Source organism: Lissotriton vulgaris, unplaced genomic scaffold, assembly GCF_964263255.1.
Source record: "Lissotriton vulgaris unplaced genomic scaffold, aLisVul1.2 SCAFFOLD_7507, whole genome shotgun sequence".
In the NCBI taxonomy this organism is placed as follows: domain Eukaryota; kingdom Metazoa; phylum Chordata; class Amphibia; order Caudata; family Salamandridae; genus Lissotriton; species Lissotriton vulgaris.
Genome location: NW_028247823.1, coordinates 604 through 72,215, shown reverse-complemented (window position 1 = coordinate 72,215; position 71,612 = coordinate 604). Strand labels below are relative to the sequence as shown.

The window sequence follows — 71,612 nt, the reverse complement described above, 5'->3', positions numbered from 1 at the left end:
ATGGTGGCTCCCCTAACTGATCTTCTACAGAAGAACTGTAAAACGGAACAGATATTACAATCCCCTTCTAGTGAAGTACGACGTTCCTTTGAGACCCTAAAAAAGTCTCTAACATCGGAAACTGTCCTAATTAGTCCAGATTATTCTCGTCCCTTTGTCCTGCAAACAGACGCCTCTGACCAGGGGTTAGGTGCAGTCCTTTCACAAGAGATACCTCAGGGAGAGAAACCAATTCTGTACATTAGCCGTAAACTCTTCCCTCAAGAGAAAAATTATGCAACAATCGAGAAAGAGGCCCTCGCCATCAAATGGGCAATAGAAACCTTGCGTTATTATCTGGAGGGAAGAGAATTTACTCTGTTCACAGACCATGCACCATTAGAATGGTTAGCTAGGAACAAAGGCCACAACGAGAGAGTTTTGAGATGGTTTCTATCCTTACAACTGTATAGATTCCACACTCGACATAGAAAAGGGCGAGGTCAAGGGAATGCTGACTATCTGTCGAGATATCCACAGGAGTCACAACCCCCTAGAAGAAAGACAGCAAGGGAAAGGGGGATGTGAGAAAGATGCCCTGCAGAGTGAGACCCTTACCAAATGGGCGATGGTTCCGTATCGATCCACAACAAAACCACGAGATCCAGACACCTCTGATCTGTTTCCACAGGGACGCGGTCAGAGCTATAACCCGGAAGTCTCGCCTTCACATACCGGAAGAAGAAGCTCGGGCCAATAATAAGGGAGGAGAATCAGTGTGACGAGAGAGAGGAAGAACGCTGGGAAGAGACCATCGAGAAAGAAGACGTGGGACCCGACCAATGGAAAGAAAACGCGGGACCCGACCAACGGAAAGAAGACGCGGGACCCGGTTTGAGGAGAGAAGACGCGGGACCCGACACGGAGAAGACCTGGATGCCAGAAAACCCCGAGGACGGTGAAGAGAGTTGGTCCGAGGACTGGTGGTGTCCAGAGGTGGCTGGGGAGCGGCCGTGACTCAGGAGAGTTACGGCGGAGCCAGGTGAGTGCTTGTGGCTCCGGGGTAACGGGGAGAGGGGCGGGAGAAGAAGTGGGTGGGAAATATCGGGGAAGAAGCGTATAACAGAAGGGTAGTAAAAGTGATGATTCCCTTGTGTGACTAAATACGCCTGTAAACGAAGAGACCTTTATTGTAAGACGCATGAGTGTGCACCATTCCTCTTTCCGTCCTAGGCACTTAATATTAAACTCCTACCACAGAGATTTACAGTTTTTCTTGTCCCCAATTTCGTTTTCTTATCTCCTTTGTTTACGCTTGGCTGTTGGAACTCTCGAGGCACATTAGGAATCTAGTACACCAAGGTGTGGTGATGAGAGTATACCCCTAAATAGTGCCATACAACATTCTGACAGCTCCTTTTCCTCTCTTTATTCTCCTATGAGCGCCTCCGGGGTTACCACCACGGTCAAGGACAACCAGAAAGCAGGACAACACCTTTATCCTCACCAGACCCATCCAGCTCACGGGAATCATCGGATGAAGAGGAGGACCGTCCAGGAACCCTATCTCAACAGTCTACATCTACCACTTTTGTTAATAAATCATCTTTTAAACCTTTACTTAAGCCTCCACGCCTGTTTATCAAGCCTGCCCTCCCACACTAACCCATTTCTGAATGGGAGGGTGTAGGGAAGTGAGATATTCCTCCAAATAAACGTTCTCCATTATCTCTTCTTTGGTTGCCGTAACTGGGTGTAGCCACCGGTCTGCCATGTCTCTTACTATGCAGTAGAGGGCCCTTGGGGTTTCTTGTGAACCCTCTTTGATTTGTCGGAACCTGATACTGTAGATTTCTGTGTCGGTCCCCATACGTTCCAATATACTCCGTTTGACATCCTCATAAGGAGTGAGGCCTACGGGTTTAGCTGCTTGATAAGCTGACTGCAGGTCCCCTGAAAGTAAAGGCCCTAAGTATTGTCCCCACTTATCTTGAGGCCAAGCGGCCGCTCTGGCCATTCTTTCGAAGTTTGCGAAGTAAAAAGTCTGGGTCCTCCCCTGCAACATACTTCTGCATTACAACTGATGGAAGACTGGTATGAGGTCGTGGTTGGCCTAGCGTTTCTGCCAATTTGCCTGTTACGCTCTCCTGTGCTGTGCTTTGTTCCGTCAGAGTTCGGTGCAACTTCTTGCGGTCTTCCTCTGCTACGGCTAGGAATTTCTCCATTATCTTTCCCAGCTGTTCCTGGTTTTCCGCCATCTTCTTCATGACAACCTCCATTTCCTCCGATCCCACTTCTGACACCACCTGTGGGAGGGACGAGCGGAAATAGAAGCTAGGAGACTTTAGTGTTCTATCAATTGTGGTGCTTATTTAAAGTATTAGGATGCTTCAAGTGTCTTCTTGGTCTTTAGAGTCCTTATGTTGGTACAATTGGATCTTGACTGGTATGTTCAGGGTCCTCTTCTTCCTTTCACGGTTCTTTTGATGTCTGCCGACCCCCAGGATGCTCAAAAGAAAAGGCAAGGACGGTCAGTAGTCCGCTCTCAGGACTCTAAAGAAGAGGCTAACCTTCACCTCACCCAGTGACGTTTTCCTGTGCCTTTTATACTGCTGGAGGCTTTTCTTAGTTTTGGGGAAGTGCTGAGATCAAGCAAAGGTGGAGTGCCGGAAGGTAGTGCTCAGGGAGGTGTGAGGGCAATAGGGTATTTAAGGATGAAGTAGCCTGGTGTGATCTATGTACAGTGCCCTTTCCACCCTCCTCCCTACACGTTCCCTCCCGCTTCCCGTTTAAGCTCCAACTAAGCCCAATGTCCCCAGTCACTCACCGTCTGGGCCGTAACTCTCCTGAGTTACGGCGGTGGTTGCGCCCTCCTGGGGGTGAGAAGGGATCCACCACTCCTCGGACCACTCCTCCAGGTCACCGGTGTCTTCAGTGGGCTCCTCCGTTGCCGCGTTTCTTCTCTCTCGTTCTCCGGTTCTTCCGACTTCTCGGCGTCTTCTCCGTGTCCTCTCTCGGCTCCCATGACATCACTGTGTTGTCCATCCAGCCCGGTCTTTTCCTCTTGAATCCTCCAACCGGATTGGTGGTTTTGGTCTTCCTCCCGTAGCGTCGTCTCTGATTGGTTGTTGGGATCTCCTTCCTGTAACGCTGCGTCTGATTGGTGGTGGTTGTCTTCCTGCAACAAAGACGCGGACCAAGAGTTACCTGTGTTTTTGGTTGCCGAACCTCTGTCCCAGGTGAGTCCCTCTATGCTTGCGGGGAGCTGTTCACTGTTGACAGGATTCCCACCCGGTCCCTTCCAACAGACAGCCTTTTGAAGTGGAGTATTCATTGGATCATAAAAGCCTGCTTGTGGAACAGTCTGTTGCGGACCATCTTTGATGTTTCTCTTGTATTCCTCATGGTTGGAGGTTCTTTTGTCCAGTTTCTCTGACCTTGTATTCTTGATCTCACAAGCTATCCCACACATCCTCTGGCCACTGAAAATGCTATGTTTTCCCCTTACCGATGACTATGAACATGAATAGGAAAAATCATACATTTTAAAGCAAGCTCTCAAAATCTGTTCACTTGTGTAAAACCAAAAAAGGTCAGGACTGCCAAGTTATTGTAGGCAGCATGACCTGTTCTCTGGTTGTAGGATAGCATCTCCGTAGTTTATGAATCTTCAAATACCCCTTGATGTGCATCAGGGGAAAGCTGTGGTACCAGGGCTTTGCATGACCTGTTAATTGAGAAGATAGCAGAGTCCATTTGGCTCAAGGACAACTTTATCCAGTGTTTAAGAAAAGTTCTATTCTGGATTGCAGTGCCCTCTCAGGGATTCCTATGAAGCAGATATCATTTCAAGCAACCTTCACCTCTCTGTTGTAGCAATAGTGCATCGATCACTGGCTTTTTGACAACATCTTCTAGCTTTTTGACATGGACTATGGCTATAGACCTGGTTTTATCACTTCAACCTTCTCACAATAGTAGTCTAGAAGTCTGGTAGCACAAGTTGTTTTTTGTTGTTGTAGGACCGCTGTGGAGTTAGTTACTACTGACAGAATGTCTTTCAGAGAAGGCTGAGAGTCAGCTGTCAATGTTGTCGGAGTCAGTGCCTCATTTGGTGTCCTCCCTTCCTCTCCCCTCTATCCTGTGGCTCTTTTAAAAAAAAAGCATACTAGGCCTTTAGATTAGGTTATGTTGGCGTAGCCCCCATCTGTGCACATTTTTGGGACCCTGTGTTGTCACAGGTGTTGTGCTAAACCCTACTACTTTAGGAGTGTTGCCAAAGGACAATCTATCTAGAATGTAAAACTGAATAAAGTTACAGGTTTGCTAAGTTCTTCTGGAAGACTATTAGGGATCATAAATGATGCAACAGTCGCCAGTAGGTATTTATAGTTAGGACCTAGTTTCTAGGCCTGGGCGTAGTTCGCAGAGTTTTGCCACGTGCAACTCCGCGAAGTTACAAATTTCCGCAAACTTCTGCGAGTGGCGTAGTGCAGTGCGAACTGCAGTTTGTGATGGTTTTTATGCTGCTCGGGTAGAAATTCTACCTGAGTGGCAGTTCGCGAACTTACTGTTCGCGAGCAGGGAAAAAACTCTGCTGCACATCCCGAAGCGGAGTTTTCTGCACTCTGCGAGCTCCGCGGAGTGCAGAAAACTCTACGAACGCCGCGAACGGATCGAGGTTCACTGCCCAGGCCTACTGGTTTCCATAGGAAAAACTTTTTTTCTTTTGCCAATATATTTGGTGCCGTTTGATAAATCTTCGCGAAATTTTCAAAACTAATGGTCTACTCAGATTAGCTCCTGTCTTGATAGTTTCGGGGTGATTCGTCGAGCGGGGGCCGAAAAAAAGGGGGGTCCTAAAACACGCTTTCTTCATGTTAATTTCCATAGGAAATTTTAGACAAAGCTACAGCCTGAACTGCTGAACGGAATTACCCCAAATTTGGCAAAAAGGGTAGCTCTTGGTTCAGAAAGCGTTCTGTTTGTTAAATGGTGTAAATCCGTTCAGTAGTTCCTGAGAACTTAAAAAAATTAAAAATATTGATACCTGGTGGCCATGGTGCATCTGCGAACCCTCCCGATCACGAGCTTGTCTCTGGCAGCCATCTTGTGACACGGTACTGAGTCACAAGAAAAAGGGAAGAAAGGGATTAAAAAAAAGAAAAGGGGGCAGGCTAGAAACACCCTGCCCCCCTAGGCCTGGTCAGGGGGTCCCTGTGACCCTTAGTGCCAAAAAAGCTTTTTTTTCAAATATTTTCGGCAGGATTTGTGAATACCGCAGAAAATGTTTTACAAAATGAAGAGCGGTCTTCCACGCTATGTTGTTTTTAAGCCCCCGGGTGGGCCACATCCCGGGGAAATGTATGATTGTGATACTGGATGGCCGTAGGAGGATCTCTTGGCCAATGAGTAGGAAATGATCTGGTTGTTCCCCCACTTGCTTTCCTCCCCCTAGAGCTGTGTGATTCAGCCTCCATCCCCTCCCCAACTCGCAGGCAGAGAGCCGTTCAAGCGGTGCCTACTTTGAAGTGGCTCTGGAGCGCTGCTGCTGATACCCCGGTGGGTACGGTGGTGGGGGTCTTCTGGGTGAGGGACCGGGATTCTGGACAGAAGGGACAGGTGCGTCTAGAAATCTTCTTTGGGTGAAGTCTTTGGGCAATCACTACTCGCTGGTCACAGGGGAGGCTTTGGACATGGAGAGTGTGCCACAGTAAACCCTAGAACTGGTGTTTACAGATCTGGGGACCTGTAAAGTGCAAGTAAGTGTATTTATTTAAATAAGTTACATGACACGCTGCGGCGCGCTCATGTATTCTCTTGTGTTTATATTACATCATCTGACTTGTATTCCAACATGCTGCACGCACTTCTGAAGAGAATGTTTTTCTTCAAAAGTGCGTCCCTCGTGTCATGCTGGACACAGTTGAGTATTAACTGTACCTGAGTCAGTTTCTCCACGGACCTGTTCCTGGCAAGCTGCGCTCCTGTGATCTGCTGTTCTTTTTACAAATAAACTATTATTCAATAGTTTCAACTGCTTCATCTTCATTGCCACCATACTTTACATATTGGCGACAAGGACTACGGCGATCCCAGCAATTTCGACAGCATTTCACCATTTTTGCGCATTCTTCTGAAAAATACCTACATTTATATATGCGCTTCGCTTCAAAACCTTCACTCTCCTTCTCTGAGACCGGAAACCTCGTCATCGCACTACGCTGCAGTGAGTTTCTGGAAATGTAATCATTTTTTTTCACTCCTGACAGCCTACTGGTTGATTCCTCGAGCGCTTTCTAACGCGCATGACGTCATTTGCCTATGTCATCACGCTCACGCTCTGGGGGCCATTTTGTTTCACTTGTTTCCATGACAACATTCACCGAGTGATTTTCGAGTCTGGTTTCTTCAGTTTTCAACAGCGAGCGCACCGAATTAAAAAGGTATTTATTTGAAAGAGACTTAAGAATTTCATACAGTTACTTCATTCACTTTATATACTGTACTAAGAATTTTTAAAATACTTTTACAAAGCTTCCTATTTACATTATGGCCACTAATCAACAAATTGTGTACTTGAATCATTTTTTACCTAATCCTGGTAAGCCCAAAGAGTCATGGAAGTTGTGGTTCATTAGTTTTGAAAATTACCTAGTGGCAATTGGTGCAGATGAATACTCTGCAAAAAGGAAGCTGGCTATTTTATATAGCCATTTAGGAACTGCTGGAAAGGAAATTTTCAACAATCTTCCATTGTCTGTACCTCCATCAGGAGATGGAGAAGGATGGAATGTTTTCACAGATGCAGTCTTAAGATTGAATAAGACATTTATTGATCAGCCCAGTGTTATGATGGAACGTTTCAACTTCATGAAAAGGAAACAACATCAAGATGAGTCTGTAGAGGACTTCATCTCTGTTTTGAGAAATTTTGCTGCGGAATGCAATTTCGGAGCATATCTAGACACTGTTTTAAGAGACCAGTTTGTCTACAACTGCTATCACAAAAAGATTCAGGAGAGGATTTTGAGTTGTCGTGACCCCACATTAAATGAAGTGTTAGACATGGCCAAAAGCGTAGAAAGGTCGATTGTCTCTTCGAAATGCATCACAGATGGAAATCTTCTTCAACATGAAAAGGATGTACAAATTAATGCTGTTCTTCAAAAAAACTCATCATTTAAACCTTTTCAAAAGAAATGTAATTCTTATTGCTTTAGATGTGGATCAAAAAGTCACCTTAGTAACAGCCCCACATGTCCTGCGTTGGGTAAAAAGTGTACTTTTTGTAGCAAAATTGGCCACTTTAATATTGTTTGCAGAAACAGGAAAGCAGTTAGAATCAATAACCTTTCTTCTCTTGAAGATCCTCATGTAAATGTTTCTAACGTTGACATGTCTTTCTTGCAATCTCCATTTGATGATCTTCACATTAACTCAATTCAAAATGTTGATTCTAACCTGTCTATCCCTGAAAGGAAAATTCTCTCCATTGATTTAGTTGAGCTTGATCACCACACTACACGTGTCAAAGACCCCACTTGCTGTGTAATTGTTGATGATGTAAAATTGGATATGATGGCAGATTCGGGGGCACCCGTTACCATCATCTCTAATACTTTATTTGATGAAATCTGGAGTAAGAGTGTAACTTTATCTCCTCTTGACATCATTCCCAAAGCCTATAATAGAAAAAGTATTGATATGTTAGGATATTTTATTACAAGAATTGAATGTGTGGGTAGGTTTACTACAACGAAAGTCTATATTGCTATTGATGGAAAACTTATTGTTGGATGGCAAGATTTGGCTAGAATGGGTTTGAAATTGGTTCCTGGTTCTGATTCACCAGTTCAAATCAATGAGACCTCAATTTTTAATGTAGTTCATGAGGAAGACTTGGAGATTCAGAACTTAATATCTGAATTTCCGGAGGATTTCAAAGATTCTGTGGGCTACATCAAAGATTTTGAGCATCTGATCAGATTGAAACCCAATGCCATTCCTGTCTGCCATAAACTGAGGAATGTTCCTTTGAATGTAAGAGATGAGCTTAAAAAAGTCCTAGACAACTTAGTTTCAGAAGGTATTATTGTCCCTACCAATTCTTCTTTATGGGTTAGTCCCATAGTTGTCGTTAAGAAAAAGGATTCCTCGATTCGTTTGTGTGCAGATTTGCGCTCCCTTAATCAAAACATTATTGTGGATTGCCATCCCTTACCGAAAATTCAAGAATTGTTGACAGGCATTTCGGAATCCAAAATGTTCTCACTTTTGGACCTCAAGAGTGCGTACCATCAGATTCCTCTCTCGAGGTCCTCCTCTGAGTTAACAACTTTCATAACTCCTTTCGGGGCATTCAAATATCTCAGACTCCCTTTTGGCTTGGCTTCTGCCGCCAGTGTCTTCCAAAAATTCATGGACACAATTTTGCATGACATCCCAAATGTACAAGCCTATCAGGATGATGTTCTGATTCATTCGAAAAATAGATCAGAGCATTTTAAAGTGTTAAGGAAAGTTTTGTCTCGCTTTCAAGAAGTTGGCATAACTCTGGGTGTTAAGAAATGTATATTTATGGTAAAAGAACTGGACTATCTGGGTCATAGTATTTCTGCACATGGTATTAAACCAAAGATTTGTTTAACCAAAGCTATTTCCAATGTTGCTGTCCCTAAAGATAAGGATGCCTTAAGGTCATTTCTTGGGCTTGCTGAGTACTATTCACGCTTTATCCAAAATTATTCTCAGTTTGTCCAACCTCTCCGCACCTTACTCAAGAAAGATATTAAGTTCATTTGGTCCGAAGAAGCTAACAAGGCTTTTGACACTGTAAAAAAGGTTATTGTAGAAGCACCTGCCCTATCATCATTCAATCCAAGTTTAGAATGTACCATTGCTGTTGACGCTAGTCAAAGGGGTTTAGGTGCAGTGTTAACTCAAAGAGACTCTTGTAGGGAGAATACTATAGGTTTTGCGTCAAGAGCCTTAAATGTAGCTGAGTCTCATTATAGCACTATTGAAAGAGAAGCCCTTGCCTGTTCCTGGGCAATTGAGAAATTTAAAACATTTATCTGGGGATCACACTTCATTCTCCTCAGTGATCACAAGCCCTTACTTCATCTTCTCAATGGTAATGGAACAGGCAAGGTTTCTTCTAGATTAGTTCGCATTTTGTCTAAACTACATGAGTACAATTTTACCATTAGACACATTTCAGGTGGCAATAATTTGCGAGCTGATGCTCTTTCAAGACTGACTTTACTTGAAAATGATGTTGAGGATGATTCCGTTGATGACGTTGAGTGTGTGGTAGCATCCATAGAAGAGTTGGTCCTTTCACCTTTTTGTATATCAGAGACTGAATGGAAGCATAGTTGCTCTGAAGATTCAGTTCTTCTCAATGTTAAAAATCTAATTGTTTCTGGTTGGCCAAGAATTCGCTCTCTTCCTGCGCCCTTGAAAGTCTTTGCTCAAGTGTCTGGTGAACTTTCCATTGCTAATGATGTCATTTTTAGGGGTGATTTATGTGTCCCACCTTTAGGTATTAGGAAAAAACTTTTTGACTTTGCTCATCAGGAACACCTTGGCGTTGGCAGCACCTCAAGGAAATTGAAGGAACACTTTTGGTGGCCTGGTTTAGATGGGGATGTTTCTAACTGGATTGAGTCTTGTTCTACTTGTCTGGTTTCGGATAAGCACTGGAAGACACCCCTTTTACCTTTGCATACAGTTCCTTTTCCTGCTGAAGCTTGGCAAAAGCTGGCTATTGATGTCTCTGGTCCTTGGGCGGTGTTACCTAGTAATAAACGTTTTATTGTTTCACTGGTTGACTATCATTCTAAGTGGTGTGCTTTTGAGTTCTCAGATTCTCCCACTTCTGTTGCTGCCATTGATTTCCTCAGTAAAACTTTTCTCTCTGAGGGTCCCCCTAGGGAATTGGTCAGTGACAATGGCTCTCATTTTTGTTCATCCTCTTTTGAGTCATTTCTTAAGTCATATGATATCAAACATCTTAAAGTGGCACTGTACTCTCCTTCATCCAATGGACTAATTGAGAGGATGAATAGGTTTTTCAAGGAGGGAATACAGACCGCTGTGTCTTCTAGTTTGGATGTAGAAAAATTCCTTAGGGGCAAATTATGGTCTTATTTAGTTACCCCTCATAGTACAACTGGTGTTTCCCCTTTCAGACTTCTAAGAAAAAGAAATCCAAATGGGAATATTTGCCCATCTTGGATAAAAGACTTGAAAGTTAAGGACAACGTTTGCTTAGCTTGCAACGACAAGGAGATTGTCAAAGTAAATGTTGCTTCTAAACAATTGGTCCAACAGAAAAACTTTAATTCAAAATTCCTTTCTTCTATTCAACCTTTCAATGTAGGAGACTGGGTCATGGTTAAATTTAATAGTAAGGTTAAAAAAGGTCTATCTACCTTTTCTTTACCTACCCAGGTCCTCAAAGTTTCCAAAGGTTCTCTCTTCCTTGATGGAAGGGGGTGGTGGAGTAAGCGTGTCATTGTCAGACTTACTCCCGAACAGGCAAGGAAAATCTCCTCAAGTAAATATGTAAATGAATCTTCCTCATCTTCTTTTTTCCGTTTAGGTACCACTTCTGATGAACATAATGAACATTCACCTGACACTTCTCCTTGTTCTCGAATTTCAACACCTAACTCAAATTTTGTTGAAAATTCTAATGTCAATGAACCAATGTGTAATGATACTGTTAACTCTCATGTTATTGCAACCCCTTCTCATGTTTCCACTGACAGGTCTCACAGGAATTGTTCTCTTCCTTCTCGTTTTAAGGATTATTTTCTTTCTTAAGTTTTCACTTTTCTTTTATCTTTTATTTATGTAAATAGGGAGAAGATGTAAAGTGCATGTAAGTGTATTTATTTAAATAAGTTACATGGCACGCTGCGGTGCGCTCACGTATTCTCTTGTGTTTATATTACATCATCTGACTTGTATTCCAACATGCTGCACGCACTTCTGCAGAGAATGTTTCTCTGCAGAAGTGCGTCCCTCGTGTCATGCTGGACACAGTTGAGTATTAACTGTACCGGAGTCAGTTTCTCCACGGACCTGTTCCTGGCAAGCTGCGCTCCTGTGATCTGCTGTTCTTTTTACAAATAAACTATTATTCAATAGTTTCAACTGCTTCATCTTCATTGCCACCATACTTTACAGGACCCCCGTGTGCACACAGAAGAAAGTGGTTGTGAACATTTCTGACATCACTGACAACCCTCTGCGGTTCCCGCACCCCTCCTTAAGTGCCCAAATCAAGGAGAATAACAAGCCTGGCGCTCTGCTATGCACTGTGTTCGCCTCGGACCAGGACGACAAAGTTTGCATCACACTGGGAGGGTTTGAGGTATTCCAGACTAGGACAGGCGCACTCCCTAGTGGCCGCACGGTATCGTGTCACTGAGTGTCAGACTCCAGGCAAAAGGGCGGGCGGTAATCCCTCGTAACCGCTCAATGGTGGATCAAAAATCCACACTAATTTGTACACAAACACAACAATTGCCCCTGCTCTAGGAAAATATCACAATGCTTGGTGAGTCCTGGTTATGGTTTAGTAGTGAGTTACGCACATCAATAATGTTTCAGAATCAACAGAAAGAAAGTTCAATGAGATAGAATCCTTGTTATAGAAAACAGATTTATTGTTCCTCTTGTTCTGGCCAACACGTGTTTCATCGCAGGGAAACAGACTGCGAATCTTCAGGGCTGGGTATAGATACAAAAGTTACATTTGTATGATTGAATTTACATGAGTGAAATAGTGATGGGTGACCCTTGGTGACATAGGGCGGGCATGCTAATGGGTGACATTCTGGCATAAAAGTGTGACTTGATATCAATGTTGTTCGTGACTGTGGATGGTGGTAAACTTTTATCGTGGCTATACAGATTGTGTGGATGTGATTTAGGGATCTAAAGTTTATTTATATTTTTAAAAGCAAACACATTAACTAGTATGCGTAGATGATGTATTCAAACAGCATGAAAAGAAGACACGGGAAGACATATAACAAGTTGGTGAAGAACGAGTGAGAAGGTGTCCGTGCTTGTGGGCAGTTACATGCTTCATTGTGACTTGTAGTGACTTTTTAGTTTCTTTAATTCGGTCAAATTCATGAAGGAAGGTTTTATAGTTAAATATATTGACAATTACATAGAATATACTTGGCAGGAGCGAATCATGTTGTCATATGTACAAAAGGAAATTATTAAGACTGTTTGAATCTTAGATAGTGAGTTTTAAGGATACGCATGGTAAAGACAACAAATGGTGAAAATTTACTGTTCTTTCCCATGTAATTGATATACTGCGTGTTTGTTACGATGATATTCTGGGACTCAAATGTAAAAAATGTAAAAAACGCCACTGGTTAATGTGAACGCCAGACACGGAGAAAGGAGGTATCAATTTGGGAGAGTATGCTTGGAAATGCACTTGTATATTTTACCTCAGAACGCCGGATATAACATTAACTAGGTGTTTGAATAGTACACGCATTTTTGTGGTTATAGAAGTTGAAAAGTGGGATATATTGATTGTCAGGTTAACTGTAATTATGTTCCCATAAGGGGATCTAAGCATTAGAACGTGACTCACCCTTTAGGAAAGAAAGCCGGAAGTAGCGATATGGCCACAAGTAATATTGTTGCGCTAGAAAGCGTAGTCGGGTAAAACCTACAGGTAAAAATAGTATACTTCAGAAACGTTGAGAGACGAGATGTTGATATGCATCAGGTCCCGTAAAGTCATTATGGGAGTAGGTGCTACATATAAACAAACCATAAATGAAAATTTAAAATTCATACCTTGAAAGGTTCATGGGAAAACATCCCCGGGAGGAGAAAAGATTAAAGCTGTAGCGCTAGAAATCCGGTATTTAGGCAGGTGCACCTATAAGGTAAGTAATGGAAACACACGATGGTGTAATCTTTTCTCAATATAAGGCGGCTTGTTTAAGAGAGGGGAAAGGTAAGTATGCGAAGCGAGGTATTTTACCTGAAAATATTCAATCTCCCTCCTGTAGTTCCCGGTGCCGTTGTCCGAAAGCGGTCACCTGACAGGAAGTCGGGGTCCCTATTTAAGCCTACTTCCGGTGTTCGCCCTGTCATTTTTACAAAACACTAGAGCGGTAACGTTTCGTTTAGTTGGATGAAACGTCGGACCAAATTAGAAAAAATACTACTATAATCTAGTCGGGTTGGCTGAGTCAATCGGAAAAGGTGGTTTAAGATTTAAATCTAAAATTTGGCGTTCTGATACACGGAGTCAAAATTATAAAACCCAAAATTCAGTTGGTGTTTAGTTTAGGCGAAATTAAATCACCAAAAGAGCCAAAAATAACGGCGTATTCATTTAGTTGTGAAAGAACCCGGTAGATGTCCGGTTAAATGAGAGTGTTGAAACGAAAATTGCCTTGGTTCTACTGATTCTCGGTTTAGTTTGATGTTATTCGATGTGACGTTGAGCAGACGAATCAACAATAGAGTACATATTTACAGATATAAGACGAGGGAATCCAGTGAGTATGTACAGTTACATGATTTTTGACAGACAACAAAAAAGAAAAAAGAAGGAAGAAAGGCATGTTAGACCACATATTAGGCACATATATTGTTGTGTAAATATAAATATAAACATAAATATAAACATAAGTCTTGTTGAGTAAGATAATATAGGTTTAGTTTGAGACAATTAGTATCCCTCTGGTAATGTGGTTTTGGGTGTAGGGAGATGTTCTGGTTCTTTGTGGAGTCTGTTTCGGTTTAATTTAATTTAATTTAGTTCCCTAGAAAATATTGCATCTCAGGGTCGTAGTTCAGGCCCAGTTCAATACTATGGAGACGCATAATCCAGGTCGCTTCTTTTCTTCTCAAAGTTAGCTCTCGGTTACCACCCCTAATGTGAGTGGGTACTGTTTCAATGCCATAGAAGCTGTCAGGTGACCGCTTTCGGACAACGGCACCGGGAACTACAGGAGGGAGATTGAATATTTTCAGGTAAAATACCTCGCTTCGCATACTTACCTTTCCCCTCTCTTAAACAAGCCGCCTTATATTGAGAAAAGATTACACCATCGTGTGTTTCCATTACTTACCTTATAGGTGCACCCGCCTAAATACCGGATTTCTAGCGCTACAGCTTTAATCTTTTCTCCTCCCGGGGATGTTTTCCCATGAACCTTTCAAGGTATGAATTTTCAATTTTCATTTATGGTTTGTTTATATGTAGCACCTACTCCCATAATGACTTTACGGGACCTGATGCATATCAACATCTCGTCTCTCAACGTTTCTGAAGTATACTATTTTTACCTGTAGGTTTTACCCGACTACGCTTTCTAGCGCAACAATATTACTTGTGGCCATATCGCTACTTCCGGCTTTCTTTCCTAAAGGGTGAGTCACGTTCTAATGCTTAGATCCCCTTATGGGAACATAATTACAGTTAACCTGACAATCAATATATCCCACTTTTCAACTTCTATAACCACAAAAATGCGTGTACTATTCAAACACCTAGTTAATGTTATATCCGGCGTTCTGAGGTAAAATATACAAGTGCATTTCCAAGCATACTCTCCCAAATTGATACCTCCTTTCTCCGTGTCTGGCGTTCACATTAACCAGTGGCGTTTTTTACATTTTTTACATTTGAGTCCCAGAATATCATCGTAACAAACACGCAGTATATCAATTACATGGGAAAGAACAGTAAATTTTCACCATTTGTTGTCTTTACCATGCGTATCCTTAAAACTCACTATCTAAGATTCAAACAGTCTTAATAATTTCCTTTTGTACATATGACAACATGATTCGCTCCTGCCAAGTATATTCTATGTAATTGTCAATATATTTAACTATAAAACCTTCCTTCATGAATTTGACCGAATTAAAGAAACTAAAAAGTCACTACAAGTCACAATGAAGCATGTAACTGCCCACAAGCACGGACACCTTCTCACTCGTTCTTCACCAACTTGTTATATGTCTTCCCGTGTCTTCTTTTCATGCTGTTTGAATACATCATCTACGCATACTAGTTAATGTGTTTGCTTTTAAAAATATAAATAAACTTTAGATCCCTAAATCACATCCACACAATCTGTATAGCCACGATAAAAGTTTACCACCATCCACAGTCACGAACAACATTGATATCAAGTCACACTTTTATGCCAGAATGTCACCCATTAGCATGCCCGCCCTATGTCACCAAGGGTCACCCATCACTATTTCACTCATGTAAATTCAATCATACAAATGTAACTTTTGTATCTATACCCAGCCCTGAAGATTCGCAGTCTGTTTCCCTGCGATGAAACACGTGTTGGCCAGAACAAGAGGAACAATAAATCTGTTTTCTATAACAAGGATTCTATCTCATTGAACTTTCTTTCTGTTGATTCTGAAACATTATTGATGTGCGTAACTCACTACTAAACCATAACCAGGACTCACCGAGCATTGTGATATTTTCCTAGAGCAGGGGCAATTGTTGTGTAAAGTTTGCATCACATACTCCATAGCGGAGCGGCACCTGGACGGCTCCTCTTTCTACTATATCAGCTCCAATATGGGCGACATCAACCACAAAAGCATTCAGATTCTGCAGGTCACTTTCATTAAAGGACACGTGTTAAGATGGCGGCACCCTTTCCTCGTCGGTAACCGCGAGTCTGCGGGATGACGTCACGGCTCCCGTCAGCCATGACGTCAGGCCGTCTGTACCTGCGGCAGGTGCGCGTGAGAGCTGTCACTGGCATGCGAGGGCCCGGGCATCAAACCGGCGCTGGCAGAAAGAGTGAGGGGGCCCCGGGCCCCACATGACGCTGTGACTGAGAGCCTGACCTCCCCCCCCCCCTACGCGTCGCAGGACGCGCCGCTGCCCTTGTTTCCGGTCGCTGGGGGCGTGGCGCGCGCTGATGCGCGTCATCGCTGGAGCGAGCGGGTTCCAGACGGTCTAGTGGTTGGAATCCCTCGTCCGGCGCTGCCTGAGGACGTCACTTCCGGCGCGCCGGTGGGCGGGCTCTGGTTTATTTACCTCCTCGCCCATGCGTGCCGCCATTCTTGCTGCTCGCGCCTGTCCGTCGCTCCGAGCCGTTGCGGTCGGTCCGTCTGTCCGTAGGGTAAGTTCCTCCCCCCACAGGTAACAGCGCGGCCCGGCTCGCTGTAGGTAGTGTGGGTCTGAGGGTGGTCTGTCTGGGAGGGTTTTGAACCAGGACGTGTATGTGAGCATGCATAGATCATGGAGGGGCCTCGCTGTAGGTAGTGTGGGTCTGAAGGTGGTCTGTCTGGGAGGGTTTTGGACCAGGACGTGTATGTGAGCATGCATAGATCATGGGGGGCTCGCTGTAGGTAGTGTGGGTCTGAGGGTGGTCTGTCTGGGAGGGTTTTGAACCAGGACGTGTATGTGAGCATGCATAGATCATGGGGGGGGGGGGCTCGCTGTAGGTAGTGTGGGTCTGAGGGTGGTCTGTCTGGGAGGGTTTTGAACCAGGACGTGTGTGTGAGCATGCATAGATCATGGGGGGCTCGCTGTAGGTAGTGTGGGTCTGAGGGTGGTCTGTCTGGGAGGGTTTTGAACCAGGACGTGTATGTGAGCATGCATAGATCATGGGGGGGGGGGCTCGCTGTAGGTAGTGTGGGTCTGAAGGTGGTCTGTCTGGGAGGGTTTTGGACCAGGACGTGTATGTGAGCATGCATAGATCATGGGGGGGCCTTGCTGTAGGTAGTGTGGGTCTGAGGGTGGTCTGTCTGGGAGGGTTTTGAACCAGGACGTGTATGTGAGCATGCATAGATCATGGGGGGGCTCGCTGTAGGTAGTATGGGTCTGAGGGTGGTCTGTCTGGGAGGGTTTTGAACCAGGACGTGTATGTGAGCATGCATAGTTCATGGGGGGGGCCTCGCTGTAGGTAGTGTGGGTCTGAGGGTGGTCTGTGGGAGGGCTTTGAACCAGGACGTGTATGTGAGCATGCATAGATCATGGGGGGGCTCGCTGTAGGTAGTGTGGGTCTGAGGGTTGTCTGTCTGGGAGGGCTTTGAACCAGGACGTGTATGTGAGCATGCAAAGATCATGGGGGGGCTCGCTGTAGGTAGTGTGGGTCTGAGGGAGGTCTGTCTGGCAGAACTTTGGACCAGGACGTGTATGTGAGCATGCATAGATCATGGGGGGGCTCGCTGTAGGTAGTGTGGGTCTGAGGGAGGTCTGTCTGGCAGAACTTTGGACCAGGACGTGTATGTGAGCATGCATAGATCATGGGGGGGCTCGCTGTAGGTAGTGTGGGTCTGAGGGAGGTCTGTCTGGCAGAACTTTGGACCAGGACGTGTATGTGAGCATGCATAGATCATGGGGGGGGCTCGCTGTAGGTAGTGTGGGTCTGAGGGTGGTCTGTCTGGCAGAGACCAGGACGTGTATGTGAGCATGCATAGATCATGGAGGGGCCTCGCTGTAGGTAGTGTGGGTCTGAGGGTGGTCTGTCTGGGAGGGTTTTGAACCAGGACGTGTATGTGAGCATGCATAGATCATGGGGGGGGGGCTCGCTGTAGGTATAGTGTGGGTCTGAGGGTGGTCTGTCTGGGAGGGTTTTGAACCAGGACGTGTATGTGAGCATGCATAGATCATGGGGGGGGGGGGGCTCGCTGTAGGTATAGTGTGGGTCTGAGGGCGGTCTGTCTGGGAGGGTTTTGAACCAGGACGTGTATGTGAGCATGCATAGATCATGGGGGGGGGGGGGCTCGCTGTAGGTACTGTGGGTCTGAAGGTGGTGTATGGGAGGGTTTTGAACCAGGGCGTGTATGTGAGCATGCATAGATCATGGGGGGGCCTCGCTGTAGGTAGTGTGGGTCTGAGGGTGGTCTGTCTGGGAGGGTTTTGAACCAGGACGTGTATGTGAGCATGCATAGATCATGGGGGGGGGCTCGCTGTAGGTATAGTGTGGGTCTGAGGGTGGTCTGTCTGGGAGGGTTTTGAACCAGGACGTGTATGTGAGCATGCATAGATCAGGGGGGGGGGGGGCTCGCTGTAGGTAGTGTGGGTCTGAGGGAGGTCTGTCTGGCAGAACTTTGGACCAGGACGTGTATGTGAACATGCATAGATCATGGGGGGGGGCCTCGCTGTAGGTAGTATGGGTCTGAGGGTGGTCTGTCTGGGAGGGTTTTGAACCAGGACGTGTATGTGAGCATGCATAGTTCATGGGGGGGGCCTCGCTGTAGGTAGTGTGGGTCTGAGGGTGGTCTGTCTGGGAGGGTTTTGAACCAGGACGTGTATGTGAGCATGCATAGATCATGGGGGGGCTCGCTGTAGGTAGTGTGGGTCTGAGGGTGGTCTGTCTGGGAGGGCTTTGAACCAGGACGTGTATGTGAGCATGCATAGATCATGGGGGGGGCTCGCTGTAGGTAGTGTGGGTCTGAGGGTGGTCTGTCTGGGAGGGCTTTGAACCAGGACGTGTATGTGAGCATGCAAAGATCATGGGGGGGCTCGCTGTAGGTAGTGTGGGTCTGAGGGAGGTCTGTCTGGCAGAACTTTGGACCAGGACGTGTATGTGAGCATGCATAGATCATGGGGGGGCTCGCTGTAGGTAGTGTGGGTCTGAGGGAGGTCTGTCTGGCAGAACTTTGGACCAGGACGTGTATGTGAGCATGCATAGATCATGGGGGGGCTCGCTGTAGGTAGTGTGGGTCTGAGGGTGGTCTGTCTGGCAGAGACCAGGACGTGTATGTGAGCATGCATAGATCATGGGGAGGGGCCTCGCTGTAGGTAGTGTGGGTCTGAGGGTGGTCTGTCTGGGAGGGTTTTGAACCAGGACGTGTATGTGAGCATGCATAGATCATGGAGGGGCCTCGCTGTAGGTAGTGTGGGTCTGAGGGTGGTCTGTCTGGGAGGGTTTTGAACCAGGACGTGTATGTGAGCATGCATAGATCATGGGGGGGGGCTCGCTGTAGGTATAGTGTGGGTCTGAGGGTGGTCTGTCTGGGAGGGTTTTGAACCAGGACGTGTATGTGAGCATGCATAGATCATGGGGGGGGGGGCTCGCTGTAGGTATAGTGTGGGTCTGAGGGTGGTCTGTCTGGGAGGGTTTTGAACCAGGACGTGTATGTGAGCATGCATAGATCATGGGGGGGGGGGGGCTCGCTGTAGGTACTGTGGGTCTGAAGGTGGTGTATGGGAGGGTTTTGAACCAGGGCGTGTATGTGAGCATGCATAGATCATGGGGGGGCCTCGCTGTAGGTAGTGTGGGTCTGAGGGTGGTCTGTCTGGGAGGGTTTTGAACCAGGACGTGTATGTGAGCATGCATAGATCATGGGGGGGCCTCGCTGTAGGTAGTGTGGGTCTGAGGGTGGTCTGTCTGGGAGGGTTTTGAACCAGGACGTGTATGTGAGCATGCATAGATCATGGGGGGGGGGGGGGCTCGCTGTAGGTATAGTGTGGGTCTGAGGGTGGTCTGTCTGGGAGGGTTTTGAACCAGGACGTGTATGTGAGCATGCATAGATCATGGGGGGGGGGGGCTCGCTGTAGGTAGTGTGGGTCTGAGGGAGGTCTGTCTGGCAGAACTTTGGACCAGGACGTGTATGTGAACATGCATAGATCGTGGAGGGGCCTCGCTGTAGGTAGTGTGGGTCTGAGGGTGGTCTGTCTGGGAGGGCTTTGGACCAGGACGTGTATGTGAGCATGCATAGATCATGGGGGGGCCTCGCTGTAGGTAGTGTGGGTCTGAGGGTGGTCTGTCTGGGAGGGTTTTGAACCAGGACGTGTATGTGAGCATGCATAGATCATAGGGGGGGGGGGGCCTCGCTGTAGGTACTGTGGGTCTGAGGGTGGTCTGTCTGGCAGAGCTTTGGACCAGGACGTGTATGTGAACATGCATAGATCATGGGGGGGCTCGCTGTAGGTAGTGTGGGTCTGAGGGTGGTCTGTCTGGGAGGCTTTTGGACCAGGACGTGTATGTGAGCATGCATAGATCATGGGGGGGCTCGCTGTAGGTAGTGTGGGTCTGAGGGTGGTCTGTCTGGGAGGGTTTTGGACCAGGACGTGTATGTGAGCATGCATAGATCATGGGGGGGGCCTCGCTGTAGGTAGTGTGGGTCTGAGGGTGGTCTGTCTGGGAGGGTTTTGAACCAGGACGTGTATGTGAGCATGCATAGATCATGGGGGGGCTCGCTGTAGGTAGTGTGGGTCTGAGGGTGGTCTGTCTGGGAGGGCTTTGGACCAGGACGTGTATGTGAGCATGCATAGATCATGGGGGGGCCTCGCTGTAGGTAGTATGGGTCTGAGGGTGGTCTGTCTGGGAGGGCTTTGGACCAGGACGTGTATGTGAGCATGCATAGATCATGGGGGGGCTCGCTGTAGGTATAGTACGGGTCTAAGGGTTTGTCTGTCTGGGAGGGTTTTGAACCAGGACGTGTATGTGAGCATGCATAGATCATGGGGGGCTCGCTGTAGGTAGTGTGGGTCTGAGGGTGGTCTGTCTGGGAGGGTTTTGAACCAGGGACGTGTATGTGAGCATGCATAGATCATGGGGGGGGGGGGCCTCGCTGTAGGTAGTGTGGGTCTGAGGGTGGTTTGTCTGGGAGGGCTTTGGACCAGGACGTGTTTGTGAGCATGCATAGATCATGGGGGGGGGGGGGCTCGCTGTAGGTAGTGTGGGTCTGAGGGTGGTCTGTCTGGGAGGGTTTTGAACCAGGACGTGTATGTGAGCATGCATAGATCATGGGGGGGCTCGCTGTAGGTAGTGTGGGTCTGAGGGTGGTCTGTCTGGGAGGGTTTTGAACCAGGACGTGTATGTGAGCATGCATAGATCATGGGGGGGCCTCGCTGTAGGTAGTGTGGGTCTGAGGGTGGTCTGTCTGGGAGGGTTTTGAACCAGGACGTGTATGTGAGCATGCATAGATCATGGGGGGGGGGGGCTCGCTGTAGGTATAGTGTGGGTCTGAGGGTGGTCTGTCTGGCAGAGCTTTGGACCAGGACGTGTATGTGAGCATGCATAGATCATGGGGGGCTCGCTGTAGGTAGTGTGGGTCTGAGGGTGGTCTGTCTGGGAGGGTTTTGAACCAGGACGTGTATGTGAGCATGCATAGATTATGGGGGGGGGGCCTCGCTGTAGGTAGTGTGGGTCTGAGGGTGGTCTGTCTGGGAGGGTTTTGGACCAGGACGTGTATGTGAGCATGCATAGATCATGGGGGGGCTCGCTGTAGGTAGTGTGGGTCTGAGGGTGGTCTGTCTGGGAGGGTTTTGGACCAGGACGTGTATGTGAGCATGCATAGATCATGGGGGGGGGCCTCACTGTAGGTAGTGTGGGTCTGAGGGTGGTCTGTCTGGGAGGGTTTTGAACCAGGACGTGTATGTGAGCATGCATAGATCATAGGGGGGCTCGCTGTAGGTAGTGTGGGTCTGAGGGTGGTCTGTCTGGGAGGGCTTTGGACCAGGACGTGTATGTGAGCATGCATAGATCATGGGGGGGCTCGCTGTAGGTATAGTACGGGTCTAAGGGTGGTCTGTCTGGGAGGGTTTTGAACCAGGACGTGTATGTGAGCATGCATAGATCATGGGGGGCTTGCTGTAGGTAGTGTGGGTCTGAGGGTGGTCTGTCTGGGAGGGTTTTGAACCAGGACGTGTATGTGAGCATGCATAGATCATGGGGGGCTCGCTGTAGGTAGTGTGGGTCTGAGGGTGGTCTGTCTGGGAGGGTTTTGAACCAGGACGTGTATGTGAGCATGCATAGATCATGGGGGGGGGGGGCTCGCTGTAGGTAGTGTGGGTCTGAGGGTGGTCTGTCTGGGAGGGCTTTGGACCAGGACGTGTTTGTGAGCATGCATAGATCATGGGGGGGGGGGCTCGCTGTAGGTAGTGTGGGTCTGAGGGTGGTCTGTCTGGGAGGGTTTTGAACCAGGACGTGTATGTGAGCATGCATAGATCATGGGGGGGGCTCGCTGTAGGTAGTGTGGGTCTGAGGGTGGTCTGTCTGGGAGGGTTTTGAACCAGGACGTGTATGTGAGCATGCATAGATTATGGGGGGGGGCCTCGCTGTAGGTAGTGTGGGTCTGAGGGTGGTCTGTCTGGGAGGGTTTTGGACCAGGACGTGTATGTGAGCATGCATAGATCATGGGGGGGCTCGCTGTAGGTAGTGTGGGTCTGAGGGTGGTCTGTCTGGGAGGGTTTTGGACCAGGACGTGTATGTGAGCATGCATAGATCATGGGGGGGGGCCTCACTGTAGGTAGTGTGGGTCTGAGGGTTGTCTGTCTGGGAGGGTTTTGAACCAGGACGTGTATGTGAGCATGCATAGATCATAGGGGGGCTCGCTGTAGGTAGTGTGGGTCTGAGGGTGGTCTGTCTGGGAGGGCTTTGGACCAGGACGTGTATGTGAGCATGCATAGATCATGGGGGGGCTCGCTGTAGGTATAGTACGGGTCTAAGGGTGGTCTGTCTGGGAGGGTTTTGAACCAGGACGTGTATGTGAGCATGCATAGATCATGGGGGGCTTGCTGTAGGTAGTGTGGGTCTGAGGGTGGTCTGTCTGGGAGGGTTTTGAACCAGGACGTGTATGTGAGCATGCATAGATCATGGGGGGCTCGCTGTAGGTAGTGTGGGTCTGAGGGTGGTCTGTCTGGGAGGGTTTTGAACCAGGACGTGTATGTGAGCATGCATAGATCATGGGGGGGGGGGGCTCGCTGTAGGTAGTGTGGGTCTGAGGGTGGTCTGTCTGGGAGGGCTTTGGACCAGGACGTGTTTGTGAGCATGCATAGATCATGGGGGGGGGGGCTCGCTGTAGGTAGTGTGGGTCTGAGGGTGGTCTGTCTGGGAGGGTTTTGAACCAGGACGTGTATGTGAGCATGCATAGATCATGGGGGGGGCTCGCTGTAGGTAGTGTGGGTCTGAGGGTGGTCTGTCTGGGAGGGTTTTGAACCAGGACGTGTATGTGAGCATGCATAGATCATGGGGGGGCTCGCTGTAGGTAGTATGGGTCTAAGGGTGGTCTGTCTGGGAGGGTTTTGAACCAGGACGTGTATGTGAGCATGCATAGCTCATGGGGGGCTCGCTGTAGGTAGTGTGGGTCTGAGGGTGGTCTGTCTGGGAGGGTTTTGAACCAGGACGTGTATGTGAGCATGCATAGATCATGGGGGGCTCGCTGTAGGTAGTGTGGGTCTGAAGGTGGTCTGTCTGGGAGGGTTTTGAACCAGGACGTGTATGTGAGCATGCATAGATCATGGGGGGGGCTCGCTGTAGGTAGTGTGGATCTGAGGGTGGTCTGTCTGGGAGGGTTTTGAACCAGGACGTGTATGTGAGCATGCATAGATCATGGGGGGCTCGCTGTAGGTAGTGTGGGTCTGAGGGTGGTCTGTCTGGCAGGGCTTTGGACCAGGACGTGTATGTGAGCATGCATAGATCATGGGGGGGCTCGCTGTAGGTAGTGTGGGTCTGAGGGTGGTCTGTCTGGGAGGGTTTTGAACCAGGACGTGTATGTGAGCATGCATAGATCATGGGGGGGGCTCGCTGTACGTAGTGTGGGTCTGAGGGTGGTCTGTCTGGGAGGGTTTTGAACCAGGACGTGTATGTGAGCATGCATAGATCATGGGGGGGCTCGCTGTAGGTAGTGTGGGTCTGAGGGTGGTCTGTCTGGGAGGGTTTTGAACCAGGACGTGTATGTGAGCATGCATAGATCATGGGGGGCTCGCTGTAGGTAGTGTGGGTCTGAAGGTGGTCTGTCTGGGAGGGTTTTGAACCAGGACGTGTATGTGAGCATGCATAGATCATGGGGGGGGGCTCGCTGTAGGTAGTGTGGGTCTGAGGGTGGTCTGTCTGGGAGGGTTTTATACCAGGACGTGTATGTGAGCATGCATAGATCATGGGGGGGCTCGCTGTAGGTAGTGTGGGTCTGAGGGTGGTCTGTCTGGGAGGGTTTTGAACCAGGACGTGTATGTGAGCATGCATAGATCATTGGGGGGGGGCTCGCTGTAGGTAGTGTGGGTCTGAGGGTGGTCTGTCTGGGAGGGTTTTGAACCAGGACGTGTATGTGAGCATGCATAGATCATGGGGGGGGCTCGCTGTAGGTAGTGTGGGTCTGAGGGTGGTCTGGCAGGGCTTTGGACCAGGACGTGTATGTGAACATGCATAGATCATGGGGGGGGCTCGCTGTAGGTAGTGTGGGTCTGAGGGTGGTCTGTCTGGGAGGGTTTTGAACCAGGATGTGTATGTGAGCATGCATAGATCATGGGGGGGGGCTCGCTGTAGGTAGTATGGGTCTGAGGGTGGTCTGTCTGGGAGGGTTTTGGACCAGGACGTGTATGTAAGCATGCATAGATCATGGGGGGGCTCGCTGTAGGTAGTGTGGGTCTGAGGGTGGTCTGTCTGGCAGGGCTTTGGACCAGGACGTGTATGTGAGCATGCATAGATCATGGGGGGGCTCGCTGTAGGTAGTGTGGGTCTGAGGGTGGTCTGTCTGGGAGGGTTTTGAACCAGGACGTGTATGTGAGCATGCATAGATCATGGGGGGGCTCGCTGTAGGTAGTGTGGGTCTGAGGGTGGTCTGTCTGGGAGGGTTTTGAACCAGGACGTGTATGTGAGCATGCATAGATCATGGGGGGCTCGCTGTAGGTAGTGTGGGTCTGAGGGTGGTCTGTCTGGGAGGGTTTTGAACCAGGACGTGTATGTGAGCATGCATAGATCATGGGGGGGGGGGGCCTCGCTGTAGGTAGTGTGGGTCTGAGGGTGGTCTGTCTGGGAGGGCTTTGGACCAGGACGTGTTTGTGAGCTTGCATAGATCATGGGGGGGGGGGGGGCTCGCTGTAGGTAGTGTGGGTCTGAGGGTGGTCTGTCTGGGAGGGTTTTGAACCAGGACGTGTATGTGAGCATGCATAGATCATGGGGGGGCTCGCTGTAGGTAGTGTGGGTCTGAGGGTGGTCTGTCTGGGAGGGTTTTGAACCAGGACGTGTATGTGAGCATGCATAGATCATGGGGGGGCCTCGCTGTAGGTAGTGTGGGTCTGAGGGTGGTCTGTCTGGGAGGGTTTTGAACCAGGACGTGTATGTGAGCATGCATAGATCATGGGGGGGGGCTCGCTGTAGGTATAGTGTGGGTCTGAGGGTGGTCTGTCTGGCAGAGCTTTGGACCGGGACGTGTATGTGAGCATGCATAGATCATGGGGGGGGGGCCTCGCTGTAGGTAGTGTGGGTCTGAGGGTGGTCTGTCTGGGAGGGCTTTGGACCAGGACGTGTTTGTGAGCATGCATAGATCATGGGGGGGGGGGGCTCGCTGTAGGTAGTGTGGGTCTGAGGGTGGTCTGTCTGGGAGGGTTTTGAACCAGGACGTGTATGTGAGCATGCATAGATCATGGGGGGGCTCGCTGTAGGTAGTGTGGGTCTGAGGGTGGTCTGTCTGGGAGGGTTTTGAACCAGGACGTGTATGTGAGCATGCATAGATCATGGGGGGGGGGGGGGGGGGCTCGCTGTAGGTATAGTGTGGGTCTGAGGGTGGTCTGTCTGGCAGAGCTTTGGACCAGGACGTGTATGTGAGCATGCATAGATCATGGGGGGGCTCGCTGTAGGTAGTGTGGGTCTGAGGGTGGTCTGTCTGGGAGGGTTTTGGACCAGGACGTGTATGTGAGCATGCATAGATCATGGGGGGGCTCGCTGTAGGTAGTGTGGGTCTGAGGGTGGTCTGTCTGGGAGGGTTTTGGACCAGGACGTGTATGTGAGCATGCATAGATCATGGGGGGGGCCTCGCTGTAGGTAGTGTGGGTCTGAGGGTGGTCTGTCTGGGAGGGTTTTGAACCAGGACGTGTATGTGAGCATGCATAGATCATGGGGGGGCTCGCTGTAGGTAGTGTGGGTCTGAGGGTGGTCTGTCTGGGAGGGCTTTGGACCAGGACGTGTATGTGAGCATGCATAGATCATGGGGGGGCTCGCTGTAGGTATAGTACGGGTCTAAGGGTGGTCTGTCTGGGAGGGTTTTGAACCAGGACGTGTATGTGAGCATGCATAGATCATGGGGGGCTTGCTGTAGGTAGTGTGGGTCTGAGGGTGGTCTGTCTGGGAGGGTTTTGAACCAGGACGTGTATGTGAGCATGCATAGATCATGGGGGGCTCGCTGTAGGTAGTGTGGGTCTGAGGGTGGTCTGTCTGGGAGGGTTTTGAACCAGGACGTGTATGTGAGCATGCATAGATCATGGGGGGGGGGGCCTCGCTGTAGGTAGTGTGGGTCTGAGGGTGGTCTGTCTGGGAGGGCTTTGGACCAGGACGTGTTTGTGAGCATGCATAGATCATGGGGGGGGCTCGCTGTAGGTAGTGTGGGTCTGAGGGTGGTCTGTCTGGGAGGGTTTTGAACCAGGACGTGTATGTGAGCATGCATAGATCATGGGGGGGCTCGTTGTAGGTAGTATGGGTCTAAGGGTGGTCTGTCTGGGAGGGTTTTGAACCAGGACGTGTATGTGAGCATGCATAGCTCATGGGGGGCTCGCTGTAGGTAGTGTGGGTCTGAGGGTGGTCTGTCTGGGAGGGCTTTGGACCAGGATGTGTATGTGAGCATGCATAGATCATGGGGGGCTCGCTGTAGGTAGTGTGGGTCTGAGGGTGGTCTGTCTGGGGGGGTTTTGAACCAGGACGTGTATGTGAGCATGCATAGATCATGGGGGGGGGGGGCCTCGCTGTAGGTACTGTGGGTCTGAGGGTGGTCTGTCTGGGAGGGCTTTGGACCAGGACGTGTATGTGAGCATGCATAGATCATGGGGGGGCTCGCTGTAGGTAGTGTGGGTCTGAGGGTGGTCTGTCTGGGAGGGTTTTGAACCAGGACGTGTATGTGAGCATGCATAGATCATGGGGGGGCTTGCTGTAGGTAGTGTGGGTCTGAGGGTGGTCTGTCTGGGAGGGTTTTGAACCAGGGCGTGTATGTGAGCATGCATAGATCATGGGGGGCTCGCTGTAGGTAGTGTGGGTCTGAGGGTGGTCTGTCTGGGAGGGTTTTGAACCAGGACGTGTATGTGAGCATGCATAGATCATGGGGGGGCTCGCTGTAGGTAGTGTGGGTCTGAGGGTGGTCTGTCTGGGAGGGTTTTGAACCAGGACGTGTATGTGAGCATGCATAGATCATGGGGGGCTCGCTGTAGGTAGTGTGGGTCTGAAGGTGGTCTGTCTGGGAGGGTTTTGAACCAGGACGTGTATGTGAGCATGCATAGATCATGGGGGGGCTCGCTGTAGGTAGTGTGGGTCTGAGGGTGGTCTGTCTGGGAGGGTTTTGAACCAGGGCGTGTATGTGAGCATGCATAGATCATGGGGGGCTCGCTGTAGGTAGTGTGGGTCTGAAGGTGGTCTGTCTGGGAGGGTTTTGAACCAGGACGTGTATGTGAGCATGCATAGATCATGGGGGGCTCGCTGTAGGTAGTGTGGGTCTGAAGGTGGTCTGTCTGGGAGGGTTTTGAACCAGGACGTGTATGTGAGCATGCATAGATCATGGGGGGGGCTCGCTGTAGGTAGTGTGGGTCTGAGGGTGGTCTGTCTGGGAGGGTTTTGAACCAGGACGTGTATGTGAGCATGCATAGATCATGGGGGGGCTCGCTGTAGGTAGTGTGGGTCTGAGGGTGGTCTGTCTGGGAGGGTTTTGAACCAGGACGTGTATGTGAGCATGCATAGATCATGGGGGGGGGCTCGCTGTAGGTAGTGTGGGTCTGAGGGTGGTCTGTCTGGGAGGGTTTTGAACCAGGACGTGTATGTGAGCATGCATAGATCATGGGGGGGGGGGGGGGCTCGCTGTAGGTAGTGTGGGTCTGAGGGTGGTCTGGCAGGGCTTTGGACCAGGACGTGTATGTGAACATGCATAGATCATGGGGGGGGCTCGCTGTAGGTAGTGTGGGTCTGAGGGTGGTCTGTCTGGGAGGGTTTTGAACCAGGACGTGTATGTGAGCATGCATAGATCATGAGGGGGGCTCGCTGTACGTAGTGTGGGTCTGAGGGTGGTCTGTCTGGCAGGGCTTTGGACCAGGACGTGTATGTGAGCATGCATAGATCATGGAGGGGCCTCGCTGTAGGTAGTATGGGTCTGAGGGTGGTCTGTCTGGGAGGGTTTTGGACCAGGACGTGTATGTGAGCATGCATAGATCATGGGGGGGCTCGCTGTAGGTAGTGTGGGTCTGAGGGTGGTCTGTCTGGCAGGGCTTTGGACCAGGACGTGTATGTGAGCATGCATAGATCATGGGGGGGCTCGCTGTAGGTAGTGTGGGTCTGAGGGTGGTCTGTCTGTGAGGGTTTTGAACCAGGACGTGTATGTGAGCATGCATAGATCATGGGGGGGCTCGCTGTAGGTAGTGTGGGTCTGAGGGTGGTCTGTCTGGGAGGGTTTTGAACCAGGGCGTGTATGTGAGCATGCATAGATCATGGGGGGCTCGCTGTAGGTAGTGTGGGTCTGAAGGTGGTCTGTCTGGGAGGGTTTTGAACCAGGACGTGTATGTGAGCATGCATAGATCATGGGGGGGCTCGCTGTAGGTAGTGTGGGTCTGAGGGTGGTCTGTCTGGGAGGGTTTTGAACCAGGACGTGTATGTGAGCATGCATAGATCATGGGGGGGCTCGCTGTAGGTAGTGTGGGTCTGAGGGTGGTCTGTCTGGGAGGGTTTTGAACCAGGACGTGTATGTGAGCATGCATAGATCATGGGGAGGGCTCGCTGTACGTAGTGTGGGTCTGAGGGTGGTCTGTCTGGGAGGGTTTTGGACCAGGACGTGTATGTGAGCATGCATAGATCATGGGGGGGCTCGCTGTAGGTAGTGTGGGTCTGAGGGTGGTCTGTCTGGGAGGGCTTTGGACCAGGACGTGTATGTGAGCATGCATAGATCATGGGGGGCTCGCTGTAGGTAGTGTGGGTCTGAGGGTGGTCTGTCTGGGAGGGTTTTGAACCAGGACGTGTATGTGAGCATGCATAGATCATGGGGGGGGGGGCCTCGCTGTAGGTAGTGTGGGTCTGAGGGTGGTCTGTCTGGGAGGGCTTTGGACCAGGACGTGTTTGTGAGCATGCATAGATCATGGGGGGGGGGGGCTCGCTGTAGGTAGTGTGGGTCTGAGGGTGGTCTGTCTGGGAGGGTTTTGAACCAGGACGTGTATGTGAGCATGCATAGATCATGGGGGGGGCTCGCTGTAGGTAGTGTGGGTCTGAGGGTGGTCTGTCTGGGAGGGTTTTGAACCAGGACGTGTATGTGAGCATGCATAGATCATGGGGGGGCTCGCTGTAGGTAGTATGGGTCTAAGGGTGGTCTGTCTGGGAGGGTTTTGAACCAGGACGTGTATGTGAGCATGCATAGCTCATGGGGGGCTCGCTGTAGGTAGTGTGGGTCTGAGGGTGGTCTGTCTGGGAGGGCTTTGGACCAGGATGTGTATGTGAGCATGCATAGATCATGGGGGGCTCGCTGTAGGTAGTGTGGGTCTGAGGGTGGTCTGTCTGGGGGGGTTTTGAACCAGGACGTGTATGTGAGCATGCATAGATCATGGGGGGGGGGGCCTCGCTGTAGGTACTGTGGGTCTGAGGGTGGTCTGTCTGGGAGGGCTTTGGACCAGGATGTGTATGTGAGCATGCATAGATCATGGGGGGGCTCGCTGTAGGTAGTGTGGGTCTGAGGGTGGTCTGGCAGGGCTTTGGACCAGGACGTGTATGTGAACATGCATAGATCATGGGGGGGGCTCGCTGTAGGTAGTGTGGGTCTGAGGGTGGTCTGTCTGGGAGGGTTTTGAACCAGGACGTGTATGTGAGCATGCATAGATCATGAGGGGGGCTCGCTGTACGTAGTGTGGGTCTGAGGGTGGTCTGTCTGGCAGGGCTTTGGACCAGGACGTGTATGTGAGCATGCATAGATCATGGAGGGGCCTCGCTGTAGGTAGTATGGGTCTGAGGGTGGTCTGTCTGGGAGGGTTTTGGACCAGGACGTGTATGTGAGCATGCATAGATCATGGGGGGGCTCGCTGTAGGTAGTGTGGGTCTGAGGGTGGTCTGTCTGGCAGGGCTTTGGACCAGGACGTGTATGTGAGCATGCATAGATCATGGGGGGGCTCGCTGTAGGTAGTGTGGGTCTGAGGGTGGTCTGTCTGGGAGGGTTTTGAACCAGGACGTGTATGTGAGCATGCATAGGTCATGGGGGGGCTCGCTGTAGGTAGTGTGGGTCTGAGGGTGGTCTGTCTGGGAGGGTTTTGAACCAGGGCGTGTATGTGAGCATGCATAGATCATGGGGGGCTCGCTGTAGGTAGTGTGGGTCTGAAGGTGGTCTGTCTGGGAGGGTTTTGAACCAGGACGTGTATGTGAGCATGCATAGATCATGGGGGGGGCTCGCTGTAGGTAGTGTGGGTCTGAGGGTGGTCTGTCTGGGAGGGTTTTGAACCAGGACGTGTATGTGAGCATGCATAGATCATGGGGGGGCTCGCTGTAGGTAGTGTGGGTCTGAGGGTGGTCTGTCTGGGAGGGTTTTGAACCAGGACGTGTATGTGAGCATGCATAGATCATGGGGAGGGCTCGCTGTACGTAGTGTGGGTCTGAGGGTGGTCTGTCTGGGAGGGTTTTGAACCAGGACGTGTATGTGAGCATGCATAGATCATGGGGGGGCTCGCTGTAGGTAGTGTGGGTCTGAGGGTGGTCTGTCTGGGAGGGTTTTGAACCAGGACGTGTATGTGAGCATGCATAGATCATGGGGGGCTCGCTGTAGGTAGTGTGGGTCTGAAGGTGGTCTGTCTGGGAGGGTTTTGAACCAGGACGTGTATGTGAGCATGCAATGATCATGGGGGGGGCTCGCTGTAGGTAGTGTGGGTCTGAGGGTGGTCTGTCTGGGAGGGTTTTGAACCAGGACGTGTATGTGAGCATGCATAGATCATGGGGGGGCTCGCTGTAGGTAGTGTGGGTCTGAGGGTGGTCTGTCTGGGAGGGTTTTGAACCAGGACGTGTATGTGAGCATGCATAGATCATGGGGGGGGCTCGCTGTAGGTAGTGTGGGTCTGAGGGTGGTCTGTCTGGGAGGGTTTTGAACCAGGACGTGTATGTGAGCATGCATAGATCATGGGGGGGGAGGGGCTCGCTGTAGGTAGTGTGGGTCTGAGGGTGGTCTGGCAGGGCTTTGGACCAGGACGTGTATGTGAACATGCATAGATCATGGGGGGGGGCTCGCTGTAGGTAGTATGGGTCTGAGGGTGGTCTGTCTGGGAGAGTTTTGGACCAGGACGTGTGTGTGAGCATGCATAGATCATTGGGGGGCTCGCTGTAGGTAGTGTGGGTCTGAGGGTGGTCTGTCTGGCAGGGCTTTGGACCAGGACGTGTATGTGAGCATGCATAGATCATGGAGGGGCCTCGCTGTAGGTAGTATGGGTCTGAGGGTGGTCTGTCTGGGAGGGTTTTGGACCAGGACGTGTATGTGAGCATGCATAGATCATGGGGGGGCTCGCTGTAGGTAGTGTGGGTCTGAGGGTGGTCTGTCTGGCAGGGCTTTGGACCAGGACGTGTATGTGAGCATGCATAGATCATGGGGGGGCTCGCTGTAGGTAGTGTGGGTCTGAGGGTGGTCTGTCTGGGAGGGTTTTGAACCAGGACGTGTATGTGAGCATGCATAGATCATGGGGGGGCTCGCTGTAGGTAGTGTGGGTCTGAGGGTGGTCTGTCTGGGAGGGTTTTGAACCAGGACGTGTATGTGAGCATGCATAGATCAGGGGGGGGCTCGCTGTAGGTAGTGTGGGTCTGAGGGTGGTCTGTCTGGGAGGGTTTTGATCCAGGACGTGTATGTGAGCATGCATAGATCATGGGGGGGGGGCCTCGCTGTAGGTAGTGTGGGTCTGAAGGTGGTCTGTCTGGGAGGGTTTTGAACCAGGACGTGTATGTGAGCATGCATAGATCATGGGGGGCCTCGCTGTAGGTAGTGGGAGTCTGAGGGTGGTCTGTCTGGCAGAGCTTTGGACCAGGACGTGTATGTGAGCATGCATAGATCATGGGGGGGGGGGCTCGCTGTAGGTAGTGTGGGTCTGAGGGAGGTCTGTCTGGCAGGGCTTTGGACCAGGACATGTATGTGAGCATGCATAGATCATGGGGGGGGAGGGGTGTCTGGCAGGACTTTGGACCAGCACATGTATGTGAGCATGCATAGATCATGGGGGGGTGTCTGGCAGGGTTTTGAACCAGGGCGTGTATGTGAGCATGCATAGATCATGGGGGGGCCTCGCTGTAGGTATAGTACGGGTCTGAGGGTGGTGTATGGGAGGGCTTTGGACCAGGACATGTATGTTAGCATGCATAGATCATGGGGGGGCTCGCTGTAGGTAGTGTGGGTCTGAGGGTGGTCTCTCTGGGAGGGTTTTGAACCAAGGCGTGTATGTGAGCATGCATAGATCATGGGGGGGCTCGCTGTAGGTAGTGTGGGTCTGAAGGTGGTCTGTCTGGGAGGGTTTTGAACCAGGACGTGTATGTGAGCATGCATAGATCATGGGGGGCCTCGCTGTAGGTATAGTACGGGTCTGAGGGTGGTGTATGGGAGGGCTTTGGACCAGGACATGTATGTGAGCATGCATAGATCATGGGGGGGGCTCGCTGTAGGTAGTGTGGGTCTCAGGGAGGTCTGTCTGGGAGGGCTTTGGACCAGGACGTGTTTGTGAGCATGCATAGATCATGGGGGGGAGGGGTGTCTGGCAGGGCTTTGGACCAGGACGTGTATGTGAGCATGCATAGATCATGGGGGGGGGCTCGCTGTAGGTAGTGTGGGTCTGAGGGTGGTCTGTCTGGGATAGTTTTGTACCAGGACGTGTATGTGAGCATGCATAGATCATGGGGGGGCCTCGCTGTAGGTAGTATGGGTCTGAGGGTGGTCTGTCTGGGAGGGCTTTGGACCAGGACGTGTATGTGAGCATGCATAGATCATGGGGGGGCTCGCTGTAGGTATAGTACGGGTCTGAGGGTGGTCTGTCTGGCAGGGCTTTGGACCATGACGTGTATGTGAGCATGCATAGATCATGGGGGTGCTTGCTGTAGGTAGTGTGGGTCTGAGGGTGGTCTGTCTGGGAGGGTTTTGTACCAGGACGTGTATGTGAGCATGCATAGATCATGGGGGGGCTCGCTGTAGGTATAGTACGGGTCTGAGGGTGGTCTGTCTGGCAGGGCTTTGGACCAGGACGTGTATGTGAGCATGCATAGATCATGGGGGGGGCTGCGCTGTAGGTGTAGGGTTTGCCTTGCACCCTTCTCCTCTCTGCCTTGCACCCTTCTCCTCTCTGCCTTGCACCCTTCTCCTCTCTGCCTTGCACCCTTCTCCTCTCTGCCTTGCACCCTTCTCCCCCTCTGCCTTGCACCCTTCTCCCCCTCGGCCTTGCACCCTTCTCCCCCTCGGCCTTGCACCCTTCTCCCCCTCGGCCTTGCACCCTTCTCCCCCTCGGCCTTGCACCCTTCTCCCCCTCGGCCTTGCACCCTTCTCCCCCTCGGCCTTGCACCCTTCTCCCCCTCGGCCTTGCACCCTTCTCCCCCTCGGCCTTGCACCCTTCTCCCCCTCTGCCTTGCACCCTTCTCCCACTCTACTGTGCACCCTTCTCCCCCTCTACTGTGCACCCTTCTCCCCTCTGCCTTGCACCCTTCTCCCCCTCCCCGTTGTAACGCAACTGGTGCTAATGTAAAGCGCTTTGATGCCTTCTGGTGGATGTGCGGAGACTACTCTGGCATCTTGGAAGATAGCCACCAGTCATTTTCAATGCTTATTCAAATGCCATCTGTTTGTTTGCCTCCAATTCGGAGCTTCTATGGGTGGGAATACACAGCGTCTTGAGGTGGTTAACAGCGTAAGTTTGCTTCTTGGAAATACATTCACTTACAATCCAGGTATACTGCACATACATACTGATGGGCTTTGTAGAATCGGCACATGATTCTTCATTGCCTCATCGCTTCATCCCCCTGAGCTGGACAGCGATGGGCATATCAGATCCACCACAAGCTTGTGTGTCCTCTACATCTGACCAGCCATCCGTGGTCAGTTTGTTCTTGTCTATCGCAGTGATGGCACCTGAATCTGGTGTGGACGGGAACCGTAGGATTTGCTGCACCACCACTTCATAGGACATTGAACTATCACTGAATGTGATCAATTTGCTGAGTAACTGGTATCTTGCTGCACAAGCCATACATACCGCGTCGTACACATGCCTTTTTTGCTTCAGTCACAGCTTGAGATTCACTAAGACAAAAATAGGTAGCTGATAAAGATTTTTGAGCAAGGTTACATTGGAAGACCTTTGAACTGGACTTGTTGATGGTGTCATCCAGGCCGTACACGGAGGCGACATGCAGATTGCAGCAGCACGGGATAGGAACTGCATCTGGCCTTTTCTTTTTACCACCCCTGTCTGTTGTGCTGCATTGCTGCCTTTCATGTAAAGTTTCCTCATACATACTCTATTGTGCGTGTGTATGGGGTAGAGCAGTGTCACTTCACCACGAAGGAAGCAGATTGCCCACCCGCCACTGTTTTAGTGTGTTTATTTATAGTTGTTCATCTTGTAGTGTCCCCCCCTCCCACCCCCTGTTTACACCCTCTTGTTTTCTACTAAGGGCCTTTGCCTTCTGTTCCCACCATGTGTGTACTTTACCCCACGTGTTTGCACCAGAAACGATTTTTGCACACCACGTTACCTTCTCCCACGGGTTGTGTGCCCTTGCCAGTTAGGATGACCACCTGACTCCAAGTCATTATTCGCACACCATCCAGTTCTGACTTTGTAAACAATCACCAGATAAGAGCGAGAAAAAAAGACCGGGAGATGCGTGCCCTGGGGCAATGTCTGGCATGTGTGAAAATTAAAGGCTTTTTCCATCAAGCACTCATTGAGATGCAGAGTGCGAGGATCTCGTGACCTGGCAGCACAAAGGAGGGGGAGGAATTGCGCCGCGGCGCCCCTGGCTTCTAATCACGGCGCACCAGGGCGCCGCGGCGCACACTTTGGGAACCACAGCCGTACGGGGAGGGCGGAGTGGTGTGGCAGGAGAGAATGAGCAGGGCGTTAGCAACCCTGTTAGACCAATGTAGAGTGGCTGCACAACAGCAGGGATGAAGTGGCTAATGTTTTCTTTTCATCTTCGCATTCAGATTAATCGTTGACCTTTCAGTAGGGCGAACACCAGCATCAGGTTACGACAAAGTCAATACACGGAATAAGTAAGTACAGGGAAGAGGGGCGTGAGGGAGACGTGGGTCGCACTTTGGGCCAGTCTGTATCAGCCGTGAAATTGTGGGTTTTGTCTTACATGCAGTTTTTTCTCCCTCAGATTGGTCGGGTGGTGTCCTTCGTCCCAAAGAGTGGCCTGGATAGCCAGGGTTCCCCCTCCCATTTTTCCCAGATGTCCCCGATGGAGGATTCACTCCCAGACACGTCACAGGATGCTCTATGGGCTGCTTTCATGCAGCTTGCCAAGACCAAGGGGTTGGCGTGGGTTAAGGGACTCTTGAACTTGCACGAGCAGGAAGATTCGGGGGTTGTCGTCGACTGTCCTGTCCCCGAGCAGCAGACTGACACAGACTCTGGTCCTTCTAGGCCGAAATGGCCACGCAGACCCACCAACAAAGACTTTCCCACTGAACCACTGGCACCTAGAGGCATAGCACAACCGACCCCTCGGGAAGTTACCCCATCAACGACAAGGCTGGTGTCAGGGGCCAGGATGGACAGTGCTGACCCCCAGGTGGTATTGCCGTCTGCACCAGTCCCCCCACCTCCCATTACTGTTGCCCCCATGGTGTCTGCTGCTTTTTCCCTTGCGTCGCAGATCCCCCAGGCAGCCAAGGAGGGGATATGGCGACGGGAGTTCATTAACATCTTCACACTTCTGATGCATGGGTCGGATGGTTTGGACACGAGGACGATGGGCGGGAAGATGGGGCAGAAAAGGGTCCAACATGAAGTCTGGCCAGAGAAGACCATTGAAAACTGGCTTCATGCTTTTAACATAATGTCCGCAGTAATAGCCGAAAAAAACCCTGAGTTGAGCCTAGGTTTATTCGAATACTCCCAGGATATACGAAAGGTGGCTCGCAAATGGGGAGGCATTGGTTGGTATAAATACGATCAGGAGTTTAGACGAATGATGGCCATATTCCCCCAGATGAGATGGGACCAGATTGAGGTGACTTTATGGCTGAAGTATATGGGACGGCACATTCCGCCGGACAGGGAATACGAAGACCAATTTCCGGGAGGTTACTCAGTACGAAGACATCCCTTTCGAGGCGCACAGGAGGGAGGGAGCCAGAGGGGAGGTTTCAAACGCACATACTCTGGGACTTGTAGGTTGTTCAACGCTGGAGCCTGCTCTTGGGGCAAGTCGTGTAAATTTGCACACACATGCTACAAGTGTGGGGCTTCTTCAGGAGGAGAACAACAAGGGTGCAAATGCCAAACCCCAGGAAGTCCTTAGGGCAGGAACGATGGCGCCCTATTGGTCTTTCAGGGGGTTGTAAACCTGAGCAACATGATGTGAGGGATGATCCCTCCTCCCCCCCCCCCCCCCCCGAAAAAATTGGTGAGCACCGATGGGTAGGCCACAGTGCAATTTGACTCTTAAGGTGGGCCTGGCAGCTTAGGAGTGTCTGCTGCCTGCCCTTGGCTCGCCTGTATGCTGATCCATCATGTTTGCATATTTCTAATGCAAATAAACCTGCAGAAATACTTTCTTCAAACAATGTCTTGTGTGTTCTTTGTGATGAGTGTGTTGTGGGTGGGCTCTGTGGCTGATATTGGCACTAAGAAACCCTTTGGAACAAGGCCACTAAGTGAGCGCTGTGGCCACTGCTTTGTCTTTACAAGAGCATTTTGATGTGGCTTCCCATGGTCTGGTTACTGGTTGATTCTGCTCTGGGAACATTTGCATGCATGGGGCTGTGAAATGAAAGAATTTCTTGACAGTCGTGTCTAGGGATTTTCTACAGATTGGACGGGCACTGGTTTGTGGTGCATCTTGGAGATGGCTTTGAAGCTGTTCAGGGGCGCACATAGCATCATCGCCAGCAGCAGTTCCCAGTAGACTCACAACAGTAATGTATGCAGGGCTGGATGTGTCTGCAGCTTCTCTGAGCCAGTGCTTTATGGCCCAAGCCCCCTATTTCGACGATGCCTGTGAAGAGCCTGTCTAGCGCTTGATTTCAGAAATGTGATTATGTGGCACAGCCGCATTAACAGTGGTACTTCCCACAGGTGTCTCTTTCTGGTAGCATGGGGCGAGTATACAGCCAGTGCACAGGCTGTTGTGGTTTCTTAATGAGTCTTTCAGAAAAGGAACCATATCGGTGGGCAGCTGTTGTCATGTGAATCTCTTGTCTAGTGACCTTCACCTTATAGCGCTCTCTCCTACGTGTGATATCACAATGCATACATAGGCTTTCAGATCTCATTTGAAATGTGACTATGAAGGTGTGTGTCTGTGTACTGGCAATAGCCACAGCATTTTTTTAAACGTGGGCAAATGGTGCTTTTTCAGTCAAATTTGAGAAAGCAGGAAAATCAATAAAGCAATTGTGAATCTGTTCTAACAAAGACAGTGACTGGCAAAACTGGGTGTTAGGTTTGTGACTGAAACAAGAATATAGTCGTGCACAAATTGACACATGCCCCAGTGATTTACGGTACAAAAAGGGGAGGTGCACGCACTGCCGACCCTTTCAACCATGCACAAAGTCCACCTGCTACCTTGCTGAATATGAGGTATACAAAAAATCCGTCAGGAAGGGGGTATTGTGAGTGGTAAAACAATCATGCAACCTAGCCGGTCTCTGCGCATTGAACTCTGGTGGGACCGCTCTCCTCAGTGCGCCAAAAGCCAACAGAAAATAAGATGAGTCATATGTTTTTCCTTTCAGCACTTTCAGGTAAAATCTTATGTTGAACTGTACAAGGTGTTGAACATGGTAAAATTTGGGGTGCTGTATGTTAAGAACCAAAAATGGTAATGTTGCTCAGAAATTGGTAAAACAAGGTTCATAAAAAGTGTTATGCACGAGATGATGTAAACTGTGAAGATATGAACTGAGACCATTGTGTAGACACGAAACCCCACCAAGTGTATTGTGGTGAATTACAGGACAAAATCAACTATGAAGACAGACACAATGAACCGTCATGCCATTAATAATGGGACAGAGACAACTGTAAAGACGTGGAACCCATAAACTGTGAGGTCACAACATCACCAAGTGTCAGTTTTACAGATTAATGCACACTATAATAAACCATGCCTACTTTGGCATCACTGACGCCAACCAAGTGTGACAATCAAAGAACACTAAAACAGTCATTTATTTTTGTGACACTTTCAACTTGACCGTTTACATTTAACATTTGGTAGCGTATGCCAGCAAAATGCTGCGTTTATTTTAATTGTGGGAAGACAGTCTGACATTTGATGAGGAGAGAGTGCAGCAAGCTGCACTGAAGCAGACTGTGCAAGAATTGATGGCAGAGAAGGACAGAGCACACAAGGGAACACCACAGAAGGAGGAAGTGCAGTATGACTGGGGGCAGATTAGGAGAGCACACAGTGACTACAGTACACTAACCTGTAAGGACTGGGTGCACCAGAACTAACTGCAGATAAAGAGGGCACCAGGACTGGCTGCAGCTAAAAAGACTGTGTACAAGGGATGACAGCAAATAAAGACATGTATATGTCTGTCCTTATCTGCTGTCAGCCCTCGTACACTGTCTTTTTAGCTGCATTTGTGTAGATGTCTGCAGTTCTATACATATGTCTGCAGTTAAAAGGAATGTACAAGAGCTGACCGCACATGAGGACAGAGTGCACTAGAAGTAACAGTCTATACCAGGACTGGCTGAAACCTAAATGACAGTGTACAAGGGCTGACTGCAGCAGAAAGAGAGCACTACAGGTGGAGACAGATAAAAGCACCTGCCGGGAACCGAGTTTGAAGAGCAGCTGCAGAGGGTGCTTCGGTCTGCAGGTCTCCAAAGAGAGCAAGAAGCAGACCATGGGCAGCGCCAGCAGTGCACACAGCACTCACCTGCAGCCACATTCCTGGGATGCAAAGGTGGGTTACATTTATGTCTCACACCCAAGAGCAACACAACAGATCACACACGGGGCGAGCACAGGCTGAGCCGGCTGTGTTCAGTATGTCGCATCTGAGAGGCGCATGCCAGACTCACTATGAACGAAAGGGGAGGAATGGCTCAGTGAGTTAGTCAACGGTCACTATCGCAATCTGTCATCTACAGATGTCTTCAACTCTTCCGAGGTTCTAATAAGCACAAGCCGCATTCCTCTTACGGACCTGTCCCTACACGTCCTCATGGAGCTGCATTATCCGCACAGGTGCCTAAATAGCTGTGCAGCCACCACAGTTCTCACAGGTGCTGTTGTTTCATCTCCCTCCCAATCTGCCCCCCCCAGATGATGGAGGAGATGCATCACTTTAACAGAGAGCTTTAAGTGGGCTGCGTCCTGCCAGTGCTCGGCTAAAGGTCTCCCTCTCCTTTCTACACATACATCTGGGGTACGAACTGGGCAGTACCGATGTCATACTGCGACACACCCACCATTTGCAGGCGACACAGAGTTTAGAAAGCTCTGCCGTAGGTTGTGTTGGAGGGTTTTTTGGGGGGGCACGTTAACTTGAACCGGGGTGCCCAGTCTAAAATAAGGAAATACACGTGTGAGGCAGGAACTGAATCAAGTTTGCCTGTACTTTATTACAATGAAACCACTTCAAGAAGAAGTGAAAAGACACACCGATCAATGGTTATGCTTTCTCAGCAAAGACTTGGCATCAAAAACACTTTTTAAAATACAAATGCAATGCAAACCTTTCTAAATCAATGGTAATGCAGAGGAGAGGGAGAAAAAACATTTTCAAAATATAATAAGCATTATGGCCTCAGCCAAGGATCCAGATAGACGAAAACCACTAAACCCTGGAAACTGACCAGAAATTTGAATAATATCCCCCGGATGTACTGGAATCCAAACTCCATGCCCAACTTCTCGCCATCCTGCCCTCACTTAACGCAAATGAGCTTACAGAACACTACAACAAAGCAGTTGTCGAAACCCTAGACCTCCTGGCCCCGCTTAAGCTCAAAAACCAAAGAATCGTTCCTTCCAAATCATGGTTTAATACGGAGCTTAACAATGAAAGACACTCACTGAGACAGACGGAAAGAACATGGAGACTGCACCCTTCCCTGCACCTAGCTCGCCTCAGACTTGCAAGATCCTCTTACAAAAACACCTCTTTAAACAAAAAGCCTCCTTTTTCAGAACACAACTTGACCAAGCCAAAAACAGACCCAGAGAACTGTTCAACATTGTTTGCAGTCAAACCTCAGCCGCTCCGCCTGTGCTTATGGCCTCGACGACCAAATGCGATGAAATAGCCCTCTTTTTCTCTGAAAAAATTGCGAAAATAGAGAAATCCTTTCTGCCGACTCTGACCCCTACCTCCATACCACACATCCCCCCCCCCCCTACCGCACCTGCGTCCTGCCCACTCCCCCCTATCAACCCTCCATAATACTGATCTCACTCCCCCATCTTTCCCTCCACCCTCCAAGATTCAAATCCCCCCAACACTCGCCCTAAAAATAACGCCGCTTGGCACAATTTCCAGCCAGTCACTGAAAGAGATATCTGACATCATTGCAAAACTTAAACCCTTCTCCCACACTAAAGACCCCCTCCCTTCTAAACTCGTCCAAAACCTTTTCAGGCAATGCCCCACTTATTTGGAATGCCTCCCAAAAGACCTCCGCTGTAACCAGTCCTACCCCAGCTTCAAAAAAGAAATCAAACTTCTTCTCCTTAATAAATACTGGGGTTTCTAATCCCTCCCTGTTAGCAGCCCTCTGCATCACCCCACCTAGCTGCTCCGCATATGACTTGTGACCAACGCCTGGCCAACTTCCTTTCCTTTTATCTGATCACTTACCTCCCCCTCCTCATGACCCTCAGTTCTCTTGCATGTTTTATGTATACTTAAGTGAGGCTTCCCGCCAAACTGTGACCGCTATTTGGTATTACTCATAGTGTCTAGCAATTGTTCTTACTTTTTAGGTTTTGCCTAGCCAATGCGTACGAAGTACGCATGTGCTAGGAAAAACTTAATGACATCTGTGTGTGGGGACTGGAACGTCCCCAGTCTCCCATTGGCTAGCTCCATAAATGGAGGCTAGCCATTGGGAGACGGCTCTGTCTGTCAATCCCGGACCAGATTCGGGGGTTTCCCGAGAATTTTTGGCTTTTGGCTACGTCACGCTACGTCAGCCAAAAGCCGGGAACGCCCCCGAATCTGGTCCGGCATTGACGGCACCCGGAAGAAGTCCAGGTGAGTGCTTGCTTTTATTTTTTGGCTGTTCCCACCCCCTCTCCTGCTCTCCGCGTCTCCGGCCCCCGTTCCTGCCCCCCTCCCACTCTCTGTGTCTCCGGCCCCCGTTCCCGCCCCCCTCCCGCTGGTGCCCGTGCTTTGCTCAACAATACCTGTTCCCGCCCCCCTCCCGCTCTCCGTGTCTCCGGCCCCCGTTCCCGCCCCCCTCCCGCTGGTGCCCGTGCTTTGCTCAACAATGCCCAGCCTGCGGGTGCTTTGGCTGGCGGAGAACCCCTGCTGCAGCCCGAACCCCCACCGATACCGGATGACGGTCCTGAGGACCCTGCCCGGTCTGCAGAAGCTGGACAACGAGGCCGTGGGCGAGGATGAGCTGGCCCAGGCCAAGGAGGAAGGGGACTTCCTGCTGCCGCCTTCTGCCAGCGTGGGCAATGGTTGCCATCCGACGCCCGCGGTTGCCACAGACACGGAGAGCGACCTGCTCAACTTCAGCATGGAGGAGACCAACAAGATCAGGGAGCAGCTGGGCATGAAGCCCCTTCCCCGGAACAAGTTCTCTTCTTTTGCGTCCCCAAAGCAGACCGGGAGTGGCACCTGGAAGAGAGAGGGGGATAACGTGGTTAGTGCCATCCTGCTGCAAGAGCTCGACAGAGACGGGCTGCAGGCCGTGCACCAGACAGCAGGGGACATGCTGCAGGTGCTGCAGCAGAATGAACTTCAGGGCGAAACGCAGGAGGAAGCCAGTGCCTGACAGGACGAGTAAGGCGGAGCTGCTGTCAAATTACGCATGGAGCCCGTTTTGGTGCACTTTGGTTCACCGAGTCCCATATATCCTAAGTATCTCAATGCAAACAAAAAGAAAATAGCTATAGACATTCCACCCGCGAGGATAAATGTGTTGATAAAACTCCAATCGTGCTTTATTCCATGATGATCGCTTGTGGTTTGGGTTAAACATAACGGGTGTTTTTAGCAAAACAATAAGGTGATCGTTTGATGTAGAATTCACTGGAAGGCTTTGAATTACCACTTAATGTTGTAAAACACTTATAGACCCTTGCTTCCAGACATAATTTGTGCATTATAAACTGTTGTAAATACTTAATGAAATATATAAAAATTAAAGAACTCGTCGTGCAGCTCTTTTGTTTAGTCCGCAGCATTATTTTGTATTTTCGTTAGAATAAGCGGTCTTTAATTGAGCTCGTTTTCTGTGTAATAGCATTGTAATAGCATTGATCTGCCACTATTTTAAGATGGCGTCTCTCTTTACATAATGCTGCGCCAGATGTTGTCTTTCCTGTATTTCCGTCAATTCGTGGCGGCGGTAGCATTGGCTTAATGTCTTATGCTGCTCCTGTAGCGTCCTTACTTGTTGCTTAGGTTATGGCTCTGGGACTGGAGGGTGAAATGCGCATGCGTGCTTTTTAGTTCCACGGTACTTTAAAGAAGCATTGGATGTCGCTCTACTGTTCTGATAGGTAGCTGGTCATGATGGCAGACACGGAGTGCGGAGCTGTGTGGGAGCAACACAGGTTCAACCAACGCGCTCTGGAAACATATCTGGGAGACCGACTACCAGGCTTCCCATCCGGCACGCCGTACGTCCGATTGTTAAGCAGTACAGGTAATTATTAGGACTCCGGGGCCACTGAGCACACCTGTGTAATATTCTAGGCTGCGCCTCGCACCTGTCGGAAAGTGCACCGAATAAGCTCTTGCTTTCTTTGACAACTAGACATTACACGAATTGGCATACCCTTCAACCTCAAATTGCTACAACAGGGCAAACGTTGCATAATATTTGGATATTCCGTAGAGTTCGTGTATCCCCCGCTCTTTGGCTATCTTCTGAAAAGAAACGCCTCCTTGTCTGCAGCAGATCGAGGCAGCTGAGCTCATTTTCAGGCGGAGTTACTGAAAGCTCAAATTCAGTTTAGGCTACAAATTATCGGAGACGTGTCTAATGCCTCCACAGTATAAGAAGCGACAGGCAAAAAGAAAGATTACAAAACTGAAACGTTTATGAGTGTAGCTACCATGAGGCCTTGAAACAAAGTGAAATACAAGGAATGGAGCAGGGATTTAAGTGGGGGGGAGGGGGATTGACACATTCATATAATCGTATCCAGCAATGGATAGAAACATAGCAACATATTGTAGGCAATACACATTTAAGGTAAAAGGGCAGGACAACCCCTCAGGAATTCAAACATGACCTTGAGGCCGAACATAGATTCATGATGAAAATGCATTAATCTACCGAGGCACCACATCCTGCTTATGCAACATGCTTTCTTTAATGGAGTGTTAGTCTTAGAGAGCAAGTGTTGTAATGTAAATAGCACATGGTGACCTATACTTTACCCTTCTTGTCTGATTAACCAAGGAGAAATGGGTCCTGGAGGCCTATTGCTCAGAGGGTCTCGAATGAGGACAAGAGACAGCTAGAATGAGCCCACACAGACCCTTATCAGACTGCTGTTTATTACTGAGATTAAAAAGAAAATGTGGTAAGCATACACTAAATTAAATTGACATATAAATTGTGTTCCCCTAGTAAAATGTCTTTTTTAAGTTCAACCTGATGTTTTCGTCAAGTGGTGGTAAAGCATTATTTATTACACCTGACCAGCGCTCTGTGATTAACCCACCCTCCTTTGGCAACATTATCTCTTCTTGCTCGACTAGGAAACACGGGCAGAACTTCCTAAACATTTGACTTCATGGGAAGTGGTGACCCCGTAATGTCAGTACTACCCTGCCAGCAATAACTCCCTTATAGCTGCCAATATTTCAGATTGCTGTGTGTGACACTTTCATAATTGCAGTGTAATTATAAAGTGACATTTCAACGACTATGAGTGACACCGAAGTGGAACAAAAAGACAGTGGCTGCTACCTGCCCAGCCACAGCGGCAGCAGTGATCACACAAGCTAACTTTGGGATTAATAACAAGGACCCAGGGGACAAGCACGTTTATGTTGTCTCATTTAATAACAATAAAAACAAAACTGTTTCAGACCGCAAGGCTGGAGTGCGAATCCTGTTACTAACAAGGAAAATATGTTTAATAATTTAGTCCAAATGCAGTGCCACCTGGATCAACTTTCAGTTTCAACATTGGCACCCCCACTTGAAGCATGGGAAAGTCAAATGCATAATAAGAAGCGTTTTCTTAGTAACAGAGAAGAGCCGTCTTCGACAAGCAAACTAACAAGACTTTTTTTCTTAGAAAATATAATTCCAATTTGATTTTGCTCCTGAAAATCTGGGCTCAGAAAAGGCCTGGATGACTCAGGCCTCTATCACTTAAATACAACACATATTGCATTACAAATGCTAAAGGTGTCACATTTGCAAAAGTTAAAACTATTGGCATTGTAAATGAAAAAGCTATTCATTTCGCTATTTTCAAAACCAACACATAAAGAAAAAATTTGTCATTTGCAATACCAATAGCTCAAACTTTCCTAATGCGAGACCTATTGCATTGCAAATGCATGTTAGGTTCTGCCTAGCCAATGCGTACGAAGTACGCATGTGCTAGGAAAAACTTAATGACATCTGTGTGTGGGGACTGGAACGTCCCCAGTCTCCCATTGGCTAGCTCCATAAATAGAGGCTAGCCATTGGGAGACGGCTCTGTCCGTCAATCCCGGACCAGATTCAGGGGCGTTCCCGAGAATTTTTGGCTTTTGGCTACGTCACGCTACGTCAGCCAAAAGCCGGGAACGCCCCCGAATCTGGTCCGGCATTGACTGCACCCGGAAGAAGTCCAGGTGAGTGCTTGCTTTTATTTTTTGGCTGTTCCCACCCCCTCTCCTGCTCTCTGCGTCTCCGTCCCCCGTTCCCGCCCCCCTCCCGCTGGTGCCGGTGCTTTGCTCTACAATGCCCGTTCCCGCCCCCCTCCCGCTCTCCGTGTCTCCGGCCCCCGTTCCCGCCCCCCTCCCGCTGGTGCCCGTGCTTTGCTCAACAATGCCCAGCCTGCATAGATTCATATTTTACATATAGTCCTTCTACTGAATCTGCATACGAACACCCGTAGATCCAAGTGTATCAACATGTCGTGCTGCTATCGGACTCAACCTAAACAATAAATCATGTACATCAGTGTGCGTTAGGTCGGCTTCATCGCACCCACTGCGGCTCCTCCCAGAATTCTTTTCTATTGAAGAGTGTGTTCAGAAGAATACATTGGTTTATGTGCGTATCATGCATCCGCCGGAGCTTCTGCTGCATTACCTATGAAGGACTCCCAGCTCTGACACCTCCTCAAAAGGGCCCCCTCCCATAGCCCCAAACCCCGCCCTGACCCATGGTTTATGGCCTCTAGTAGGTTCGTGCCCTGGAGTCCTCTAAACCCAGCCTTGAATCAGCGACTCCCGCTCCTCCTCTATTGTTTTCCCGTCCTCTTTCCTGCCTGCACCCCCTCCCCTCCCTTCTCTTTCTCAGTACAGACCTGCTGCGTTTCAGCCCCCCCTCTTCATATTCTCTCTCAGGCACCCCTTTGTTCTTCATTTTAGAAAGTTCTTAGAAGTTAGAATGACAAGGAGTGATGTCACACAACCTTTAACCTCAATGGCAAGGAATTGACATCATTTAAATGATAACATTTAAATGTCGAATTATTAGAATAACAAGGTAGTCAAGGCTGGCAGAGTTTGTGGAGCAGCATCCTGATGCATCAAAGCAGCTCTCCCCGTTTAATGGAGGACTTCAGAGGGGCTCCCTTAGAGGTGCTGTTGCCCCCAGTAACTTCTGGAGCTCCGGGGGTTCACCCTGCACACAGCAGAGCTCGTGCTCGAGTACTTATCAGCAAGAATGACATCTAGCCTTCTGCCACCAGTTCTACCTTCTATTAGCTGCTTTTCTGTGCTTGGCAGTGGTGTATGGATGGGGGTTCCTGTAACTTGATGAAAGCCTAAATAGCTTTGTGTGTTTAGAACTCTTGTTGTGTCCTTCTGCCCTGTCTGTCTCGTGATTTGTGCCATTCTGGCCTCCGTTACAATCATCCCCCCCCCTCCCCATGTTTTTGTGTCCTTCTTCCCTCTGTCTGCCTGTTTTTTTGTGCCAGTCTGCCCTCAGTTATAATTGTTTCCCCTCGTTTTTGTGTCCTTCTGCCCTCTGTCTGCCTGGTGTTTTGTGCCGTTCCTCCACCTGAACTGAGCCCTTTAAAATAAGGCCATGCTCCAAAAAGTACCGCAGCCCCCTGCCCTGAACCATAAAAAACTGCCCCCTACCTCCGTGAAATACTCTGACTCTGCTCCCTACCCTCCCTTGGCGCCTAAAACTGTCCCCTGCCATGCACCCTACAAAGCCTCGACTTCGTAAACTGTCCCTTCTCGTTGTGCTTCGAGGCCGTAAAATGTAAGCCTAGGCACAAATGTCTCACTGGGAAAGGCCCGGCCTATTTGGCCAACAAATTCATCCCGTATGTTCCCACACGATCTCTCAGGTCTAGCGAACAGGCTCTGTTATGCGTACCTATGGCTAGGAAGGCAAGACAGGGGTCTAGAGCTTTATCTGTGGCAGGTCCAACATTGTGGAATGGCCTTCCCTTATCTATCAGACAGTGCAGGGAACACTTTCCTTTTAGGAAAAAATTGAAAACCTTTCTCTTTCAGAAATAGAATTCCACTCCGAGGTTAGGACAATACACAGCTAGTGTCTCTTTTGTTCGCTGAAGGTGCTAAAAGGCGCGGAGATACTCCTTCGGGAGTCGATTCGTAGCGCGGTACAAACTTGTAAATAAATAAATAAATGGTTGGATTTGTGGGGTAAAGTTGTATTTAATGTGATTTTATGTAGCGCGAACTTTACCCAAAGGTGTCAGAGCGGTTTACATAAGAACCAGTTGCCAAACCCAAGGACTTTGATTTACATGCGTTAAGTAAAAGATACAAACAGGAAAACAATTGAAATGTACTAGATGTAGTCACACAAAGAAGAGACTGTTGATTCTCGTTATATTTCTATATACATATGAAAGGGATATGAATAGATGTACTGCAAGAGTCACATAGGAATGTTAGAGTAGAAAGGTCTACTGCATATACTAGTGAATACAGTCATCTCTATATACAGAAAAAATTAGTTATATTTAGAGGGGTCGGAGTGGGACACAGTGGGTGGATGGATGGATGTATGCATGATGCATGGATGTATGGGTGGATGCATGGATGAGTTGTTGGTTGGATGGGTTGGTGGATTGCATACATTGTTGAGGGATTGGCTGTATATATGCATCTATCTATCCACCCACCCATCCATGCGTGCACCCATGCATGCATCCATCCACCAACTCATCCATGCAAGCATTACAACAAGAGCCCGCAGCTCTCCTTCGTCACGCCCCCCCTTCCCTGAGCCCGCAGCTCTCCTTCGTCTCTCCTCGCCCCCCTTCCCTGCTATTGTAAATGACAATGCCATTTATTTATGTTAAAAAAAACATAAATAAAAAAAAATGTCAAGAGCAATGCCAATAGCTCTAACTTTAACAAAGGCAAAACCATTGCATTGTAAATGCTTGTTTATCTAGATGTCATGTATCCTATGTGGACTTGCTCTTTTATTATTCCATTGTCTGTGCTTATACACACTGGACCTGTATGGAAACACCTTGTAAAGCGCTCCGATACTCCTGGGTCCAGCCAGCGCTATATAAAATCTAATAAATAAAATAAAAAAATAACCCCACATGCGTCATGACCCAAGGGGTCATTTGTGCGAAGTAGTTCGACGAAGGGACTGTGGGCAGGCCTTTTATACTCTTCAAATGAGGACCTATTGACCGTAGATCTATGGCCACTTATCGGAAATATATGGGGACACAGAATTGACACCCACATTACAATAGTTTACCAAAAAGTCACTTGATGTTTGACCTTAAATCATAATTGAGCTTTCTGGTTTTCAGTTTCTATTTTTGGTAAATTCTGGTGATATTTTTTCAGTGTTTTCCAGTGATTGCAATACTTCACAATAACAGTGCTTTTCAGTGGTTACTCGGTTTCGTGCCATGAAAAACAACTGAAACCGTGTTTTGCCGGTGTTTATGGAGCGCGTTGATTTTATTATTGCTTGTTTCGGGAAGACATTTCGTGCAACCATCTATGCTACACCTAGTCAAGGAATCCCTCAGCAGAGGCCCTACAGAAGGTGCTTAACTACCAATGCTAAAAAGCATTAGTCTGACGTCTGCAGCGCGTTCCTCCCACAGACACTTATAATTAAATAAATTCCACAAAGGTGCTCGTGAAGAGGTGGATGTGGTGTTTCAAAACTTGACTGTGGTTGCGTACAACTGGGGCTGTAGGTGGCTTCTCAGTCCAGCCAAAACAAAATACACAACAAAATACGGCTGCCCGTCTGATTCTAGGCCTACCCAGCCGTTCCCCCTCATTGCCATGCTTGAGAACCCTACATTGGCTCCCTGTAAAAAAAAGAACAATTTTCAAGACCATGTGTCTGGTCCACAAACACATGTACGGTCGAGGACCAAAATACTGGACTCAGAAATTGAAATGGTACTTGCCTGGTCGACAGCTGAGATCAAGCACTAAATCACAGCTCACGCCGCTCAGAGTTCAAACTGCCAGAAATGGCGGTCGTACCTTTTCTTTTATGGCACCATCCCTATGGAACGAACTTCCTCTAAGCCTACGTACAACAACTGAACTTATGAGCTTTCGAAAAAAATTGAAAACCTGGCTCTTCTGCTAGTTCCATCTTCTGGCTCATTCTCCCACCTCAGGATCGTCCGCATGCGCCATGAGACTCCCTTGGGATGTGATATGTGCGCAATACAAGTACCCAGACTAAACTAGACTAGCCCCATTCTGAGATGCCTCTCAGTCTATGTGGTGTTAGCGACCGGCTTCTCTTGTGAGTGCAGTGTCCATAAGTTGCACCTCTTGTGCTCTGGGCGGTGTCTGTAAGTAGCGCCTCTCCTTGCAATGTTATAAGAGAAAACAATTACAGCGCCATCATTCATCAGAATTCAGACACACCATGAGGAAATTTGCAGAGGGCCTATGCTTAGCCTCACAAACAATCTATTGTGAATCGATACTGTGCTACAGGAACTGAGTACATGTTAGAAAACAGCGCACCTGAAAATATAATGAAATTAAGAAAAAACATAACTCTGGCTGTCAGTATAATATAACCAACATTAGAAGGGCAGCCAAAAAAAATCATCCACACACCCTTTGAAGGAGCAACTAACATCTGTGTCACATGGGAAGGCTGACTCTACAGCAGTATCAGTTCAGGATTTTTCTAACGAAAGCTCCGGGGACAACGAGCATCTGCGGGTAGTCTCGTCTCATGGAGATTGCCTCCACCCCCAGCTGAACTCACCTGTGCATCCTAGTCATCAGTCGGGAGCATGATTCATAACCACCTCTATGAAAGGTGTCTGGCGTCCATGTGTCAGAATTACGCCCACTGCAAGCTTTTGTTTGATATTCTTTGACTTGTCCTGATTTACTAAGATCGACTGAACTGCAAATCCCAGAATGCAAAGCAAGAAACCGATTACCTACTCGATCACTAGTCAAAGGCAGTATAGTACCAGTCAAGAATTGTGTCCCAACAGTCGCACTATGCGAGCTCTAACTTGAAAAAAATATGTTTATAAGTAGCACAAAATGAATCAAACAAGTTATCCAATGACATATCGATGAGCATTATCCAGTTATACATCTTGTGGCACAAGAATGCCGGCCCCCACCGCACCACCCCAGAATGGATCAAAAAACCAGTATACGCCAGTCTCACTCTGGAGCATATTAGCAAGGGCAATGTCGCTGCTTTAGCTGCACTTTTTGCCGCTAAAGTGGCAATATTTTTATTGCCCTATTAGCAAGCTGTCGCAAACAGCAGTTAGCGACAGCTTTTAGGCGATCGCCTAATAAACGACTTACCTGTTTATCCAATGGGAGGTGGATTGTCAGGTTAAGTCCCCACTGGCATTAATGCGTGAATATCGCAGGATTTTCAGCGATATTCGCGCATTTTGCCGCTATCGCTGGATATTTTAGCACAATGGAGAAAAGCGTTGCTAATAGCATGTTTTCTCTGCTAAAATATCCAAGCATAGGCAGTGATGTTCGTCTCCAATGTACACAAAGAAAAGCGGGGTGCGCTTTCTCACTTTGTTTAACTTCCCACCACATGAAACTGAAGTAGTTTAAATCTGATATCAACTTTACAAGGTTTTTATAAAGGACCAATCTTGCATTCTGCCAAAATAAGGGCCTCATTAAGACGTCCTTGTTAACTTTGAGGGGGATACCAGCAGGTGACTCCCCAGGATTGAACAGGGGACCCCCCCTCCCCTCCCCCAAATGAACTACAGAGAAACTGAAAACTTAGCCGGGGCTTCTAGTACAGAATTAACAAGAACATTGGGACCTTGCAAGGGTGTGCACCCGTGTGGGGCCTTGTTCCTAATGTGAATGAGGCCGGCTGGAGGCTCCTCGCGAGCTGGCACTGGTCGGCCTGTAGGCGGCGCTGTTGCTGTGCGATCAGCTGGTGTTCAGCTGCACTCTTCGACATGCTCTGTCCCAACTGAGACATGAGGCGAAGAGGGCCCCAGAGACGTCTGAAAATGCATAAATATGTACACACAATATGTATGGAGATAATCGAATGAGGAGAAAAATGGCTGTAAAATCAGAACTTAATTATCCCAGTTAATTACGTCCTCCTCTCTTCCGTCCCCTGTTTTGTTTTTTCTTTTTAACCAATTCATTCTCTCGCCCTTAGTTTGCCATTTCGTGCTCTGGTTTTTGCCCCACACCTTTTCACTTTCCCCTCAGGCTCTCTACACCCCCTCGCCTCCCCCACCCCACCTCCTGTGCTGGGGGTCGCCCAGCATGTTGCTGCTGTGTTTCAGCCTTCAAACAGTGGACAGGGGTTCATATCCTTCCTTGCACTCGGGGATTAGGTCATGAATGAATGAATGAATGAATGAATAAAATATTTAATAGAGCGCACAGTGGCCGAGCGGCTTCCTGGCGCTGGGGACCTGATCAGAACTCAACAGAGGGGACCCAAGGAGATTAAGAAGGGAATGCCTGAGAATAAAGGAAAGTTTTGAGGGCTTTGCGGAAGTTAGTGTAGATGGGGATGGAGCGAATGGAAAGAGGAAGACTGTTCCAGAACTGGGGGGCCAGGACTGAGAATCGGGTGCCCCCCGTTCTGGATTTACGGAAGCGAGGGATGTGTAGAAGTGAAAGAGAGGAGGAGCGAAGAGTGCGAACAGGGGCATGAGAAGATACAAGAGAGGTAATAAACAAGGGCGCAGAACGGGAGTGAGCCAGAAAAGCTAGACAGGCCAGTTTGAAAAAGGATCTGCAACGAACAGGGAGCCAATGAAGTGATTTGAGAACCGGGGTGATATGAGAAGATTTAGGGAGTTAGAGGATGAGGCGAGCAGCTTGGTTTTGAATGGCCTGTAGACGGCGGGATTCGTAAGCAGGTATGCCCACGTACAGGCCATTCCCATAGTCAAGGCGGGAGGTGACGAGGGCCATGACTATGGATTTAAGTGCATCGGTAGAAAAAAAGCGTGAGATTTTCCGAATTAAACGAAGAGAGAGAAAGCAAGAGGACACGACGGAGCTGATCTGACTGTGCATAGATAAGTCATGACTGACTTTGATACCGAGAGTGCGGACAGAGGAAGAGGGGACAGGGGGGGGGCAAAAGAAAGGGGCCAATGTGCAGGGGACCAAGGGTTGGAGGGGCCACCAGTAAGAACAAGTTCCGTCTTGTCTGGATTGAGCTTCAGTTGGTTAGCGCTCATCCAGTCAGAAATGAAAACTAAAGTGGAGCAGAACTTGGGAAGAGAATCAGGGGTAGAAGAAAGATCAAAGACGAGCTGAAGGTCATCTGCGTAGTTATACACAGAGACCCCCAGCTCAAGGAGAGAGGTGATGAGGGGGTGAATATAAAGATTGACAAGGAGAGGGGAAAGAGAGGAGCCTTGGGGAACACCACAGGTGACTGGGCGGGGAGGTGCAGAGAAGCCAGGGAGATGAACTGCCTGGGACCTATCCTGAAGGAAGGACGCCAGCCAGGAAAAGGCCGCGCCCCGGATGCCCACTGCGCTGACACGGTCGAGAAGGATGGAGTGGTCAACCGTGTCAAACGCAGCGGACAAATCGAGAAGGACCAGGGCTTGGGGGAGGTTGGAATCGGCCTTCCCCTTGAGCTCGTCCAAGACTGCGAGGACCACCATCTCCGTGGAGTGGCCCGGGCGGAATCCTGCCTGATGGGATGCAAGGAGGCCATTCTCCTCAATATAAGTGGAGAGGCAGGAAGTAACATGAGCTTCGAGGATCTTGCCGAGGTAGGGAAGAAGAGAAATGGGACGAAAATTGGAAGGAAGAGAGGGATCTAGACCGTTTTTTTTTTAGAATAGGGAGGACTATGGCGGATTTAAAAGAAGAGGGGACAGATTCGAGAGCCAAAGAGGAGTTAAGGAGAGCAAGAGGGGGCGCTGGACAGTTGGTGAAGAGGGTTTTAAGAATGTGTGCTGGCGCGCAATCCACGGGGGAGCCAGACTTGATTTTGACCAGAAGTTTTAGAAAAAGATCAGTGGAAATAGGAGGGAAAGAGGAGAGAGAAAAGGAGGGGCAGATGGAAGGACAAATGGGACGGGGTTGAGGCACTGTAGGGATGTTGGCTTTAATCTTCACGATCTTGTCGATAAAAAAATCGTTAAGTGAGGAACAGAGGGACTGTGAGGGAAGCAGGCTAGGGGTGGAGCGATCAGAGGTGGCAAGCTTGTGAACCAGAGAAAAAATTTCACTGGGTTTATTGGCCACGAGAGCTACCCTCTCAGAGAAGTAAGCGGTTTTAGCCGCTAGGATCGCCTTTTTATATTCAGTAAGGAGTGATTTGTATTTGGCGCGCAAAGAGGGACAATAGTTCTGTCTCCAGTGGCGTTCCGACCGCCTGAGGTCGAGTTTAAGTGTTTTAAGTTCTGGAGAGAACCATTTGTGCGCGTCATATGGACGAATCGCCTTGATCTTTCTAAGCGGAGCGATAAGGTCGCACGAAGAGGAGAGCCATGTGCCAATGGCGTTAACCTGGGAATCGAGAGGAAGATTAGTAAGGAAGCCAAAGTGAGTGAGAGGGAGTCGAGGTCAGTCCGATTCCAATTGCGGGCTAAGATGTTTTTCGGGAGGGGGAGCTTGTCAACCGCTCCCAGGTGGATGGCGAAAGAAATGGAGAAATGATCCGACCAGACGCATGGGGATATGAGAAGGGATGAGACAATGGGGCGAGAGGACCAGATTTGATTCAAGATGTGACCCTGGACGTGAGTAGGGGCTAAGACATGAGATGTAAAGTTTAAACATTGAAGTGTACCTGAGAAATCTTTCGAGGGGAGGTCTTCCCTAGGGTCGCCCGGCCAATAATTAAAGTCGCTGAGCAGAAGGACGGAGGAATTGTTGACCACAAGAGTGGCCATGAGGTCCTGGAGGGAGGCCACAAAGGAGGGCATAGATTGAGGAGGACGGTACAGAAGGACGACAGTGAGGGGGGCAGAAAGATTGAGAGAGCGGGCCACAAGGTAGTCAACATTAGAAATGGGGGGGTGATTGAGAAGTTGAAATTTGAGAGTCGACCGAATGATCATCGCCACCCCTCCCCCCCACCTTACCGTCCGGATGATCAGCCCGGAGGGCATAATCGGTGTCAGGAAGAATGGCTAAGAGGTCGGGGAGGGAGTCAGCAGTGAACCAAGTTTCAGTCAGAAAGAGGAAATCCGGGGAATCAGTAGTCAGAAGGTTAAAGAGAGCTGTCTGATGTTTGACAGCAGAGCGGGTGTTGAGCAGTAAGGCAGAAGCTACAGTAGGGACAGGGACGAGGGGGGAACAAGGGACAGGAGGGGGGTCAGCAGCGGGAGGAGTGGTACTAGAAGGAACCGGGGTCGGGTGAGGGGGGGAAGAGACGAGAATACCAAGTGTGTCAAGGTGTCGCAAGAGTGAAGGTGAGGGTAGGGAAACAACAGTGAGAGCTGAGCAGGTAGGCGGCTAAAAGTTGCAGCGAAATGTCAGAGTGTTTTTAAAAGCAGCGTTGCTCCCGGAGACGCCTCGGGAGTTCTGGAGAGATGCAGGGTAGGCGCGCATACAGCTGACCGCCTGAAGTACTTGTCGAGGGGGGAGGGGCCAAAGAACTGCAGCGCCGAGCCCAGACCCGCCCAATATGGTGGAGCCGCTCGTCCCACTCCAAGAGTCAGGCAAGGAGGGGGCGATCAGCGGTGGCGGTCTGGGTCGCGTGCAGGACAGGGGCAGCCAGGAAGGACCGAAGCGCTGGGTCCGGAGCGCTGAAGAGCTGAGCAGGTAGGCGGCTAAAAGTTGCAGCGAAATGTCAGAGTGTTTTTAAAAGCAGCGTTTCTCCCGGAGACGCCTCGGGAGTTCTGGAGAGATGCAGGGTAGGCGCGCATACAGCTGACCGCCTGAAGTACTTGTCGAGGGGGAAGGGGCCAAAGAACTGCAGCGCAGAGCCCAGACTCGCCCAAGATGGTGGAGCCGCCCGTCCCACTCCAAGAGTCAGGCAAGGAGGGAGCGATCAGCGGTGGCGGTCTGGGTCGCGTGCAGGACAGTGGCAGCCAGGAAGGACTGAAGCGCTGGGTCCGGAGCGCTGAAGAGCTGAGCAGGTAGGCGGCTAAAAGTTGCAGCGAAATGTCAGAGTGTTTTTAAAAGCAGCGTTGCTCCCGGAGACGCCTCAGGAGTTCTGGAGAGATGCAGGGTGTCATTTCAGTCTGTATTAAGGTATGCTTGGATTGTCTTTTCTTTACCTAGATAGGTAGGTCTCTGCTGCTCTAGTGTCTTTTTTTGCAAATATTACCAGTAGTCCACTTATAAGGTCCCAAAGGCGAGGCCTATTAGTTATGCCAATGCTTGTTTTAATTTAGTGTTAGTCTATTCAGTAGTTTTGGAGTCCATTAAGAAAAAGGTATCTAGATATCTAGGGATGCGGGTCCTCCTCATCTCCATGCAGCACTAGCAATGCTGTGATTGGCTGGCTGCAACATGAGAGGAAAGTTGCAGCCGCCATTTTATATATCTGGACATGGTCCGGGGCATGAAATTGAAAACTGATGAAATGGGTCATAGTAGAGGTACCCTGTCCCCACGGGTGTGATAGAGGGGGTCAGTCAATTGCTCAAAAACTTTTATATATACACGCACGAGGATCCACAGATCCATTGTGCAGTTCGGGCCGTGTGGATCCGCATATCCAGGGGCCAATGAAAAGCAGCTTTCGGGACAGCTCCAACCTGGCTTTGACAAATGGGATACTATTGGGAATTCAGTGGTCAGGGATTTGGTTAAAAAAGGTTAGAACCTAGCGGTTTGAAGAGCTTCGTGGACAATACGAAATGGCCCAAGGGGAAATGTTCAGGTACCTTCAAATTAGACACGCCCTCACCACAGCTTTCCCCGATCTCACAGACATCCCGGAGTCATCACCGCTAGAAGATAAATTGCTTGATGGGCCGCTACACTCAAAAGCCATATTGCTGACCTACAAGAAACTATGCAACAATCTACCTGACACATTCCACAAACGTATAGAGCAGTGGCAGGGAAACCTAGGACCCATGGGCGATGAATACTGGCAATCAGCACTAATGTCCCCATGGGAAGCGGCTATCACCCTCCGCTTTAGACTGATACGACTCAGAATTCTACATAGATCATACTTAACAGGGGGTTACCTTGGAGAAGATTGGTGCTAGGTCAGATGCAGTGTGCCTTAGGAGATGCCAACAAACCGCTACCTTCTAGCACACGATTCGGGAATGCCCTGAGCTACAGCGAATATGGGAAGGGGCCACGACTCATATCCAGACTGCTCTGGGAAAATAACTAATCCTTACACCAAGACTAGGCCTACTCAACATTTGGGCACCGACTGACCTCACTGAGGTGAAGCAACAACTGACAACACCAGGCTATACTCTGGTTAAGTAGCAAATAGCAAGGGGTGGGGTGGGGTAAGGCGGATGCAGCTTCTCCCCAAATGTGGGTGAAAGAGTTAGACAAGTGTATGATTGCAGTAACAGAAGTATTTAAAACACGAGGGTGTCCAAGGAAATGGGGCAAGTGTAATGCCTATTGGTGAAACCTGTGTATATCCCCATCGGTGGAACTTGAAATGCAGCGTGGTGGAGAGCGAAATGTCGAAATATTGTAATTATTGCTTTTCTCCCCCTAGATATTGTAATTAATCAGTATGTGGTTATTTGAAATAGCAAATTATATGTGTATGTGCTTATGCTGTTGAAATGAATAAAGAGATAAAAAAAATAGACGGGGTACTGCTCTCTCCGGATCTGCGCTTGCTGGTGCGAAAAAAAAATGAACTGACGTTGCCGCGCATGAGTGGCGTCTAGGTAGCTGTCGCGACGGCATCTGTGCAACCACGACACCACCTTCTGACGTGCAGGGGTACTGCTGACAAACTTTCAGAATCCAGTCGGGCGCCTGGGGGTAATTCTAAGGTAAGGAATCTATCACTATGTGATTCTTTCAAATACGTGACGTCATCAACAGTGCATTGGCGGGCGCGAGTTATAGTTCACTCGTACGAAAACAAGAGAAATTTGGCTGTTATCGTTAGTTGAGCTAACTGTCCAACTAAGTAGATCGACGCTGATACCTGTGGTTTTTCAATGAATATCTGTGCCACGAACAAACTGCATGATGGGATTTGCAGTCTTTAAACACTGAACTGCTTGAGTGTTCTCTGATGAAATGTGGCTCAGGTGTGCACCCGCTACTTTAGAAGGATGGGCTAAATATGAAAGACTTAAAAAAAGAAATCCCAAGCACCTGAGGCATTTGAGAAAGGCCATCACTGAAGCGCGTCGTGCCAGAATTCTGAATAAATGGTTTCATCAAGTACCGCTGTGTCCCCTTGTCTACTTCTAAAGGAGGAGGTGATGTTTTTTTATATTTAGGGGGCAGCCAGTGACACGCAGGATGGACCTTCCAAAAAGAGTTCCGGATTCAGTGACTTTAACCTGGAACCACCGCCCGACCCAAGGAAGCAGAGGCACTGCTGTCATCTGACAGTCCATGACCACATAAAGAGACGTCACTGAAATGGTGTCTCCAGGTATGCCACCAGTGGGAAAGTGTGACTGGAAGAGAGGGATCAGAGACGGTCTGTTTTCCAGCACAGTACTACGGTTTCAACCTAACCACATTTAAAATCAGCCTCTTCAAGTAATTAAAAAATTCAGCTGACAGACACTCATCCGAGCCACGAACAAACTGCATGATGGGATTTGCAGTCTTTAACCACTGAACTGCTTGAGTGTTCTCCGATTAAATGTGGCTCAGGTGTGCACCCGCTACTTTAGGAGGAGCCAAATATGAATGACTGAACAAAAGATACCCCAAGCACCAGAGGCCATCACTGAAGCGCGTCATGCCAGAATTCTGAATAAATAGTTTCATGAAGCCCCGCCGTGACCCCTTGTCTACTTCTAAAGGCGGAGGGGGTGTTCTTTCATATATATGACTAAAAAGAAAAGTTAAAATGGCATATTTAGGTGACAATATGGGTTAAAACATACCGTTTTAAATGGGGGGGGGGGGGTTACACAAATTCACCAGTTATAGTTAACTCTTGTAACAATGACACGTGCCCCATACTTCCTATATTTGTAATCAGTGATGTAATGTCTGATGTTATCAGTGTCGTCATGAGTCACGTAATATGGGAGGTAATTAGCAGTGTATGTGGCCAGGCCCGGCATCCAGCTTCTCGTTCATTTAAAAGTCACCGTTTTTTATGTGGGAGGGGAGTGAGGGCATGAAGACCTTTCTTCCACGGCCTTCTGAAGGTCCCAGGAACCCAATTACCCGGGGCAGATCGTTTTTTGATTCTTTTATGGACCGGGGTACCCACAGCAACTCAAGTTGGTTTAGCCTTGGAGTCCCCAGGGTCTCACACTGGCTAGTGGAGGGGCACTGCATGCCCGCCCCTCCCCAAATACCATTGTGCCAATCCCCCCTGGACAATGGCCCACATCAGGAGTCATATATTAAAGGGGCTTTTTTTTAAATTATAAATAAAGGGACCACTGATTAGCGGTCCCATTAAAAAAAATATAGATTTTTTTTGTCCCCCACCAGGATTAAGGGGTATCTTTGTTGATGTGGTGGCAGCAATTCAAATCTTATTTTTAGATCTGTCCCCTCCACAGACTGTGATGTGATATATACACACACATTTTGAACCTTAATTTCTCAAAAACGAATTAACAGATTTACACCAGATGACAAAACACTTTCTGGACCAAGATTCAGCTTTTTGCCAAATTTGGGGCAATTCTGTTCAGCCATTTGTTTTTGCAGCGTCGCTGTTCAATATTCCTATGTAAAAGTGCATAGGGAAAGGGCATTTTGGGATCCTCTCTCATCCCCAGCTTGACTGAATATCTTAAAGCTTTCCAGGAAGAAGCCGAGGTGGGTGCGACTTTTTTGGAATGTTTGGTGAAGATTCGTCAACGGCACCAGAGTTATTAGCAAACCAAAAAAATCCGTTCCCTAAGGAAACGTCCCGTAGTGTTTTTTTGCTTCGAATTCTAACTGATTAAAGTCATCAAGGGCGTCACTTCCGGTCTGAGCTGCCAGCGGCGAACTGTCGGAGGGCGCGCAGGGATTTCAAAAGCACAACAGTTGCACTTAAACGTGGAGCTCGCGCTTGTCCCGCCGGCCTCTCTAATCTGAAAGATAAATGTGTTGAAGGCAGTTGGGCTATCATATTTCCAAAATGTACTTTTGAGGCGGTTAAATATTTCACCCTTACAGAATAGAGGTGGTATTGTTTTTTTTTAACCGGTGCACATGCTCCATTTGACTCCGTTATTGTGTCCCTTGAAAGGTTTTGTTGTACCTTGTTGGTTAGAGGACCCACTTTTCTACAAATGCGTTTTAAGTGTGGCTTCTATCAGTAGTCCGAGCCGCTGTAGGTTCCCTTTTTTACTGTGACCATCTCCAGGATATGGGCGACCGGCTGTTCCTGCCATTTACTTTTTTTCTTTAACCCTTTTTTGTTTTGTCAATTGCGCCATTCTTACAAAAGTCCCTACCCCTTTATTCTCTGTATTCTTTTTCCACCCTCCATTCCCTGTTTTAATATAGGAACAGATGATTCATTCTTCTGATACTATGCAGTACGCTGCTGGTCCTATTTTCCTTTAACTTGTATTTACAATAAATACAATTCCAGTGCAGACCCAATAACTCCTCAGGGATCACTGTAACTCCTCAGGGATCACTACTCCCTTTGTGCTGTGACTGCATCCACACTTATGGAACGCTGCTCTTTGACTTATTGTAATAACTCTAATTAATGGTATTTAATTTAGACCTTGCACCATATACCATTCCTATGTGACACTTAGAGCTTATCCAGTCATATCCCCTCCCTATGTATATAGAGAACTCTAATCACTAGTGTATGCAGTAGACCTTTGACCGATTGCAATAATGCTAAGCTTTGGTATTCGCTGAAGTCCTTACACCATATACCACCCCTATGCGTCTCCTAGAGTTTAACCAGTCATATCCCTTCCTATGTGTATGTAGTTGACTCTTATCACTAGTGTTTGCAGTGGACCTTTGTACTCTCTACCACCCCTATGTGACCCTTAGAGTGTGTCCAGTCATATCCCTCCTGTGTAGATAGAAGATAACTCTAATGACTAGTATCCTATGTGATTCTTAGATTGTATCCCCTCCCTGTGTTTAGAGTTATAGCTGTAACGACTAGTCGCCTGTGTGACTGTTGGAATATAGCCAGGTGTATCCCTTCCCCCGTGTGAAGAGATAACCCTATTCACTAAAACAAAAAGAAACGTGTTCCTGAAATGTGTAACGTAACTGATTCTATGTAAAGTGCTTTGATAACATGTAACGGAACTGGTGCTATGTAAAGCGCTTGGATAACCTAATAGGTTCAAGTTCCTGAAATGTGTAACGTAACTGACTCTATGTAAACTGCTGTGATAACATTTAACAGGACTGGTGCTATGTAAAGCGCTCTGATAACCTAATCGGTTCAAGTTCGCGCTATAGAAAACTCTAAAAATAAATAAAATAAATAAATAGATGCACTGAACCCAAAAGACTGCAAACCACAGTCCTAGGAGATGTTATGCAGCAACACAACTATCTGGTCACGTGCAAGGATGGGTCAGATGACAGACTGACTAGTGGCCAAAGGTTTTTTTGAAACAGATCTGTTCCTTTTACTTAAAGGAAGTATCTTTGGCTTTATTAAGTAGAGGAAACAGGATTGTACAGAACTCACACCACCCAACTGGGAGTAGAAAATAGCTTTCACTAGATTGTAAGCCAAGATGGAGACAGCAGGTTATCTCTTTGGCTTTTACAACATTTAGTAAACTTGTGTCTTAAGCAGCCAAGGCGAAAAGTGGTAGGGGTGAGTGAGTGTCATGGGACTCTTGGCCGTCTGACAGGCAGGTGGGCTAGGCAGTGCGCTGCTAGGAGACGGCACTTGGTTTATGAGTCGATGAGTGCTGGTGGAAGAGTCCTTGTCCAGGCACCGCCGTAGACTTGGTCATCTCCCCCTTTCTCCAGCTGCACCACCAAATGAAAGCCACAGCTCCCATCGGAAGATCTTACTGGTGCCCTCAAATGAACCCAGAGAAAAGACGGGGGCAGACCCCCATGGTAAGGGAACTTCACTGGATAGTGTCTGACTTTAGACAGAATCAATCCAACGCTCAGCTGTCAACAGAATAAGAAGAATAAGGGCCCAAGTCTTGGAAACTCCTTCGAATGATCCTGTTTGGGGGAGATGAGAAGTCTGGTTGGGTAACTGTCAAACCGGGCAGGTTCACATCCTAGTTTGATGATGAAATATGTTTATCGTTACAAGGTAAGTTCTTAATTTCTGGCTGACAGACCACATACCGAATGTCTTTAGCGGACACACTCGCCACATTCAAGATGGTACCTCAGAAATTAGACCGGAACCATAACCTCCATATTAGACTTTCTGAAACTTGAAGCTCCAACACGCCTTGTCAGGTGAACATACATGCAACATTCAACCCCATGCATCTTACTAGTTTTCCCAAATATCAAAAACACATGCTTTGTTCTGAATGAAGAACATATTTATTATTCAGCTGCCATTGTTCCAGTCAAAGCAGATACGAAACATTCATTGAACCACGTACAAAACCCATCGACTCAGTATGTCGAGGGCGTGCACTCCAGTACGAAAGCATAGTTAGTCAAAATGTAATATCTAAACCAGATGGGTCAGTTTTTTGTCAATGAGTTGAAGAGAATCTTAGTATAATGACACAATCTAAAGGCAGTGCGTGAGCATAAATTGGAGGTGAAACAACTAGAAAAAAAATCTGATTGTGTGCAATATATAGATCATCACAGGATGTGTTTATTCACTCCCACTCATCACACAGAATATTTTCTTTCATATTTTTATCCACGCCGGCAGGTAGATGGTGTGAAAGTCCAGAGAAGATCCTTCTGTTATAGTTCCTGACATCCCACTGATACCAGGTCATGGATTAGAGCCACAAATTGATACAAAGATTGTCAAGAGCGGGAATACACCAGGCTGTGCCAGAATGGTTCATTTAAAGCCTCCAGGAGATGAACAGGAGCTTCCAGAAACGTTCAAGGGTGTGGAAAAGGACAGTCCAAGTACTGCCTACTTAGGGGGCTAAAGCAGAGTCCCCAGCGATGTTAGGAAACATTCCACACACAGGGCTGTGCACTGATCCAGACATCACATGGAAATCAAGCGCTAGCAGCTGATCCCACGTCTCATCCACAGTGAGTTGGAGTACCACAGTTTGTTTTTGTCCGCCTAAGAGACAACCACGGATAAACTAGTGACACGGAGGACGCTCTGCTGAAAGAGACATCCTTCAAGGAGAAGCAGTGAAGAGAGACCTTTCGTACAAAACTAACAGTGCGAGTTAGCTAGTAAATGCTGCACTCTGGGAAGCACGGGCGAAGTTTGGAGAGTTGTTATTTTAAAGGTTGCAGATGAAAGGATCACGCATTCTGGTAAATGAGGTGGACACGGAGAAGCCAAGGTCAAGGGCTGATGTGACAGACAGACGGCAGAATGTACAGGCAGCAGCAAGGACCTGAGTGAGCCCTCAGGCTTTGGCTGAGACTGAGGGCAAGTTGACATAACTCTTCATTGGCGGCAATGGCCTGATCTTGCGCCCTGCCCATCCGCCTTTTCTTTGCCATAGTCCGCTTGATGGGCGCTTTCCCAGCCACCGGTTCCTTCCTGCCTTTCCAATGATTCGCTTGTTGTGGTCAATGTTGGAGACCCTTCCAACGGTAGCCATGCAAGTCTCCAGAACCTGTAGAGGAGAAGATGAAATGTGTCATTGATGGGTGACCAGCTACCGCTAATATGCAGAGTAAACACAGATGTTTGAGAGAGGATTAACAAGGGATGCATAGTGAGGGCTGATTGCCTCAGCATTCTGTCTGACAATACGTGTCATGGAATAAAGACTTATCTTCAATTAAATGAGGATAACACAAGCCGGTCTCCAACTCTTGCCGTTCTAATCTCTTACCTGGACCTGTCGTTTAGACGGTAGCTGCACAATGGCCGTTCCATTCACCTTCCTCAATAGAATGCCACATGTTCCTGCAAAACAGAACGGGTCAAATACTTCAGCTGGTGAACTATGGCCGTGTAATACAGACAAGGGACACGGGCGACACCTCGTTTACAGAGCTCGGAACTGCCACTTTAAGGGCCAGAGTCCTGGTACTCACTCTGGCCACTAACACAGCAAAGTAAAAGCCAGGAATCACTCAAATACAAGAACGGCTTAATGGGAGGATAGGGAACAATTCTCATGCGTTGTTCTAAGATTGAAGAGTTTCTAGTTCACCTGTAACCTTGGTACAGGCTGATAGACAGATGAGCCACCATGAGCAAGTATGCATGTTGGCCAACTAGGTCTTCAAATGTATGTAGATTTATTTAATGTAAATGTCACAAGTGGATATTGTGAAAACATGGTGATGATTGTGACCGGGAGTAGTGCTGGGCTCTGCCGACACTCATGGGTGCAGTGATGAATTAAGGTAAGAAGTACGTGTGCTGGCTAACCCATTGGTTTGTTCATGAAGCCCTCACCCACAAAACTAGTTGGTGGCATGCTTCATCATCGGGCCCACCACAGTGACACCGAGTGTGTCCCGGGTGTGCTTCGACGCCAGTGTTACTGCGGAGCTGGTATGTTCGCTGAGTGTGCAGTGTGGTGAGTGAGAAAGTGAAGGTTAAAAGCTATACAGTGGGTCCCAGTACCCGAGGGTAAATAGATAAACTTTAATCACTGGGCCCCTGTTAGCAACTAAAAAGGCAGATGGACGTGTTGGAGTGCGAATTATGACCTCCTGCGTCCTATGTGGTCTACATGTTTCAGCCAGGCCTTTTAATTTGAAACTGGCTTTCAGGAGGACCAAGTGAGTATGTGAAAATGGTGCAGATAAATAATAAAATTACTAAATTATAGTGATTGTGTTATTTTACTAAGTGTCGCACTCCCTAAGGTGCGTTATATGTTAGAGGGGGATTCCATCTTGCTTTAACAGGCTATTTGCTGTAAAAAGCTTCCTTGGGTCACCTGGCAGAGAAAGAGCCCGAAATTGCCGGTCTAGATCCTCCTTGGACCTGTCGTCCTTCTGCGGTGGTCCTGAAGAAATCCAGTTTCAAATTAAAAGGCCTGGCTGAAACATGTAGACCACACAGGACGCAGGAGGTCATAATTCGCACTCCAACATGATGAAGCATGCCACCAACTAGTTTGGTGGGTGAGGGCTTCATGAACAAACCAATGGGTTTGCCAGCACACGTACTTCATTGAGTCTCCCCCTTCCCAAACATAGCTAGTCCTTATTGATTTTGACATATAATCCTGGGGATTCGGACTAGTTTACCTAGTCCTCACTCTCTCCTTTGATTTGGCGATGAATTATGGTAAACCTTCAAGAAAAAGTAAAACATGCTCTTCTTCCTGTTGAGATCTAGACAATCCCCTGAACATTGGCAAGAGGAGTGTGAGCATCATTCAACAGAGGAGTGCGAGCATCATTCAACAGAGGAGTGCGAGCATCATTCAACAGAGGAGTGCGATCATCATTCAACAGAGGAGTGCGAGCATCATTCAACAGGAGTGCGAGCATCATTCAACAGAGGAGTGTGAGCATCATTCAACAGAGGAGTGCGAGGATCATTCAACAGAGGAGTGCGAGCATCATTCAACAGAGGAGTGCGAGCATCATTCAACAGAGGAGTGTGAAGCATCATTCAACAGAGTGCGAGCATCATTCACCAGAGGAGTGCGAGCATCATTCAACAGAGGAGTGTGAGCATCATTCAACAGAGGAGTGCGAGCATCATTCAACAGGGGAGTGATATCATCATTCAACAGAGGAGTGCGAGCATCATTCAACAGAGGAGTGCGAGCATCATTCAACAGAGTGCGAGCATCATTCAACAGAGTGCGAGCATCATTCAACAGAGTGCGAGCATCATTCAACAGAGGAGTGCGAGCATCATTCAACAGAGGAGTGCGAGCATCATTCAACAGAGGAGTGCGAGCATCCTTCAACAGAGGAGTGCGAGCATCCTTCAACAGAGGAGTGCGAGCATCATTCAGCAGAGGAGTGCGAGCATCATTCAACAGAGGAGTGCGATCATCATTCAACAGAGGAGTGCGAGCATCATTCAACAGAGGAGTGCGAGCATCATTCAACAGAGGAGTGCGAGCATCATTCAAAAGAGGAGTGCGAGCATCATTCAACAGAGGAGTGCGAGCATAATTCAACAGAGTGCGAGCATCATTCAACAGAGGAGTGCGAGCATCATTCAACAGAGGAGTGTGAAGCATAATTTAACAGCTCTGCCCCAGGAAATGTAAATATATGTGCTATGTCCTGACCTAAAAATGAAAGTTCAAGCTTAACCTGGAAAGGCTACATACTAAGCAGTGCATGCACTGTCGAGGGATTAGGCGCAGGGAGATGTTTTAACTACTCTTTTCTAACATTTAGTTACATTCCGGGACAGAAACAGAAGCAATGCTGTTTCTTGCTTTCACTTCCACTCTGCCCTCGGAATGAGTCAGAGAATGCATGACTATGTGTCCTCAAAGCGGAACTGGCTTAGTCAATGGAGTTCTGTCCATATGGCAGCATGTCCTCCAAGCGCTTCCTCCTGTGTGGAACCAATGCTCCCCGTGCACCTGCCAGCGTGCCCTCCAAGGCCGTTCCATACTCTATGGTATTTCAGCCAAGTCCTCCATTTGCTGGTCCGTGTTCCTTTCGCAACTTCCTGTAAGAAGTCACTTATTTGAATGGCACATACCACTTTCTGCGGGGGAATGATGGCATGCTCCTGGTGTTCTTCTTCCTCTCTGATGGACTATTGTCTAGTAAGTGCATCCGCCTTTTTATTCTCCTTGCCTGGTCTGAAAGTTACGATAAAATCGAATTCCTCAAAAAACAGCATCCATCGTACTTGTCTAGGTGTAAGGTGCCTGGCTGAGCGCATAAACTGTAAATTCCGATGATCCGTGTATACAATCACCATTTCTTTGGCTCCTAGCAGGAAATAACGCCACTCAGAAAAAGCCGCTGATAGCCAACAACTCTTTTGTCGGCTATGGTATAATTCTTCTCCGCTTCGTTCAACTTCCGAGACATTAAGGCTATAGGATGCATTTGTCCTGTGGTTTCGTGACGTTGAGACAAAACAGCCCCAATAGCCACTTCGAGGCATCCGCCTCGACTATGTAGGGTTTGTCAGGATTGGGGTGTACCAACACCGGAGCTGTTTTGAAGGCGTTCTTTAATTCTTCGAAAGCGAGTTGGGCCTCTTCCGACCAGAGGAACTTATTCTTTTTACGTAGCAGCTTGGCAATGGGGCTCACTGTTTTTGAGAATTGGTTGATAAATCTTCTGTAGAAGTTTGCGAACCCCAAAAAACATTGAACGTCTCGTACATTCTGAGGCTCTGGCCATTCCTTCACCGCTTGGACCTTCCTTTCTGCCATCACCTGCCCTCTTGGTGTGAGCATGACTCCTAAGAACTCGACGATATCGACGTGAAACTCACATTTGCTTAGCTTGCAGTATAAGTTGTTGTTTCTCATTGCCTGTAAGACTGTGCTGACGTGATTTATATGTTGTTCTTCCGAGGATGAATAGACTAAAATATCGTCTATATAGACTATCACATATTTGTCCATGAACTCGCGTAACACTTCATTGAGGATGATCTGGAATGCCACGGGCGTTACAGAGGCCAAAAGGCATCACCAGGTATCCATACAGCCCATATCTAGTCTTAAAGGCTGTTTTCCATTCGTCTCCTGTTCTCATCTGAACAAGATGGTATGCCCCCTTGAGATCAAGCTTGGTGTATATTACCGCCTTCTTTACTTGTTCCAATACCACTGGTATCAATAGAAGGGGATATCGGTTCTTAACCGCTATGTCGTTTAACGCTCTGATGTCAATACAGGTGCGGAGCTCTCCGTTAGCCTTTGGAATGAAAAACAGAGGGGATGCTGCGGGTGACTTAGAGGGACATATGAACCCCAGCTCCAAGTATTTTTCCAACTATTGCCGGAGGTGTTTGTTCTCTCTTTCGGTAAGAGCGTAAATCCTACCACAAGGCACCACCGCTCCTGGGATGAGGTCTATTTGACAATCGTATTGTCGATGAGGTGGCATGGTCTTAGCCTGTTCTTCATTGAAAACATCCTGATATTCGGAGTATTGGTCAGGTAGCTCTATGTCTTTCTCAGCAGTAGTGGCTATCCAATGCCGTGAAGATAAAGCTTGGGAGGGTAGCTCAGGCAGGCCGAAACAATGGGTACTGCAATACTCGGAGTCGAAATGTAGTGACTTGTCTCTCCAGTCTATCTACGGGTTATGCTTTTGTAGTCACGGCAGACCCAATATAATCCCATGTTGAGGTGAACGGATGACGTTGAATTCCATGAATTCCCAATGTTTCTGGTTATGCCGGACTTCCAACTGGTCGGATACAAAACGAATAGGTCCGGAGTCCAAAGCATGTCCATCCACTGCTAGTACAGTTTCGGGAGTGGCTTTTTTGAGTAGCTATATTCCCATGGTCTTGGCTACTGATTCATCAATGAAAATACCTGTCGCCCCAGAATCTACCAAAGCCTGGGACTCTTTCCAGTCTTCTCCGATCTTGATCATGATAGAGATGTAAAAGAAGCATTTCTTATCTGCAGCACTTAAGGAGGGTAGAAAGGTGTTGCTCGAGAGTATCCCTCCGATTGCTCTCGAGCCTCCTAGTTTTCCATATCCTTTTTGGTGGGGTGGCTCATCCCTTTTCCGAATCCTCCTCTGGTGGTTTGGGGTTTTTGTAAGCAGTCTCGAACAAAATACCCCCTTTTTCCACAATAGAGACATAGCCCGTTCTTCCTGCGCATTTCTCTCTCTTCGGAGGTTAGAGAGGCTCTCACCGTACCAATCTCCATCGGTTCCGGATTGGTTCGCGAGGGTTCCCTAGTACGTGAGCGTTCGAACCTTGGGGGTAGCCACTCTTTCCTCCGGGTTTCGCTTTTCCGGTCGCTCATTCGATGTTCCAATCTCAACATCAGATTGATGAGCTTGGTACAAGAAGTCGGTTGGGGATCAATCTGCACGATGATATCCTTCAGATCGTTTCTAAACCCCTCATAATATATCGCAAACTGCTTTTCCTCAGGCCATTTGGTTTCTGCCACCAACCGTCTGAAAGTGGTGAGGTACACCACCAATTCTTCATTCCCTTGCCGAAGCTCAAGTAATTCACGATCTGCAGAAAGGGTGTGGGATCGGCGATCAAAGATATTCTAAAATTCTTCCCGAAATGAGTCCCAATCATAAAGGAGAGGACCATCTCTCTGCACTAATGGGACTGCCCACATAGCTGCATCTCCTGCAAAATAAGAAAGGAGGAACGCCACCCGTGCCTGATTAGTGGTGAATGCCTTGGTCTTGCAGTTAAAGTGCAACATGACTTGCGTGAGAAACACTTGTATCTTATTCGCATCGCCATAATACCTTTCAGGGGGTGCTAAAGGAATAGGAGTGGGTTACTCCTACCATAATGGGGTGCGGTTGGTAAAGTGAAGCAACCCCGATATCGAATGGGTTCCTCTGTAAAAAATCCACTTTGGCCTGTAAGTTCACGGTGTCTAGTCAGAGGCGGACAGTTCTTGTGGAACCACCTGTAAAGTGGCCAACACATACTCAAGGGTAGCCATGTCCGAGCATAGAATTCGATCAGGAGGAGTTAAATCCGTGGGCCGAGTATTCTGTTGGGCTCCTCAACTCCTCAGGATCGGAACAATGCTTATTATTGGTCCACCTCCCGATAGTTTCAAGTCTGAATGCTGTAATAGCGCAGAACAGTGAAGTGATCAAGCGAGGGAAGGAAAGGGTGGGGACAGCAGGGAAGGAGACCTGAAATGACACGAAAGCAAAAACATACAATCAACATCTACTGACTTATTCTGTTCTCCCCCATCCCCCCCCCCCATAGAAGGGCATAGTTGTGCATAGAAGTAACTACCTGTAAAGAAAAAGAAAGACGTGTGTTGTCTTAGTTGATCCAGCTCAACTTGTGCCTCTTCAAGAACAGGAGGCCAGCAAGACCAGAGTACCATGAGGGACATTAACGAGGCTCGTGTCACAGAGGCTGTATGAGACCGAACCTGGCTCATCCACAATCCCCTGCTAAAATGGATACACAATAACAATACAAAGTTTAGAGAAACTTAAAGCCTTAGGTATATGTGGGACTACCTTAAAGGGTATGGTCTCATAGGTTTGAATGTATGCTCTCACCCATCCTGACAACGAGGCACCACATAATAATCCTTCATACGTATAAAAGTTTTGAAGGTCAACCCAAAAGTGCTCTTCCAGAAGAAGCACTGGAAAATTTAGACTCTCAAGGTGAAAGAAAAACCACTACCACACCTGGCGGTAATATCAGTATGTATTTAACAAGCTGTCTGTAGGAGAATGGTATCACTCCTAGTATACACCCTCGCACTAGTATCCCTTTGACTCGCAAGAGACTACAAACTTGTGTCTCATCAACAAGGAGGAACACCTAGTGCCTGGGGTGGTTACAGTGCATCAAAACAAAACGCTTCGCCAAAAGCGAAGAACTTAAGGCATGTTAGTCCCAACATGAAAACTCCCCAAATATCAATATGCACTCACATACACTTCTTAGGGCCGGTATCAATGTTGGTGCAACAGCACCCTTACCAGACCGCACTTGTGTCTGCTCTTAGTTGTTCTAGGACCGGTCCCTCAACGGGACGCCGACCGTGCTGTAGGGGGTATAAGGTGTTGGTTCCCCGTCAGACCATGCCAAACAACATTGTCCGTTGTGGATCACATTTGATTTGGCAATTAGAGACCACACAGAGCTCTTTTTGATTGCGGTCTTTAAATATAGGAGGGTGACGGACAGGAGAACGGAGGCCCGGACGACACAGATGGCAAGCACCATTATAGGTGGCACTCTTTAAAGTACAAGCTTCAGGAACGATGAAAGCACGCATACTCAGGGATCGGTTCTGAACCAGATTGTGAGACCTGGTGACAACGAAGCTGAAAAATAGATATCACATTATCCCTGTCCTGAGGAGGCCTGAAGAAATTGACGGCTGAAAAGCGTCCGCGTCGACAGTTACATGATAGAGAAGTCCCATTAAAACAAGCATGTGGAATTAGTTGTAAGCACACTTGTGGAAAAGATAGTGAGGTTTTATACCTCGTGTGCTAGTAGGACTACCTCTGAGTGTATCACTCAGACAGCTTGAGTGGACACTTCGAGTTAGGATATTAGAGAAATTGTGCAGTGTATATGTTTATGCATATTTGTATGTTTTATGTAAGTTCTTGTTTATATTATTGTATGTCTGCTTTATTTATTTACCTTTGAAGCAACTGGTAGACCTGAGACTGGTCCAGTAGCATGTGTGTTCAATCAAATCATGAGTAATTTGTGTTGAATCTAATAACAACGTTAGGGTAATTTATTGTGTTCTAAGTGGAAAATAAATTTGTGATTTATCCCTCCGTACTTTTCTGTTATTCATCTTGATGACACCCCGGTAGGCATGGCGTGGGGGTCTTACAGGTGAGGGAACGGGATTCCGGGCAGAATGGACAGGTGTGTCTAGAAATCTTCTTTGGGCGAAGTCTTTGGGCAATCACTACTCGCTGGTCACAGGGGAGGCCTTGGACAGGGAGAGTGTGTCTCAGTACACCCCTGAACTGGTGGTTACACAGATCTGGGGAGCCCCCTCTGCGTACACAGAAGATAGTGGTTGTGAACGGTATACACCTGTTACAACGCATTTTTTACAACGCACTACTGTTACAACGCATCTATTACAACGCAGATACTGTTACAACTCATGTTTTTACAACGCATTTTTTTACAACGCAGGTACCTTTACAACGCATACCATTACAACGTAAGTATTGGTAAGTATATCATTATATTTTAAATGTTATATGTTTGGGGTAAAGGGGTGTTTTTAGGGTTTAGGGTCAGTTTTGGGTTTTAGGGTAAAGGGGTATTTTTAGGGTTCAGGGTCAGTTTTCAGTTTTTGGGTAAAGGGGTATTTTTAGGGTTCAGGGTCAGTTTTGGGTTTTAGGGTAAAGGGGTATTTTTAGGGTTCAGGGTCAGTTTTCAGTTTTTGGGTAAAGGGGTATTTTTAGGGTTCAGGGTCAGTTTTTAGTTTTTGGGTAAAGGGGTATTTTTAGGGTTCAGGGTCAGTTTTCAGTTTTTGGGTAAAGGGGTATTTTTAGGGTTTAGGGTCAGTTTTTAATTTTTGGGTAAAGGGGTATTTTTAGGGTTCAGGGTCAGTTTTTACTTTTTGGGTAAAGGGGTATTTTTAGGGTTCAGGGTCAGTTTTCAGTTTTTGGGTAAAGGGTTATTTTTAGGGTTCAGGGTCAGTGTTTAGTTTTTGGGGTACAGGGGTACGGGGTAAAAATGAATTATAATTAATTTTAAATTAAATTAATTAATTGAAATTAAATTAAATTAAATTACTTTAATTTATTTTTGGGGTTGAGGGTCAGTTTTGAGTTTCTAGGGTACAGGGGTGCAGGGTAAAAATAAAGTAAAATTAATTTTAAATTAAATGAATTAA

General features: G+C 48.4%; 1 protein-coding gene, 1 long non-coding RNA gene and 1 pseudogene across 2 annotated transcripts; 2 read left to right on the top strand and 1 right to left on the bottom strand.

The window, feature by feature from the left end:
- Positions 1–35,246: 35,246 nt before the first annotated feature.
- Positions 35,247–36,457, top strand: LOC147665033 (uncharacterized). The gene has a single exon (XM_086949803.1). The coding sequence runs from the start codon at positions 35,247–35,249 to the stop codon at positions 36,411–36,413; it is 1,167 nt and encodes a 388-aa protein (XP_086805929.1). The 3' UTR covers positions 36,414–36,457.
- A 5,106-nt stretch (positions 36,458–41,563) lies between these two features.
- Positions 41,564–42,076, top strand: LOC147665032 (cilia- and flagella-associated protein 410 pseudogene; annotated as a pseudogene).
- Positions 42,077–61,787: 19,711 nt separating this feature from the next.
- LOC147665031 (uncharacterized) lies at positions 61,788–63,052 on the bottom strand. The gene is made up of 2 exons (XR_015305060.1): positions 62,970–63,052; positions 61,788–62,747 (listed from the first exon to the last, which is right to left on the bottom strand). It is a non-coding gene; the product is annotated as an uncharacterized LOC147665031 (long non-coding RNA).
- Between the last annotated feature and the right edge of the window lie 8,560 nt (positions 63,053–71,612).

Excerpts from the sequence above, each read along its gene's own strand:
- LOC147665033 (XM_086949803.1), top strand. The coding sequence starts at position 35,247 with ATGCAGTTTTTTCTCCCTCAGATTGGTCGGGTGGTGTCCTTCGTCCCA.